Below are 72,089 nucleotides of genomic sequence, written 5' to 3'. Positions count from 1 at the left end.
CTCCGTGATTGGGTTTACAGCAGGAAAAATCTCTATCCATTTAATCAATTTATGTTCCTACTTTTGAAGCTACCCTAAATACTCAACTATATACAGAAAATATTTATTTTATTAAAGTAACCTCTAAAGCAAAGATAAATAAAACCAAGATAACTTGTTCCTTAGTCATTCCAGTTATAGTTGACACCAACACAAATATATCACAAGTACGTACAACGTCAACTAGACTCTTTACCTTATAAACTCCACACACACTCTTTAGATCTAAACCCTAAAACAACTCAATTTAACACCTTTCATTTCTTTCTTTTAATTCTCTCTCTTTTTAGAGAGAGAAACAACAATGGAGAATAAAACACTTTTGGCCATTTTCTTCTCATTATTCCTTACAACTTTTGTTCATCAAACTCATGCCAACAAACAAATCCATACTTTGAGTCGACTCTATAAGACAAAACTTATAACAAAAGACCCGGCCGTAAACACGAGCCATTTCGAGCCACCTAAACATTTACACAAATCAAAAGTTGTTCATTCTCAACATGGTCGAAAAGAGAAGGATAAAATCAAGAAACTTCCAGGTCAACCGTACGTGAAATTCGATCAATATGGTGGTTATGTCACTGTTAATGAAACCGCTGGCCGAGCATTTTATTACTACTTTGTTGAAGCCGAAAAATCTAGAGAGTCTTTGCCACTTCTACTTTGGCTTAATGGAGGTAAATTTTGTATCCGAGTTAATTATTTTTTTTTTTAACTATTTTGCATGCAAAGTTGTATGTAAAGTGAAGGAAGATATGACTAAAGATATTTCCTAACTTGAATTGGAGTTCTTATAACTGATTGACACTAATGATTGTCACATCTAGGTTAACCTATGAAATGTCAAACATTAGGTTTATACATTTGAATAAAAATATCATTCTCTCAAATAACCTGAATAAGAAAAGAAAAAATCATGTTATAAATTTATTTGAAACTTGTACAGTTTTAAAAAATATAATAAAATTCATTAAAAAGTGATGAAACTTTTAAAAAGATGTTGAACGTTTGAAATTACGGTAGAGCATGTGGATGTGATGTGATATCATTTTCATTTCCCTATTCAACGGAGATGCAAAAGGTTGGACAGAATGAGGTGTGTTGGAAAATTTGGAAGATGATTCTAACACACTCTTTTTTGATCCTCACACATCTATTTTAACCTTTTACTTTTCTAATAATACCTCATTTCTTTAAATTGGTGTGTGAGAATCAAAAAAGTGTGTGTTAGAATCATCCACCGGACACTTTATATGATTTAATTAAATTATTATATATAGTACAGTAATAGTATAATCCATATGCTCTAAAAAACCATCTATAATTAACCATATATGGAGTGTTAGTATTATTCATTACTTCAAATGTCTAATATGGTATTATAGTATTATTATTTATATTTATTTTATAATATAAAAATGTTCAATACAACAAATAAATTATTATCTTTCATAGTTGACTGATTCAAATGTTTAATAATTATCTAAGCGTTGGAGTAAAACTTTTGTGGTATATGATTGGAGATGGTGTTATATTGAAGTTAAATAAGAAGATAATCAAATACTACTTTGTAATATATTTTTCGTATTTTAAATTGTAGAAATAGAGATGGTTGAAGATAAAAGTTCAAAGTAAGATAATTGTCTGAATTTAACAAAGTTGATGGTAAGAAAATTACAAAGAAAATAATTGTATTAAATAATAATAATAATAATAATAATAATAATAATAATAATAATAATAATAATAATAATAATAATAATAATAATAATGTGTCGTTTACTTGTCTAATCTATTATTCTTTTGTGTGTTTTGTCGTCATATAATTTATTAATAGAATAGATACGGAATAATAGATTAACTAAAATAGTGTTTTATTACTATTACTATATTATCTAAGAGACAAAAATGATGAATACTAATTAGGTGTATTTTCGTCATTTTACTTTTTTTAATTTCTAACTAACTTTCATTACACCAAATAAAGTCCCCTACATTTTTTTTCTTAAATTCAAAACGACCCCCCAAATAGAGGGGTAAACTGTCAAATAACAATTTTCATAAAAAAATATTAAATAAACTCCACCCAAATATTCAACGGGTCACATCTTCTAGCTCGCAACGAGTTAGATTTTTTCGACACCATCGTTAAACTAAAAATAATTTTAGGAGCAAAATGTCACTAACTATACACAAAATTAACGCTTTTTAAAAAACGCTAAATATTTGAGGTACTTTTCATACATGTTGATTTTGCGTTAAATTTTTAAAAGTCGCAAATTTCATAGCGAAACGCGGAGATGCACATATATTGTTAATTTAAAATAACATTATATCTTTCGTGGGTTATATCTTTTAGTTTAACTCGAGTTGCGCTTCAACGACATCATCGTTAGCCACGAAATAATTTTACAAACTAAATGCAATATAATACATTGAAAATTAAACCCCCGGCGAGAAGCGAGGGTTCGAAAACTAGTTTGTATAAAATGGCAAAAAGTATTGCCCACCCAATGGGAAACTTGACCTGTATTTAAAATCAGAAAATGTGAAAGACAACTCAATAATTTTTATAACTTATTTCTTTGTTAAGAGGTACAACCACTGTTGTAAAACATCCGATTACTCGCCGAGTAATCCTTGATTATTTATTTTTAAGAGCAATCCATTTCGATTTTTCAAAATTCGTTTAATTAATCAGTCAATGTCAATTGATGGGTGAAAATCGAATTTGGTAATCAAAGTCAAAATTAGTCAACATTTTAGCATGAATTTAAAACAGAACTTTAGCGTTTTTGAACAAAATAAATAATTTTAGACAATTACGTTTAAAGTTTATGTCCAAGTTTATGGTTTTCATCTATATTTACACATATAATTTTAAAATTTGTACAATTCGATTAATCCCCGATTAAACTCCGAATTGCCGATTAGTCTTTCCAAAGTCTCAATCCCCGAATATCGAATTTTGCAACCTTGGGTACAACCAATCAATCAAGCATATATTTAGTCTACCTCCTTAATTTATTTTCCACTATTTTATTTAAAGATGTTTCAAATAAATTATTCACTTTTATAATTAAAAAAAATAAGAAATGTAACTTTTATTTTGTCCTTAATATTTGTTGATAAGATTGATAAGATTAAAGTAGAACAAAAATATGGGTAAAATTGAGAAATAAATAGAAAGTACAATACTTTTATTATTTTTTCTGAAACTATGTTTTTTAAGAGAAGAATAAATGAAACGGGGGGAGTATTTGGTTATATATATATATATATATACACACACACACTAGGATTTTTAGCTCGTGCGTTGCGCAGATGTGTAAAAACCTGAGCAAGGCGACTTTCTGATTAATTGATTGATGGAAAAATCATAAAGTTAAAATAATACAATGTGATAATGATAATTTTCTGAAACCTTGTTCTTTGGAAACAATTAAATTTGGATGGAGAAAGTACATGACTATTTTTTATAAAACATTAATATTGAATAAATGAACTTCATAAAACATAATATATATATATATATATATATATATATATATATATATATATATATATATATATATATATATATATATATATATATATATATATATATATATATATATATATATATATATATGGAGAGGATCTAGTAAGAACTTTATTAGTGTGACAACTCTAGGAACTCAAAAATACACTGAAATTCGAACAAAAAGTGACACGGACGAACAAAAACCAGGATAGTCGAACAAAAAAACACGGACGAACGAATTTTTTTTTTGTTCGAATTACCAAAATGTAGAACACATTTTTGTTCGACTATGATGTGTTCTACATTTTTTTGTTCGAATTTCAAAAATGTAGAACACATTTTTGTTCGAATTTCACTTTTTTGCTCGGTCGCCATTTTTTTTGTTCGAATTACAAAAATGTAGAACACATTTTTGTTCGACTACCGTTGTGTTCTACATTTTTTTGTTCGACTATCAAAAATGTAGAACACATTTTATAAGAATATAACAATTTTTGTTCGACTTTCGTTTTTTTGTTCGGCCGCGGTTTTTTTCAACTTTCCCCTTTTTGCTCGACTTTCCCCTTTTTTTTCGTCCGCCACTTTTTTTGCTCTAATTTCAGTGTATTTTGGGGTATTTTGAAGTTCTCAGGGTTCTCACACAAAAAAAGTTCTCATTTGATCCCTCTACTATATATATATATATATATATATATATATATATATATATATATATATATATATATATATATATATATATATATATATTATATATGTGTGTGTGTGTGTGTGTGTGTGTGTGTGTGTGAATAATAGGTTTACAACATGAGCTAAAGTAGCGTACCTCCTCATCTTTCAATGTGTGACTAGAGGGTGCGCATTATGCGTAATTCACTCGGTATCATGTCTCGCGCTCGGAGGGTTTGATTACCCAAAGTTTTACCTGCTATGGAGGAGTCAATGTATTCATTCATAGAAGGGTTTCCTCGCTTAAAAAAAAATAATAATGTTAGGTTTACACGAATATTATTAAGAATTAAGAGTAATAAATAAATAAATAATGAATACCGAGTCAATGGCAACGTGTGAGTCTGAGGCCCACAAAAGAATTGACATGCAAAAGAAAGCCAAAACAACCAAACAAAATATCAAGCAACCCAACTCCTATAGAGTAATGGAGTTAAGTTGCATCTAACATTCAAATATTCCATATCGTAGAAACATTGGTAAATCTTTTAAATAAATAGTCATAACCTTTAACCTTACATTGGAGACGATCTCTTCGAACACTTGTTGATCAATCTAAAACACTTTCTTGAATATACAATAATCCTGTTCCTGTCATATATCATAAACAGAAACAGCAAAGCACAATTTCGAAACAACCATATTAGACAAATCTCGAACAAGAACCATATTAGACAAATCTCGAACAAGCATAGGGGTAAGCAAATTAACAACCATACGGACACCAATCATTAGTCAACGGATAAAGTTTTTTTTCTGTCACAAGCATAGGGGTAAGCAAATTAAACATCTGCCTAATCTTATGCCAATTTGAAAATACTTCCTCAATCATATACAAATAAATACTTATCAATTTATGATTTGTTAATAAATTGTGAGTTTATTCTTGTATTTTAATTTGAATTACCAGTAAATGATTACAAAAATTACCCATGTCTAAAACTGAAAGTTTAACTATTTTTAATTATTATTTACGAGTGAACGATTTTTTAAAAGGGAGAAAATACTCGTAGATAAAATTAATAAAATGGGCAATCAAAAAGGTGTATCTATGTATGTTTTGAACATTTTTAATGATAGCTGGTGACGTTGTTTACTAAACCGACCCAACTTCTACATGTTCTTGTCAATTATGCATTATGCATTTATATTATAATGCCCAAGTAATTCTTATCTAGCTAGATATGATCTGAAAAATAAAATACAATTTTATAAACAGCTCAGGCTTTAGAATAATTTGATGAGTAGGCTGGAAATCACAGAATCACATGTGCATGCATATCATTGCTTGTGACTCTTACACAACATGTTACGAATGATGGATAATTTATTTGAAGAAAAATTCACATTCTATGCACATGGCCAAACACAAACATACATCCATGATTCATATTCCAAATTAATGTGACGAAAAAGTTAAAGCTAATTTAACCATTGATCGTGTCGAACCTTTTTATGACAATGTTACAACTATTTTATCATGACTTGAAGTCTTGACACCAACCTCATGATAGAAAGATCACCACAATAAAAGTATATCAATGACCCTTTCATAAAATTAGCTCAGTTAATGTTAGTTAAATTTTTACTACTAATAGAGTAATAGTGATGCTAATGGTGTAAATTCAGGACCGGGTTGTTCATCACTCGCTTACGGAGCTATGCAAGAGCTTGGACCATTTAGAGTTAATAGTGATGGGAAAACTCTTTATAGAAATAAATTCTCTTGGAATCGAGGTAAGAACATATAATCTTCGTTGATTTACTAAAATTTGATTTCAGTAAATACTTACATTATGCTCGTTAATAATGAAAAATTATCAGCTGCAAACGTGTTATTTTTGGAGTCACCGGCGGGAGTAGGGTTTTCATACTCTAATAAATCGTCTGACTACAAAAATGAGGGTGACATATCAACTGCGGCGGATAACTATGTGTTTTTATTAAATTGGCTAGAGCGATTTCCGGAATATAAAGAAAGAGAGTTTTACTTGGCGGGAGAGAGTTATGCAGGACATTATGTGCCTCAACTAGCTCAAACCATCGTTTATCACAATTTGATTGCTAATAAAACCTTAATCAATCTCAAAGGGATCCTTGTAAGTATTTATTCATCGTGTCTTTTATTTTTATTAAACCCAAGACATATAGTGATATGTAATGATAATATAAGAGTTCTATAAGACCTTAGAATGATTAGTATATAGATATAGATACTTTTCTTTTGCCATTTTGGCCTTGTGGACCTTTAAGTACAACCACTTAGATAGAATGGAGGTACACCACAAATGTTTTCATTGGTGAATTTAAGGTAGGACCATGGTTCATGTGGTCATATGGTCTTATGCTTAGATTGCAAAACGGACTATTTATCATTGCACAAAAGAACAATTTCAATAACGTAAAGTGAGTTTAATGTAAATCACTCCTTTATGCAATTATTAGACAATATGTTGTCTCCTTGCGATTGTTATTTGAAACTTGATAACAACTTAATGGTCCAACAAACCGTAGAGGGCCAATGAATGTGGACAACTAAAGTTATACATGATTAAACATAGTTTTCATACCAATTATCTAACTAAAGGTTATGATTATACTGAATTAAAGGGTACTTTTTAACATAAATATCACTTGTAAATTGATAATATTAATATGATTATATATATGATCTTTCCGGTATCAACTAACACCCATCATTCGATTCTAAGCAAAACTATATAATGATAAAAAAAAATTATGATAGATTCAAAATCAAGGTTTTTCCGGGAAAAAAAAATTCTTATGTTGGATCTTATACAGATAATTTATATTTATAACTTAAGAGTAGTGTATTAGGGAGAGCGAGAGCAAAAATTAAAATGTGGAAAAATGAAAGAAATAAGGAGTGTATTAGGTTTTGATCAAAAATGCTCCAAGTTAGAAGAAATGCCCCCAACCACCCTTAAGGGAATTTTTGGCCAAAATCAGAAAGGGGTTGGGCCCCACTAATCCAAAATGTTAAAAAGTCAATTAGCTTGTGGCCCGAACGCCCGATCGAAGCCTGAAACGCGAAAACGCTACTACGCGATTGATTTTTCGGAGAGATAACAAATACGCGACGAATAAAATATATAAACACTAAATATAAATATATGACATTAAAATATCATATTTAAAATAATTAGGACTTAAAAATCCCAAAAGCTCAACCGTTGGTTTGAAAACCGAAAAGATTCGCCGGATAGAAATCCGCAACACGTAGAAACGTACAATTTAAGATATTGTTAACACCTATTTCCTTATGAGGTAAGGCTTAGTGTGTCAACAAGATAGTAGAAGCAATCTAGCTTTAGGAGGGTGGAGTGTTGCCGATTGATTTTTACCCTTGGGAAATAATCCCTGCAGACCCGGTTCACAAGTGTAGAAACTTGTAGGGTGGCTTAATCAATCCGTCGTCCGTAGAGCGTAAAAGTGCTAGCCGGGTGACTTCTAGTGAGAGAAAGTAGAGAGAGAAAGAGAAGTGAAGTCTCAACTCTCAAAGTTGTCAGAATATCTGAACTGTGTAAAATGACGACCTAAGGGGTCTATTTATAGTGTCAGATCCACCATATTGCTTGGGGACACGTGTCAGATGATGATACGTTCTGTTACTTGTGATCCGAAATTTACGCTGAAGGTGGCGTTCTCCGGCCAGGGCTTGCGCGCTAGGCGGCCTTCAGGGCTTACGCATGACGGAGCAGCCTGTACAGCGGAGAACGCTGGACGGATAATTCCACAAAACTGTTGTTTCCAGTCTTCTTGATGCTACTTTTATGCAACCATTATGCCTTTTATGTGTGTATACGATAGGATACACCATTATGTCCCCCCAGTTTAATGACTTAAGCATTTGAAAAATAATTAAGTTGTTAAACTTTTAATAACGCATGCCAAACCAGCCTGCTCATTGCCCACTTGCATCGGGGATAACATTTTAGGCATTAAATGCAGACGAATTTTACTGACGCTGTTATGATTAATTTTTTACGGCTGAGATCCTCCACACGCCTCCAGCTGTAAAAAGTGTTATTTCGTACCCTACGTTTAAACTCACCCATACACGTGTCTCAATCATGGCCATAAAAATTGCACCGATAATGTATCAAACCAACCTATCAAAACTTTAGGAGTTATAACTTAGAGTGATCGATAATGTAAGTTTCTCCAATATATGATGTTCATTTCTTGGTGGTTCATAGTTGCCCATTCGTGACAACTAGTTATATTACAGTGACGGATTCAGTAATTTCTAAAGATCGATTAGTTAGAAGATTGAAAAAAAACAAAATAATATTTTATGACATCAAACTTTAACATATAAATAAATACACTAATAAAATTTGATCGTTGAGGAATTGTAGTAGCTCTATGTTGGATACTTGGATCCGCCCCTGTCTCTAAGGATTGTTCTTGTAACGTTCATGTCATAATTCAAAACATGTTAATTGCTTATAATGCAGATTGGAAACGCGGTTATCAATGATGAAACAGACACAATGGGGATGTATGATTACTTCGGTTCACATGCTATAATCTCCGATGAAACTGCTTCTGCAATCCGCAATACTTGTGATTTTTCACCCAACGCAGTTTCACAGCCGGATACTTGTATAGATGCTACAAATGATGCTGATTATAACATTAACGCTATTGACATTTACAACATATACGCCCCTTTATGCTTCGATAGCAATCTTACTACAAAACCCAAGAAGACATCGGTACAAACATTACTTACTTTTTTTTATTCCTATCAAGTTGCTCATTTACATGCGACGATACAAGCTGTCATAAAATTGTTGTAAGATATGCATTTTACCCTAATGCATTACGGATGCAAAAGTTCTTACTGTATCGATATGTTTGATGAATACAGTGGCAAAATATTGATCCTTGTAGCGACTTCTACACCTACGCTTACATGAATCGTCAAGATGTTCAAGAGGCTATCCATGCCAATGTGACTAAACTTGATCATGATTGGGAACCATGCAGGTTGGTATAATAAAAGTACCGTAAATTTGAAATAAGTGTTGCTAAATAGTACGGAAATCTGTTTTGCTCTTTCTTATTATAAAACATGTTACGCAGCGAAATAATTAAAGGTTGGCAAGATAGCTCTGCAACAGTTATTCCACTCCTTAGGGAATTCATGAAGTATAAACTTCGCGTTTGGATATTCAGGTAATATTATAACACCGATAAATATGAATCTGTCTGAAATTGTTTAATCATTGATAGATTTATCAATTTTCTTTTGTATTGCAGTGGAGACACTGATGCAAGAGTACCAATTACTTCAACAAAGTATTCCATTGATTCCATAAAGCTTCCAATAAAAACTAAATGGCATCCATGGTTTCATCAAAAAGAGGTACAACAAAACACACATTGCTTGAATAAACCATAGAATTGAATCTCTAATTTCAATCCATAAGGGTATACGGTTAAAAAATGAATTGAATTTGGAATTACCAAAATTCATTCACTCAAAGGAATTCACTTTGCTTGAAGTTTCAAATGAGTAAATGGTTAAATAGATAAGTTTTTTCTGTTCATATCCCGTAACAGTTTCTGACCATTTTCACTGGCAACTCAAGATAAGCTGCTAATGAAGTTTTATTTTGAGAACTCACAAGAATATCACGACCACAACTACTAGGGTTATCTTCATATGGTTATTGCAGGAAGTTCCAATTCCATGAAAAACAATTCGTGAACTAAACGCACCCTAGATGACCATTAAATTAATGAACGATAGTAACTTAATATGATGAATTAAACTACTGCAGGCGGCCGGATTTGTACAAGTATATAAAGGAGATTTAACATTAGCAACGGTTCGAGGGGCAGGGCACCAAGTGCCAAGCTACCAACCAAAGAGAGCTCTTGCTCTAGTCTCCCACTTTTTAAGAGGAGAGCCGCTACTCGATTCTTCAAAACGTTCATAAGATCCGATACGTATGTTCAGTTATTGATAAATTATTCTTTTACCCCATAATATGCAGGTTGTTTACTTTCTCAAAGTTGATCAATTGTATTTAGGCCAAATTAATTGTTGGTTTTTGGTGATATTTAAAATCGTTTTGTACGATCTTTTAGCCATTACAAAGAAATAATAATATGTTTAAAAGTTTGATATCTGATGAATTTTCTTGGAATTAAGCCTCTATTGTTTTGAACATTTACGTCTTGTTGTTTTTAATGTTTCCACTTTGTAGACATTACACTTCAAAATACATGAAACAAAAGGTTGACAATTTTCGTTTCAATATAATCTTGAAATCTTGATAATTACAACTCTGAAATTGAATTCTTATTACACATCAAAATTTGATGAAAGAAGGAAAAATGTTTCATGTACATTTGTAATAAAGGTATGTTCAAACACTAAATTTGTAAAACAAGTATAGTCGGTTTTGGAAATGCCGGTTTGATGTCACTTAGTTAAACCGGTATTGAGAACGTGAAATTTTATTATTATTTTTCAAAAGCCCATTTAATCATTCACTTTAATCTTCTACACAAAACGTGTTCATCATTTGTGTTGGTTACGGGTATCCATTATATCAAAAGCTCATCCTTTTGAAATTGATTACGTACATCCATTATGTCTGTTGCTAAATTGAAAAATGATTCTGTGATACTTTTTTTTTTTTTTTTTTTGAAAGGCAAACTCACACACCCACTTAAATCTAACTCGAATATATACACCACGAATTGTCCTAAGCAGGACTCGAACCCTCAACCTCAAGGTTGTAAGGGTGACCTCGATACCGCCAAGCCATTGGCTCTTTGGTATGATTCTGTGATACTACATATTTGACTATAAATAAACACATATATGTGTGGATCTGTTGTGCCGAATAATTGATTAAAAGAATGATAAATGGGTGATTAAAGTGGCGTAAAAAGTAGATCATAAACCGGGTTACATTTTTTGGGGTAAACGATTGGTTAAAGTGGGTCGCCTTTTATCAGGGGTAACATAACTTATTTACATAAAAACCTAGTTTTTTTTTTTTTAACAACGATTGGGATCATCTGAGGGGGACTAAATCACCCGTTGCGATCATCTCCCGTTTCAACTATGCCGATGCAGCGATAATAACCCCGCCCTCATCGCTGCACGGGAGGAAACCTAGAAACCGATCCAAGGGCACGACCAAATAAAACCCCTCTCTCCTTTAAACTAGCATTGCCAACACAGGTTTACCTAAGTGGCATCAGTCCAGCCTTTTGAAAGCCGGTTATACTTGTTTTACAAACTTTATGTTTGAACATACTGTTACTACAAAAGTGATTGGTATTATACTCTTTGCTCAAAACAATTTTATATCATAGTTATGCATCATAACTGCTTTTTTTTGAACGGCAAGCTTGCAACAGTGTATCATTTATTTCAATGACACCTATCATTTATACACACACACACACGTTCGGGAGGAAACCCAAATCACATTACAGACCCGATCCTTTAACCATCCCGAAGGGCAGGCGGGCCGGATTTGAATTCTGAATGAATCCGGGAGAAGGAGATGTCGTTAAAGCAATGCTTCGATGGCTCATCATAACTGCTCTTAGCGGAATTGAGTACATTTTTTGTAGTTGTATACTATATATTCTAAAAAGTGAATATGTGATCGACAAGAGTCAAAATAGTTGGAAAGGTTAAAAAGAAAGAACAAAAGAGGTACAAAATGTAATCTCTTAAATCCAATAATTTGCTTGAAATCTAACGAACCAATCACACCACGTGTCGCATTCTGATCGGTCCCTTGGATCTAAACTTAGAAATTGGTTTCATTTGAATATTCTTTACAAAACATAAATTAAACGTGTGTATTAAATAGTGGCGGAGTATATTGGAGACAGGTGACACCCGCTCTATCTGAATTTCAAGGGAAAAAAATTTAATAAAAAAATACTTAATTGAAAAGTAAGATTTTTATTAGTGTTTAACCCTTTTCAATGAAAAATTAATAAGATTTAAGTAACCGGCTCCGCCCCACTGTAGTCGATTCAAGTTCCACCCCTGATATTAAACATGGTTTTGTTATAATTCAGTAGGCTTATAACTACCTTTAGTGGTTTGATTCTTGATGTTATAATTCAGTAGGCTTATAACTACCTTTAGTGATTTGATTCTTGATTTAGAATACTAATAATGAAGTGTAAGAACAAAGATGATAATGGAGAGAAAGAAAGAAACACTTTGTAAGTGTGAGAAATGGTGCAAGTTTAATGCTTGCATTCATGAGTATTTATAGCATAAAATCTCAATATAAAAATACATACTTTGTGTACCAAAATTGACTATATGTATACACCAAAATTGACTATCCATATCTATATTATTATTATTATTATAACACTCCCCCTTGGATAGCAATTTTATTTTGTTGAAGATCAACTATAAATTACTGCCTCGTTAAAAACCTTGCTAAAGAAAACCCAGTGGGAAAAAACTTTAGCTAAGGGAAAAAGAGTGCAGCATGGAGTTGACTCCCCCTCAAGTAGACATCGCTTCAGCTGTTACATCTTTTGAACATGTCTCATGCCAATGTTATGAACGTGTGTTCTGAAAATAGCAGTTGGAAGTGCTTTCGTGAAAAGATCAGCAGAGTTTTTGCTAGATTGCACATATCTCATTTCAATCTGGTTGTCCTTAATGAGATTTTGAGTGTATGAGAAGAATCTAGGTGGTATGTGTTTTGTTCGGTCACTTTTGATATACCCTTCTTTCATCTGTGCTATGCAAGCTGCATTATCTTCATAGATAGTTGTTGGACTTTTATCGCGTTCTAGTCCACAAGAATCAGTAATGAGTTGTGTCATTGATCTCAACCAAAAACATTCTCGAGTAGCTTCATGTAATGCAATCACTTCGGCATGATTTGACGATGTAGCAACAAGTGTTTGTTTTTGAGAACGCCATGATATTGCAGTACCTCCATTTAGGAATACATATCCAGTTTGAGATTTAGCTTTATGTGGATCAGATAAATAACCTGCATCTGCATAACCAACCAAATCTTGTTTTGATTCGTTAGAATAAAATAATCCTAAATCAGTAGTTCCTCGAAGGTATCGAAATATGTGTTTGATCCCATTCCAGTGTCTTTTGGTAGGAGCAGAGCTGAACCTTGCCAACAAATTAACTGCAAAAGAAATGTCAGGTCTTGTACAATTTGTAAGATACATAAGAGCTCCAATTGCACTAAGATATGGTACTTCTGGTCCAAGAATGTCTTCTTGATCTTCACATGGACGAAATGGATCAGCTTCAACATTGAGTGATCTAACAACCATAGGAGTACTTAATGGGTTTGCCTTGTCCATATTGAAACGTTTCAAAATCTTTTCAGTATATGTTGTTTGATGTACAAGTAAACCATTAGGCATATGCTCAATTTGTAAACCAAGGCAATACTTGGTTTTTCCGAGATCTTTCATTTCAAATTCTTTCTTTAGAAGTTGAATGGCTTCATGGATCTCTTTATTTGTACCTATGATGTTAAGATCATCAACATAAACAGCTATGATCACATATCCGGATGTTGTTTTCTTAATGAAAACACAAGGGCAAGTAAGATTATTTGTATACCCTTTGCTTATCAAGTAATCACTCAATCGGTTATACCACATACGTCCCGATTGTTTTAACCCATATAAAGATCTTTGTAATTTAATCGAATACATTTCTTTGGGTTTTGCATTTGATGCTTCTGGTACCTTAAATCCTTCAGGTATCTTCATATATATATCACTATCAAGTGATCCATATAGATAAGCAGTCACAACATCCATGAGATGCATTTCTAAATTTTTAGAAACTGCCAGACTGATTAAGTACCTAAAAGTAATTGCATCCATAACAGGAGAATAAGTTTCTTCATAATCAATTCCCGGTCTTTGAGAAAAACCTTGAGCTACAAGTCTAGCTTTATACCTTGTAACTTCATTTTTCTCATTTCTTTTTCGGACAAAAATCCATCTGTATCCTACAGGTTTCACATCTTTAGGAGTGAGAATGATGGATCCGAAAACTTTTCTTTTATTGAGTGATTCTAATTCAGCTCGTATTGCTTCTTTCCATTGAGCCCAATCATGTCTATTTTGACATTCAACCATAGATGTTAGTTCTGGATCATCATCATTATTCATGATGTCATATGCAACATTAAATGAAAATTTCTCATCAAGATTTTTCATTTCATTTCGGTTCCATAATATTTTTGAATATGCATAATTGATTGCAATTTCTGTATTGACATCATCAATCTCCTCTGCAGTAGGAGTACTGATTTGTGGTTCTTCTTGAACACTTTCTTTTACTTCATTATCAGCTGATTTTCTTTTTCGAGGATTTTTATCCTTTGAACCGATTGGTCTTCCACGTTTCTGACGTGGCAAAGATTCATGAGTGACGTTATTGCCAGCTTTTGGAATTTCAATTCGAGCTGGAGTATTTACTGCTGGTATATATGATTTTGTCACCGTTTTTGTATCTGTAAATGCATCAGGCAATTGATTTGCAAGTTCTTGTATATGCATTATCTTTTGAACTTCTGTCTCGCATTCTTTTGTGCGAGGATCAAGATACTTTAATTGAGGTTCACACCATGAAACATCATTTTCTTTATTTTTCATTTCTCCCCCTAATCTAGGGAACAATGTTTCATTAAAATGACAATCAGCAAAACGTGCTGTAAAAACGTCACCTGTCATAGGTTCAATATACCTTAATATTGAAGATGTTTCATATCCAACATATATTCTCAACCTCCTTTGAGGACCCATTTTTGTACGTTGTGGTGTCGCAATTGGAACATACACTGCACAACCAAATGTTCTAAGATGGGAAATATTTGGCTCTTGACCAAAAGCAAGTTGTAGGGGGGAATATTTATGACTTGCACTTGGTCTGATGCGAATCAATGCAGCAGCATGTAAAATTGCATGACCCCATATAGATACAGGGAGTTTTGTTCTCATTATCAATGGTCTAGCGATTAACTGTAAACGTTTAATCAATGACTCGGCTAAACCATTTTGTGTATGCACATGAGCAACAGAATGTTCAACAACAATTCCTATAGACATGCAATAGTCATTAAATGCTTGAGATGTAAATTCACCAGCATTATCAAGTCTCACCCTTTTAATGGTGTAATCAGGAAAATGAGCTCTCAATTTAATAATTTGGGCAAGAAATTTTGCAAATGCCACATTACGGCTTGATAACAGACAAACATGAGACCATCTGCTAGATGCGTCTATTAGAACCATGAAATATCTAAATGGTCCACATGGTGGATGAATTGGTCCACATATATCACCTTGAATTCTTTCAAGAAACATTGGTGATTCTTTCTCAACCTTAAGTGGTGAGGGTCTAGTTATCAATTTTCCAAGAGAGCAAGATGTACATGGAACCATTGTATCATGATGGATTTTTCTATCCTTTAGTGGATGTCCATGAGTACATTCAATAATCATTTTCATCATTGTTGATCCTGGATGGCCTAATCTGTTATGCCATAAACTAAATACACCAGGATCAATATATTTTTCGTTAACTACCATATGTATTTCTGGTACATTTATATGTGTATAATGTAATCCAGAACTAAGTCTTGGCAGTTTTTCAACCACATGACTCTTGTCAGTGATACTTAAATATTTCTCATTTTCTGTTGTCACTGACTGATAATCATACCCGTTAAGGTATATGTCGGAGAAACTCAATAAATTTCTGCTTGACTTGGGAGAAAATAAGGCATCATTTATTAAAAATTTTGTACCATTTGGTAGTATGAAATTTGCCTTTCCTATCCCTTTTATCAAGTTAGCAGGTCCTGATATTGTATGTATAGTTCCTTCCGTTGGTTTTAGATCAATAAAATATTTCTCGGATTTAAGTATAGTGTGTGTAGTTCCACTGTCTGCTATACAGAGATCTCCACCACTTGATTGATGTTGTATTCCAGCAAAATTCATATTGAACTTCATATATAAGAAATAAATAGTGAGTACATTAATATTACACAATATTTTAAACGCAAATAGATAGTACTGAAACATTTAGCAAACATAATGACAAAGACAGACGATATTAAATCGTTTATTTTTCAAAAGACACACAACTTAAACATTCAAGAAATCTTCATATAAATCAGATGGTTTCTCAGTGACTGTTGGATCAATATTATCCACAAAATTTACTTCCTTTTCTTTACCTTTCAGCGAATCCTGATACATCTTAACAAGATGTTTAGATGTTCGGCAAGTATTAGCCCAGTGGCCCATTCTACCACATCTGTAGCAAGATTCTTCAGAATTTTTAGAAGAATTTTCTTCAACATCTTGTTTAATGGGCTTGTTTTGTGGTTGATATTTATATTTTCGTGGATTACTATTTCTTTGACCACCACGGCCACGACCACGACCACGTCCACGCCCATTACCATTACCATAAGGATGGTTTCTACCATAGTTATGGCTTTTGGCATGATGATGGTGATGGTTATTATAACCACGACCTTGCCCGCGTCCTTGTCCCTGTTTATAATTATTTGCAGTATTTGCTTCAGGGATTGCAAGTGTACCAGTAGGACGGGATTGCTGATTTTTCATTAATAGCTCATCATTTTGCTCTGCAACTAAGAGATATGAATTAAGTTCAAGATATGTTTTGAACTTTAGCATTCTCAAATTTCTTTGCACTGTGATGTTTGCAGCATTCATTGTGGAGAAAGTTTTCTCCATCATGTCTGCATCACTAATTTCATGTCCACAGAATTTAAGTTGTGAACATGTATTATACAGAGCTGAGCTGTATTCATTTACTTTCTTAAAGTCTTGGAACCTTAATGTTCTCCATTGTTCCATTGCAGCTGGAAGTAAAATTTCTCTTTGATTATTGAATCTGCTTTTGAGACCTTCCCATAAAACATGGGGATCTTCTACAGTCACATAATTATTTTGTAAGCATTCATCAATATGTTGATGAATAAAGCAACATGCCGTAGCTTGTTCTTTTTCAGAACAAGTGTTGTTTTCATTTATGGTTTCAAGAATGCCCATTGATTTAAGATGCATTTTTACTTTTATAACCCATGGCATGTAGTTGTTTCCAGTTGATTCTAAAGGAGTAAATTTAAGCTTTTCCAGATTCGACATTTTCTATTATCAAAAATTAAAACAAACATCATGATAAATTAGAGTCAATTTATATTCATAAGTATATAAACATTAAACATAAATTTAATATAACATAAATGATAAGTAGGTGACAGTGTCGACCATGTGTAAGTAATCATAAATAAATGTTATATAACAAAAATATAAATATTAGTAAACATAAATGAAAATTTGGCGACAGTGTCGACCATATATTTTTTCAGGTGGTATAACCGACCTATATCATTCTGGTGGTATAACCGACCATATATCATTTTGGTGGTATAACCGACCATATATCATTTTGGTGGTATAACCGACCATATATCATTTTGGTGGCAGAGCCAACCATATTTAGTATTAAGATTATCGTGCTGATAACGTGTTATAATTCAGTAGGCTTATAACTACCTTTAGTGGTTTGATTCTTGATGTTATAATTCAGTAGGCTTATAACTACCTTTAGTGATTTGATTCTTGATTTAGAATACTAATAATGAAGTGTAAGAACAAAGATGATAATGGAGAGAAAGAAAGAAACACTTTGTAAGTGTGAGAAATGGTGCAAGTTTAATGCTTGCATTCATGAGTATTTATAGCATAAAATCTCAATATAAAAATACATACTTTGTGTACCAAAATTGACTATATGTATACACCAAAATTGACTATCCATATCTATATTATTATTATTATTATAACAGGTTTTAGGATATACATAGTTGGCAAAAAGTATATATATGTAAGTTTTGAGGAGATGGCCCCATTAGCCTAAACTTGATTGAGCCCAAGTTTTAAGAACACTGATTTATAAGCATCAGTCCGACCTAATGAGGCTAGACCCATAGAGTTAACCACTTATGTTATAAAAAATTAATTAAATTACACTTTGAAAAATAGATATCTAAAATATATACTTTCTTACAACATTTGAATTTACACCATTCGTTTTCATTGGTTCTCAACACTCTTGTCACCGAGAATAATTTTGTGATGACCGATTTGATATCATTTGCGTTGGTTCGCTTATATTCAAGGTTGAACTCGTGTTGCGAGAACCAAGTGTTGTTCGCACCGAGCATGGAGTTTGAAGATTAACTCGAGGGTGGCCGAGTTAATCTCACATACACACACACACACACACACACACACACACACACACATATATATATATATATATATATATATATATATATATATAAAGAATTCATATAGTTTAAATCATTAAAATAATAACAAAGTACTACAACTCCGACCTTAAAGTTCTTAAACTCATCAATTACAAACTCCGAATCAAGCATTTGTGCAATTTCTATTTCGATGTAAACTACCAAGTTAGATGAAAGAAACCCATATGACATCTTATTACGAAGTCGATTTTTGCATATCGTCATTGATGCCCTCTGGTTGTAGCATTGGAAACTGAAAGTGTCAAAATTAGTCGCGATAAACTTTTAATCAAGCTACATGCCTCACTCTTTTTACTTTTTATAAGAATCCTCCGTAAACTCACGAATAGTAAAAAAATCAGATAGTTGTTGATTACTTGACTTCTCAATATTGCACAAATCTAATTCATACTAACCAAATGAAGTTATATAAAAACAAATTTTAATTAATCATTATACAATTCATTCTTGTAGTTTAATTAATCATTCAACAAAACGTAATATAAAGAACAATTACAACAAAAGAATGAAACGAACAACATTTTGTATTAGTTATAAGTACAACAAATTGTATAATAATATATGCTAAGTAAATTAATTTACTTCTGGGGTTTGAATTTGATCTCCTGCCATTTAAATTTCCTTGATTACTAATAAGAAAAGTATGTTGTATTCTTGAGTTTTAATAAAAGAACTCTGTACAAGAAGATAGTGAAACAAAAACTCAAGTTTTAAAACCCTTTGAGGCTGTGAGTCGGCTAGCTAAAGTGGAATGGCCCATTGTATACTTTTTTCATATTAAGCCCACAAAAACTAGAAAATGGCTATATACGAAATTGTTTTGTGGGATGGCCGGGGCCCTCCCTGCCCCAAATATCCCCCGTCCCCTGTCGCAACAAAATTTGGGCGAACCATATGAAGGATTCACTTGTCCACACGAAATGGTAGGCGAACCATCAACACGAGAAGGATTCTCAACAATTCACACATGTTCACACGCTAACTCAACAATTTTCACTTTAGATAAATAAGAACACTTAAAAGTTGTACAAAACGCGAACTACTCACACCTAAACATTATAATAGCGCGAACGAGTAAGTGCTACCATTTTAACAAGAGTTCGCCTAATAATATGATAATTTTTTTCTTTATGGCGGGAGATCCAATACCGCTGTCTGATCATTCAAAATCTCACTGATCGGACATGGCCCAATAAACCACGGCGCAAGCTTCTCACGTTCACCAAATCTGATAACCCCTTTCCACGGTGAAACTTTTAAATATTCACGATCACCCACACTAAAGGTTACCGGACATCTACGCGGATCAGTGATATCGCTCCAATTATACATGTTTTATCTCGCGATATCTCCCTCACTTTGTTCGGTTTTTGATGATCTTGGAGCATATTTGGTAAGCTTATGAGCTAAATGGCAATTAGGGGGCTAAGGACTTGATTTGGTATAAAATTAACCAAATTTTGATTAAAAGTGGCTAAGGAAATGGCAAGTGCAGAATTCAGCATCAAAAGCGCCGCTCCTCAACTAAGAGCGCCGCTCCTGTGAAGCAAAAGCGCTGCACCTACCTCAAAAGTGACGTTCTTATGTACGTTTTGGCTCCACTTTCCACCAGTGGTCAGAAGCGCCGTTCCTACAGCCAAAAGCGCCGCTCCTATCCAGCCTAAAGCGACTCTCCTTAATCAAAAACGCCGCTCCTCATTTAAGCCAAAAGCGCCGCTCCTGCATCAAAAGCGGCACTCTTGTCGCTGATTCAGCCCAGATTTTTAGCACTATAAAAGGAACAAGATTATGTCATTTTTCATGTGTGTCTTTAGAGAGCAGCAATTCTAAGTCCGATTTTCACCTACAAAACCCTAATTTCATTATCCATTGGTGTTTGAAGGTGGATTGAAGGAAGCTAGCTCAAGATTCATCATAGATTAGCTCTAGATCTTCATCATCTTTGAATTTGGGTTGTAATCTTCACCTTTCTTCATATATTTTGAATTAATTACTTGTAATAACTCTAAGATGATGTTTGTTTATGTTTCAATGCTTATTATTAGTGTAATCTTAGCCATGATTGGCTAAATCTCCTGTGTTTGCTTATCTATGAATTTCTAATGCATGTGTTTGCCCCAAAAATCAATTGGATAATGTTGTTCGAGTGAATTACATGATCAAGTGTTATTGTGTTAGCTAAATATCCATTGCTATGCATTTGTTTTAGGCTTTACTTTGATAACATAGATTGAGTAGCTCTCTTAGTGATTTGAGAAGTGAATCAATTTGTGCTTCAACACCTTGAGTGATCTAGACAACTAGCTTAAGAATTTTAAGTGATTTTGTTCTTGGTCTAGGTTGGTTTTCAATTGGCCTTTAGTTAACATAGTAGTGCCGATTATCTTAAGTGATTTCGATAGTTGGGGGTTCTAAGTGATTTCAACCCAAGCATAATCTCAATAACCAATCATGCTTAACTTGATCTTAGAATACAATGCTTATGTGAATTCGCGAAGTGTTATTTGATTAAGGGTTGGTAGTAATGTTAAACATTTAGTAGTTCAACAACTAGTGTGATAGCAATTTGGGTAAAACGTGGCAATCCAAGCATAAAGAGGATTAGATAAGTGAACCCTAATTAGTTAATTGAATTAAGTTCTTAATATTTCGTTACTTGTTACTTGTTACTAGTTTAATTGTTAAGTTTAGTTTGTTTAATTGTGCAAGTTTGAGTTGTTAATCAAAGTCAATCAAAACCCCCCAATTAAACAAACTCTAGGACAATTGATAGTTTTTAATATTCGGCTTACACCACTCTCTTGGGACGAACTTGATAAGAATACTTACATTGAAGTGCTATAATAACCGGGTTCTAAGTGCTCGTTAGTTGTGTGTGCTTATTTGTAGTGTTTGAATCATATATAAATTTTGAGGGTAAGATGTATATGACGCACATCATCATATACTTTCTTGGTGCCGCTGCCGGGGAGCGGTTAGCTTAGTTGGATATTTGGTTTAAACTTTTGATTATTCGATCCTTTCGTAAGGGTTTACCCTTACGAAAGTTACTTTTCGTGTTTTATATATTATTTTTGTTCAGAAAACCGCTTGTGTTTGTGTTGTGATTGAAGGATAGGTGCCTTTGGTGTATGAAAACAAGATCCCACAAGGATCAAGAGTTCACACATCCATTCTCCGATCTGGAAAAACACGTGCACGGGGTTTACAAACGTAGAGAATAACGGGTATTAAGGAAAAATTTTAAGGTTTTGCCATTTTGTTTAGAAGACATGGATCCAAACGGTCAACCGATTCTCAATGAAGAGGGTAATCCAATCAACCAAGGTCCACCGATTGATCAAGAGTTATTGAATGATCGAAACGATACGCCGATGTGGAACGCTAGATTGGTGGCACCAACAATGATAGCACCGGCTATTACAAAACCACTAACTGGAGCAGATAATTGGAAGATTGAGGGTAACTTCTTCACAATGATCAAAGATACGTTCTTCCATGGGTTAATAGAAGAAAATCCGTTCGAACACATCCAACACTTTATTGATCTTTGTGATATGTACAAAAACAAGGATGTCACCGATGACGCTTTTAAGTTAAGGGCATTTCCATTTACACTTCAAGGAGAAGTAAAAGTTTGGTTAAGGAGCTTGCCATCCGATTCCATAAGATCTTTTCAAGATTTAACCAATGAGTTTATCAATCACTTCTTCCCACCATCAAAAGTAGAATGACTTCGAATGGAGATTAATGGGTTCACCCAACGGGGTGATGAGACTTTGTATAATGCATGGGTACGATTCAAGAAAATGCTAAGAGCTTGCCCACCGCACAGTTTGACGAAGGAGTACATCAATACATATTACCGGGGCACTAATGCTTTGACTAAGCAATATCTTGATTCTTCATCCGGTGGGGTATTCATGTATAAATCACCAAATGCGGCCAAAATTGTGTTAGAAGACACCTCGGTTAACACATACGAATGGGCCGTTCACCATGAGATTTGACAAAGAAAAGTGTTGCACAAGTTGAGAGTGATAATGGGCAAGTGACACTTGCAAGCTTGAACAATCAATTTCAAATGTATGGGAAAGAATTGAAGAAGCTTCAACAATCGGTAGTAGCAATGCAAGTAGGTTGTCAACGATGCGAGGGTCCACATCTCACCAAGAATTGCCCCAAATTACTCAATGCAACCATGTCGATCTAGATGACATTCCCATGAATTCGGATGCTCATGTAAATTACGTGAATAATCAAAACTATCAACGGGGAGGAACATCAAACCAAGACTACTATAACCCTAATCAAAAGAAAGTTTCATTCAACAACAAACCAATACACCACCCGGATTCGCAAACCAAAATCAAAACCGAAATCAAAGTTACAACAACAACTATAACCAAAACCGAAACAACAACTTTCAAAACCAAAACCAACAACCTTACAACAACCAACCTTATAACAACCAATCCAATTCAAATTATCAAAACAACCAAGGTTATAGTCAAACACAAAATAACCAAGGTTACAATCAACAACCTTAACAAAATACCTAACAATCTCAACCTTCGAAAAGTTTGGAGGAAATGATGCAAACATATATAAAAAGGTAGAATCGACCGAAGCATTATTATTGAAAGAGAACGAGCTCTTGAAGCAACAAATACGAAACAAACAAACATCGTTTCAAAACCTTGAAAGTACCGTTGGAAGGCTTTCCAATCAAGTTGCCGAAAGACCACAATGAACTTTACCTTCAAACGCTCAAATTAACCCAAACAACAACTACAACAATAACCGAAACAACCAAAACCTTAACAACAAAACAAAAACAACACAAGAACCATCCCTATTGAAAACGTCAAAAAAATTGAATTTGTCAATGCCATTTCAACAAAAAGCAGTTTAACTTATGAGGAACCACAAATCCCAACAACCCCAAACCAAACACCAAATCCTACTACACCTACTTCGCAAACCATTGAGCATGAGTCAAGTATTAATGGGGATTCGCAAGAAGCAAGGGTTGAAAAGGATGTACCACGAAGGGTTAAGGGTAAAAAGGATGAAGAAGCACCTTTGAGGAAGTACATGGATCCGATTCCATATCCGCAAGCTTTGAGGAAGGAAAAAGTTGAAACTCAACGAAGGGACTTCATGGAAATGATGAAACAAGTTCATGACAACATGCCACTCATCCAAGTGCTTAAGGGCATGCCTAATAATGGGAAGTTCATTAAAAATATTTTATCTTCAAAAGGAAAATATGAGGAGGTGTCGGCTACATTTCTCGTAGAGGAATGTTCGGCTATCTTTCAAAAGCAAAAGATGCCTCCCAAATCGGGTGATTCTGGTCGGTTTGTAATCCCATGTAATATGGGCGGGTCGGAGGTGTATGATGTGCTTGTTGACTTGGGGGCTAGTGTAAATCTTATGCCCTATTCAATTTATAAAAGGTTAAATCTTGGGGAACTAAAACTGACCCGGATGGTATTAAAAATGGGGAACCAAACATTTGACACACCAATCGGCGTAGCCGAAGACCTTGTGGTCAAAGTTGGTAATATAACTTTTCCGGCAAATTTAGTGATCCTCGAAATGAATGAGGATGACAAAGTCCCAATAATTTTGGGACGAACTTTTCTAAAAACCGCCGATACAATTGTTTATGTGCAACAAAATAAATTAAGTATCGGGGTGAATGACAAAAGACTTGATTTTTATGTGCGTGAAGTTGATAAGAAACTAAATTTGTCAAATGTTAACTCTTTGTGTCAAATCAAGGTCATAGATTCGTGTGAAGAAAAGGATTTAAAAGCTTTGTTGGTGATTGACACTTCGGATGTTGACCAATTTGATAAAATTGAGGATTTTGATTTTGAAAAAGAGTTTGAAATGTTTATGAAATCTTGTGATGAAAATGATTTTGAAAATGTTTGTAAAGATGTTGTTGATGAGATACTTTGTGAAAATGTCTTAAGTAACCCCAAAATGGTCAAGGAAGTAAATGTGAACCTAAATGTAGGGGGGGGGGGATGTTTTTGGTAAAAAGGTCATTTTGAACCCAATTGTGGAAAGTGTTGTTGGGAAGGTGCTTAAACCCACCCAAGTTCTTAAAAAGGATGATAATTGTGTTTTTGACAAAGTTAAAAGGAAGTCATTGCAAAAACCGGTTTTAAAAAAAAATTCAATATCGATAATTACTATTTGAAGCACAAAAGGTTCAAACCGGGTGACAAGTCTTGTTATTTGATATTGATTTCAAAAAGTCACCCGGACGGTCTAAATCAAGATGGCATGGGCCGTTTGTTGTTAAAAACATACTTGAAAAAGGATTTGTTGAGTTAATTGGAAAGGGAAACCATTTTAAGGTTCATGGGGATCGTTTGAAACTCTTCAACGATGAAGTTAAGTCAACCGACCTTGAAAACATCGCCTTTAAACCCCCATGACCACCTTTGTGCTTCAAACGGGTCAAATGATAGACCCGTGACACAAAAACATCACAAAACTTGTATATAAATCATTCATGTAGGATTGCATTTATCTTAGAATTGTATGATTGTTCTTTTGTTAGTTACATTACATGTAGTTGCGTTTCATGCATATGGGTAAACTGGAAAATACCAAAAATAGTCTATGAATGGGTCAAATTGAACTTTAAAATGCAAAAACTACATTCAGGTATGAAAGCGGCGCTTTTAACCTAGAAACGGCGCTTTTTTATCTTCAAAAGCGGCGCTCCTCTTTCTTAAAGCGACGCTTTATCCTGTGATTTTGGACCAAAAATGGACAGTGGTCAAGAGCGACGCTTTTATTCTTCAAAAGCGGCGCTTTTGTTCTTAAAAAACGGCGCTTTTGTTTTAAAAGCAGCGCTCCTGGACCTGTGTAATTAAATCTTCTGCACGACCCAAACACTTTAAGTTTGTGAAGCTTTTGCTATGGAATTAAATGTAGAGGGAGCATCTTGCCCCATCAATGTTTGAATGCAGGATATTTGATTTGTGCTAATATCATGAAGCCATCTTTGTGTCTGTTGTTTGCTAAATTATTTTCAGGGAAGTGGAAAAGGAAAATGCCTTGCAAAGCCAACCAATGTTCATGAATGGTTGCAAGTAAATTTGTGTGATGCTAATGTTCATCATGATTTGTGAAACAATTTTAATAATTTAGCATGTAACCTAACTTAATTTGAGAATTGTCTTGTGGAATCTTGGAATTATCGATTTGGTGTGAGGTAGTATGCTTCTATTGCTACTCTCACACATGATCACCATTATGCTTGTAATAATTTGACAATTGTTTGTGGATGCATTTATGTATGCTTGTGGTATTTTGCTTGTTGTGGATCTTAGTGGCAGGATACACTTTTTGATGATTGATCCAAGCCTGGCATTAAGTTCAGGCGTCAAGCTCATCGACTTGCATTCTTTGGTGATTAATTTTTACGAATGGTGACAACAAAGATCGTTTGATCGAATTCGGTTTTTACTTTCTTTTCTCTTATCTATCCTACTTTCAAAATGCCCCTCATTTTTACTTATTCTATCATTTCAATGCAATGAGGACATTGCATCAAACTAAATGTAGGGGGAGAGTTAAAATATCGGGTCATTTTGAATATTTTCGGGTAAACGTATCACATACACTACAAAGATTCAAGCTTGCAATGTTGATTAATTTCTGGAACAAGTTTTTAACCATTACATTAATTCATATCATAATCACTAAAATGGTTAAAACTTGTAAAATTTTCAAAATTTTTGGATAAGTAAAGTCTTTTCCTTGCAATTGACAAAGTGAAAGTAAAGTCTTTCACTATTCATATGATTTTGTGCTAAAACGATAAAATCTTGAGAAAAATCGAAACTTTTGCATGGAAGTTAAAGTCTTCCATGTTGTGCACCAAAACCAAGTGTTTAAAGCTTTATGCTTTAACACTTCCGGATGAATCAAGTCCATCCACTATAGGGAGTCAAGTCTCCCAAATTTCGTTTTACTTGGTGTGGGAGACTTCCTAATCCACACCATTTTATATTGACATTGGTTGTCTCATCATTTCACGATGTTTCAACCGATGTATCATACCGTGGGAAGAGGAGCCACCGAGCTTCACCGTGTGCTATCTTCTTGATGAAGAGCAATGGCTTCGTGCTAGTGTTGCTAGATAACACACGCCATAGCCAAAAGCTATGGCATACTTATGCATTCAATTAACGAAAAGGTGGTAACTAGTTCCTACATTTTCTCAACATAAGCATAAAAGCTTGTTATGTGGGAAGTAGACGAGTGAATAAAATCTTTTAGCTTTGACACTCCCGGGAGAGTCGAGTCCTCCCAATGTCTCATTTGGGAAGTCAAGTCTTCCAAACTTGGAAGTAAAGTCTTCCAAGTTATGTTATGTTCCAAGATTTGGAGTAAAGTCTCCCAAGTCAAGTTTGACCCTTTTTAAGGAAGTTAAAGTCTTCCTAGTGCTTCAAATTTTGGAATTGACGAACTCTCTTATTTAGCCACGTGGGGCCCTAATTCCACGAACCTCCGTCAATGCTTTCGCCCTACTATGAGAGAAACCATAGAGTTGTGATAGAAAGCTTGATGAGTGTCGGTCATCCCGAGCCCGTGTTGACCAATAAAGGTGGGGTACCCAGTCCCTTACCTTTGGCACACCCACCTTAACCCTAAAATTGGAATTGACGACCACTATTTGGAATTGACGATCATAGGTGTTTTGGGGGCACTGAGTTGGAAGAGGGATAGCCATCGCGGGTAGATGAGGTGAGCATTCTTTTTGGAGGCGTATTCTCTACACGATGTATTTCTTAGTGATTGGTGATATGTTTGATATTCATGGTCCTTATTCATTTGGGGTGCATTTGGGATCATTTTGAGTACACATTGGGTCTAATTGGGTAGATTTGAGTAGATTGTGATTGATTTGAAGATTTGATGTGATTGATATTTTGATGAGTTTATGGCTATCCAGTGAATCCTACATATTTGGTCAAGGTCAAGGAGGTCAAGGTTTGAGTTTGTAAAGAATTGATTCTTGGTGATTGATGTTTGATGACCTTCTCGAAGATGAAGTTGACTTTGACCAGGGAATGATTGATTCGGGTAGGTTTAGGCTTGAAATGTGATTATATTAGTGTTTAAGAATTGAAGACTTGAAGCAATGCTAGAAGATATTATTTGAAGCTTACCTTGAGCTTGTGCTAGTAGTAGAAGAAGAAGAGAAGATGATGTTTGTGCTTGGTTCTAAGCAAGTGCAAGTTTTTGGAGGTCACAATAGCCATCAAGTGCATATTCGTGAAAGGTATAAATTTGTGCTCAAACTTTTTGCACTTTGGCTATGATCACCTATTTGTTCTCCATCTCCAAAGCTTGTTTTGTTGATTTGCTTGCTTGAGGACAAGGAAAGTTTTAATGTAGGGGGTTTGATATCGCTCCAATTATACATGTTTTTATCTCGCGATATCTCCCTCACTTTGTTCGGTTTTTGATGATCTTGGAGCCTATTTGGTATGTTTATGAGCTAAATGGCAATTTGGGGGCTAAGGACTTGATTTGGTGTAAAATTGAACAAAATCTTGATCAAAAGTGGCTAAGGAAATGGCAAGTGCAGAATTCAGCATCAAAAGCGCCGCTCCTCAACTAAGAGCACCGCTCTTGTGGAGCAAGAGCGCCGCACCTACCTCAAAAGTGACGTTCTTATGCACGTTTTGGCTCCATTTTTCACCAGTGGTCAGAAGCGCCGTACCTACAGCCAAAAGCGGCGCTGCTATCCAGCCAAAAGCGCCGCTCCTAAATCAAAAGCGTCGCTCCTCATTTAAGCCAAAAGTGCCGCTCCTGCATCAAAAGCGGTGCTCTTGTCACTGATTCAGCCCAGATTTTCAGCACTATAAAAGGAACAAGATTAGGTCATTTTTCATGTGTGTCTTTAGAGAGCAGCAATTCTAAGTCCGATTTTCACCTACAAAACCCTAATTTCATCATCCATTGGTGTTTGAAGGTGGATTGAAGGAAGCTAGTTCAAGATTCATCATAGATTAGTTCTAGATCTTCATCATCTTTGAATTTTGGTTGTAATCTCCACTTTTCTTCATATATTTTAAATTAATTACTTGTAATAACTCTAAGATGATGTTTGTTTATGTTTCAATGCTTATTATTAGTGTAATCTTAGCCATGATTGGCTAAATCTCCTATGTTTGCTTATCTATGAATTTCTAATGCAAGTGTTTGCCCCAAAAATCAATTGAATAATGTTATTTGAATGAATTACATGATCAAGTGTTATTGTGTTAGCTAAAGATCCATTGCTATGCATTTGTTTTAGGCTTTACTTTGATTACATAGATTGAATAGCTCTCTTAGTGATTTGAGAAGTGAATCAATTTGTGCTTCAACACCTTAAGTGATCTAGACAACTAGCTTGAGAATTTCAAGTGATTGTGTTCTTGGTCTAGGTTGGTTTTCAATTGGCGTTTAGTCAACATAGTAGTGTCGATTATCTTAAATGATTTCGATAGTTGGAGGTTCTAAGTGATTTCAACCCAAGCATAATATCAATAACCAATCATGCTTAACTTGATCTTAGAATACAATGTTTATGTGAATTCGCGAAGTGTTATTTGATTAAGGTTTGATAGTAATGCTAAACATTTAATAGTTCAACAAGTAGTGTGATAGCAATTTGGGTAAAACGGGGCAATCCAAGCACAGAGAGGATTAGATAACTGAACACTACTTAGTTAATTGAATTAAGTTTTTAATATTTCATTACTTGTTACTTGCTACTAGTTGAATTGTTAAGTTTAGTTTGTTTAATTGTGCAAGTTTTAGTTGTTAATCAAAATCAATCAAAACCCCCAACCAAACAAACTCTAGGACAATTGATAGTTTTAAATATTCGGCTTACACCGCTCTCTTGGGACGAACTTGATAAGAATACTTACATTGAAGTGCTATAATAACCGGGTTGTAAGTGCTCGTTAGTTATGTGTGCTTATTTATAGTGTTTGAATCATATATAAATTTTGAGGGTAAAGATGTATATAATGCACATCATCAATCAGCATACATTTTCTGTCTATTTCTAGAGGCTTTAAACTTTTCTCGTGCGATAACAACATTTTCGGTTGTCATTTAAACAATATCAGGACCTGCATACTGTTTCTCCCCGGCTTCTAACCAACAAGTCAGAGTGTTGCAACGACGACCGTATAACATTTCATAGGGCGACATCCCTATAATCGAGTGATATGAGTTGTTATACCCAAATTCAATCAATGGAAAATGGGAATCTCACAACTTACCATATTCTATTACACAAGCTCTTAACATATCCTCCAAAGTCTGTATCGTTCTCACACTCTAACCGTCTATCTGAGGATGATAATTTGTACCTAAATTCACACGTGTGCTGAAATTCTGTTGTAGACTATTCCAGAAGTTTGACATAAATCTAGGATCTCTGTCTAACACAATAGATAATGGCACACCATGTCGGCTGACTATTTCTTTCACATACAACTCAACAAGTTCACTTAATGACAATGTTTCACGAGTTGCTAGAAAATGAGCACTTTTAGTCAAACGGTCAACTATTGACCAAATCATGTCGTGTGTTTTCTGAGTTCTAGGTAGTTTGGTCACAAAATCCATCGTGATGTGTTCCCATTTTCACTCAAAAATTTCTAACTGACGTAACGGCTCATACGGTTTCTGATGTTCTGCTTTCACTTATGCACAAATATGACATTTTTCAACAAAACGAGCGATGTCTGATTTCGTCGTTGGCTACCAATAAGCAGATTTCAAGTCATGATACATTTTATTGCTGCCTGGATGTACAGTCATTCTGGATTTATGTGCTTCTGTCAAGATTAAATCCCTCAAGTTTCCAAGCATAGGCACCCAAACACGGTTATGAAAGGTCCACGTGAGTCATCAGTTAGGTCAAATTTTCTTTTAGTCATAAATTCAAATTTAACATGTTCATCCTCCAAAGCAACGACATGAACAGTCTTTAATTGTTCAATTAAATCTGAAGTTATATTCAAATGCAGAAATTTCATATTCTCACTAGACTTTTTACGACTTAACGCATATGCAACGACATTTGCTTTACCTGGATGATATTTAATTTCACAAATGCATATGCAACGACATTTGCTTTACCTGGATGATATTTAATTTCACAATCATAATCTTTAATCAATTCTTGCGACTGTCTCTGATGCATGTTCAGTTCCTTCTTTGAGAAGATATACTGCAAACTCTTATGATCTGTACATATAACACAATGGGTTCCATACAAATAGTGTCTCCACAGTTTCAAAGCAAACACTACTGCAGCCATTTCAAGATCATGCACTGGGTAATTCTTGTCATGAATTTTCAATTGACACAAGACGTAGGCAATTACTCTTGTAATACCCCGTTCATATCGATTATAAACGATTTATAATAGTTGATTACATCGCGAGGTATTTGACTTTTATATGTTACAATTTACAAACATTGCATTCGTTTTTTTTTAAAGACAAACTTTCATTACATCAAAAGTTGATGGCATGCATACCATTTCATAATATATCAACTATCCATGACTGAATAATAATCTTGTTGAACTCAACACCTCGAATGCAACGTCTTTTGAAATATGTCATGAATGACTCCAAGTAATATCTCTAAAATGAGCAAATGCACAGCGGAAGGTTTCTTTCATACCTGAGAATAAACATGCTTTAAAGTGTCAACCAAAAGGTTGGTGAGTTCATTAGTTTATCATAATCAATCATTTTCATAATTTTAATAGACCACAAGATTTCATTTTTTCCATAAATACACATCTCATATCAGGCATTTCACAAACTGCATAGTGATAAAAATCATTCATATGGTGAACACCTGGTAGCCGACCTTAACAAGATGCATATAGAATATCCCCTATCATTCCGGGACTCCCTTCGGACATGATAAATTCGAAGTACTAAAGCATCCGATACTTTAGATGGGGCTTGTTGGGCCCAATAGATCTATCTTTAGGATTCACGTCAATTAGGGTGTCTGTTCCCTAATTCTTAGATTACCAGACTAAAAAGGGCCATATTCGGTTTAATAATCCAGCCATAGAATGTAGTTTTAAGTACTTGTGTCTATTTCGTTAAACATTTATAAAATAGTGCATGTATTCTCAGTCCCAAAAATATATATTGCAAAAGCATTTAAAAAGGGAGCAAATGAAACTCACTCTACAATATTTTGTAGTAAAAATATTCATACGACGAAACTAAACAATGCAGGGTTGGCCTCGGATTCACGAACCTATATCATTGGTATGTATATATTAAAACATATAATCGTAATCGAACAAATTATTATATCTTAATTTATATATTATATATTTAATTTGTGTTTATATTCAAAATGGTTATTATTTATATAGTTATATTAATATATCCATACTTGTTTAATATTATATTTAAAATCAATAGTTTGTTATTTGTAAGTATTTATATAAATAAGATTAGTAAGTTTGATATATATAGTTATATGAAATTTTAATATAATTATAGTATACGTAATAAGTATATTTTATGTACAAAATATTTATCTGCTTAAAAAGGTAGTTTTTGAGATTAATAAAGATAATATTAATAATCATAGTATTTAATAATAATAATAATACCTATTTTGATAATATTAGTAATAACAATATTAATAATAATAATTATAATTGTAACTAGGGTTATGATAAAGATAATAATAGTTGGTAACTACTACTTATATTAGCGGTAATAACAATAATTACTAATATTCATAATACTTTTTAATAATACTAATACTAATAAAAATTTTATTACTTAACGATAATAATAATAATAACAAAAATAATAAGTGTAATAATAACATTACTAATAATAATAATCATAATAATAATAGTAATAATACTTAAATGATAAGATTAACAATAATAACTATATTAATAATACTTATAAGACTAATAATAATAATAATAGCTATAATACTTATAATTATGATAATATTACTAATAATAATTATAATACCAATAATAACAATAACAATAATAATAATCTTGATGATAACAATAATATTTGTAACAATAATAATAATAATAATAAAAATAATAATAATAAATTTGAAAATGAACTACCTTTAAAGGCTCAAAAAAATAGTAAACCGCCCAAGCCGGGACTCGAACCCGCGACCTCTCGCTCACCGGCACCAACACCCAACCATTACGCTGACTCAATTTATCTGATTAAACCCACAGACAATTTTATTTAACCCTTATACGCGTTCTATCTTCTTCTTCATCATCATCAAGCTCAATCGAACTAAAATCCTTTCTAACTTAATTAAAGTTACCAATCGAATTTTAAGACTTAATATCCAACACACAAATCATTATTTGTGATAAATTGGATTAATAAAAAAAACAGAAACCTGCTATTCGCGACGGTTTAAAAAAAATGATTATGAAATTAAGAACGTTTTAGGTAACGATCTCTACATGAAAAAGTTTCTAAATTATACCTATAAACTTTATCAATCATCAATTTGACTTGAGATATCAAAACAGTTACGAATTTTGCGATGAACGTTCTGTTGACCTTTTAATTTCAAAAGTTTGACTCGAAAATTAGAAATCATGAAAAAGAATTGAAGTTTGAGATTTTGTAGACAGATTAAGTAAATGATTTCTAAGACAATTGCATTTACACATTTTCAAATTGGATTCAAAATCGTGATTTTGCCAAAAAGTTAAAGAACAGAGATGTTTGCTTTTGTTTTTCTGAAAATTTCTGTTTCCATTTAAGAATTGCAGTAGAAGACTTATCTAGTGTGGTTTAATACTTGTTGTGCAACTAAATTTGATCCCAATTGTCTTATAGTGGAATGGTGGTCGACAAGAGATTTTCAAACCGTCACAGATTATTTGATTAGGTACACAAATAATATAAAAAAATTAAAAGAAGAAATTGATGGCTAACTGAAATATGATGCTTCTGTGTTTGGATTCGATTTTATTTGAAATAGAATTAGAGACCGGATCAAAAGTACGATTGTGTTGTGCCACTGAATTGAATTTATTCAGATATTCAGATTTATATAGATTACATATTTAAGTGTCATGATTCTGCTTCAAGAACTTCGAGCCATCCAAGGATCCGTTGAAGCTAGATCCATTTTTCTGTTTTCCAGTAGGTTTATCCAAGGAACTTAAGGTATTAATGATGTTCATAACATCATTCGATTCATACATATAAAGCTATCTTATTCGAAGGTTTAAACTTGTAATCACTAGAACATAGTTTAGTTAATTCTAAACTTGTTCACAAACAAAAGTTAATCCTTCTAACTTGACTTTTAAAATCAACTAAACACATGTTCTATATCTATATGATATGCTAACTTAATGATTTAAAACCTGGAAACACGAAAAACACCGTAAAACCGGATTTACGCCGTCGTAGTAACACCGCGGGCTGTTTTGGGTTAGTTAATTAAAAACTATGATAAACTTTGATTTAAAAGTTGTTATTCTGAGAAAATGATTTTTATTATGAACATGAAACTATATCCAAAAATTATGGTTAAACTCAAAGTGGAAGTATGTTTTCTAAAATGGTCATCTAGACGTCGTTCTTTCGACTGAAATGACTACCTTTACAAAAACGACTTGTAACTTATTTTTTCGACTATAAACCTATACTTTTTCTGTTTAGATTCATAAAATAGAGTTCAATATGAAACCATAGCAATTTGATTCACTCAAAACGGATTTAAAATGAAGAAGTTATGGGTAAAACAAGATTGGATAATTTTTCTCATTTTAGCTACGTGAAAATTGGTAACAAATCTATTACAACCATAACTTAATCAACTTGTATTGTATATTATGTAATCTTGAGATACCATAGACACGTATACAATGTTTCAACCTATCATGTCGACACATCTATATATATTTCGGAACAACCATAGACACTCTATATGTGAATGTTGGAGTTAGCTATACAGGGTTGAGGTTGATTCCAAAATATATATAGTTTGAGTTGTGATCAATACTGAGATACGTATACACTGGGTCGTGGATTGATTCAAGATAATATTTATAGATTTATTTCTGTACATCTAATTGTGGACAACTAGTTGTAGGTTACTAACGAGGACAGCTGACTTAATAAACTTAAAAAATCAAAATATATTAAAAGTGTTGTACATATATTTTGAACATACTTTGATATATATGTATATATTGTTATAGGTTCGTGAATCAACCAGTGGCCAAGTCTTACTTCCCGATGAAGTAAAAATCTGTGAAAGTGAGTTATAGTCCCATTTTTAAAATCTAATATTTTTGGGATGAGAATACATGCAGGTTTTATAAATGATTTACAAAATAGACACAAGTACGTGAAACTATATTCTATGGTTGAATTATCGAAATCAAATATGCCCCTTTTTATTAAGTCTGGTAATCTAAGAATTAGGGAACAGACACCCTAATTGACGCGAATCCTAAAGATAGATCTATTGGGTCTAACAAACCCCATCCAAAGTACCGGATGCCTTAGTACTTCGAAATTTATATCATATCCAAAGGGTGTCCCGGAATGATGGGGATATTCTTATATATGCATCTTGTCATTGTCGGTTACCAGGTGTTCACCATATGAATGATTTTTATCTCTATGTATGGGATGTGTATTGAAATATGAAATCTTGTGGTCTATTATTATGATTTGATATATATAGGTTAAACCTATAACTCACCAACATTTTTGTTGACGTTTTAAGCATGTTTATTCTCAGGTGATTATTAAGAGCTTCCGCTGTCGCATACTTAAATAAGGACGAGATTTGGAGTCCATGTTTGTATGATATTGTGTAAAAACTGCATTCAAGAAATTTATTTTGTTGTAACTTATTTGTATTGTAAACCATCATGTAATGGTCGTGTGTAAACAGGATATTTTAGATTATCATTATTTGATAATCTACGTAAAGCTTTTTAAACCTTTATTGATGAAATAAAGGTTATGGTTTGTTTTAAAATGAATGCAGTCTTTGAAAAACGTCTCATATAGAGGTCAAAACCTCGCAACGAAATCAATTAATATGGAACGTTTTTAATCAATAAGAACGGGACATTTCACATCATACGTGTTAATATATATAAAAGATATAGGTTCGTGAATCCGAGGCCAACCCTGCATTGTTCAATGTCATCATATGTATTTTTACTACAAAATACAGTATTGTGAGTTTCATTTGCCTTTTTTACCCTTTATATTTTTGGACTGAGAATACATGCGCAATTTTTATAAATGTTTTACGAAATAGACACAAGTAATTGAAACTACATTATATGGGTGAATTATCGAAGCCGAATATGCCCTTTTTGCTTGGTAGCCTACGAATTAGTAAACCGATCTACTAATTGACGCAAATCCTAAAGATAGATCTATTGGGCCTAACGTGTAGAGACCCGAACTTTTCCATGTTTATATATATTAAATGAAATTGATTTTACATGATTAAGTGTTTCCAACATGTTAAGCAATAACACTTGTTAAGACTTGATTATTTGAAATGAGTTTCATGTAGACAATTGACCACCCAAGTTGACCGACGATTCACGAACGTTAAAACTTGTATGACGATATATATATAGATATACAAATAGTTAACATGAGATTATGATAAGTAAGTATCTCCATAAGTATATTAACAATGAGTTATATACATAAAAATGAGACTACTAAGTTAAGAAAGTCGAAATGATATATATAACGATTATCGTTATTACAACGTCTTACTAAATACATATGTATCATATTAAGATATTGTTACACTATATTTAACATGATAAAATGATAATTATATATATTAACAATGAACTACATATGTAAAAACAAGACTACTAACTTAAGGATTTTGAAACGAGACATATATGTAACGAATATCGTTGTAACGACATTTAAATGTATATATATCATATTAAGATATAATAATGTATCATAATATTATGATAATATAATAATTTAACATCTCATTAGATATAATAAACAATGGGTTAACAACATTAAATGAGATCGTTAACTTAAAGGTTTCAAAACAACACTTACATGTAACGACTAACGATGACTTAACGACTCAGTTAAAATTTATATACATGTAGTGTATTTAGATGTATTAATATACTTTTGGAAGACTTCAAGACATATATCAAAACACTCATACTTAACGAAAATGGGTACAGTTACATTCCCATTCTTTTTTTTATCAAGAATTATAGTCGTATTCATACCCGTATTATACACAGCTTCTAGACGTACTTACTGTGGGTATATACCAATAGGAACTAGCATGTGATTCCACTCTTGATTATGTCATGTATTACTAATCAATTTTAACTTCTACCATGAACTAGTCAACTAACTAAAACTCCTTTTAACCCCACTCACCACTCACCACTTACCACTCATCATTCACTCCATTTCACTTCCAATTCTCTTTCTAATTCTCTCTCAACACACACACACACTTATGAACGAATTTTTCTAGTATCTAATCATCATCTTCATCAAAAATTACTTCAAGAATCAAGCTATAATCATCTTAGGAAGAACACTTCAAGAACACTTCGAAAATCCTTTCAAGTTTACTAGTTTACATCCAAGCTTTCTAATCCATTCCAAGTAATCATCTAAGATCAAGAAACCTTTGTTATTTACAGTAGGTTATCTTTCTTATTCAAGGTAATAATCATATTCAAACTTTGATTCAATTTCTATAACTATAAACAATCTTAATTCGAGTAAAAATCTTACTTGAACTTGTTTTTGTGTCATGATTCTACTTCAAGAACTTTCAAGCCATCCAAGATCCTTTGAAACTAGAAAATTTCTTGTCACTTGAAGTAGGTTTACCTACTAAATTTGAGGTAGTAATGATGTTCATAACATTATTCGATTCATACATATAAAACTATCTTATTCGAAGATTTAAACTTGTAATCACTAGAACATAGTTTAGTTAATTCTAAACTTGTTCGCAAATAAAGTTAATCCTTCTAACTTGACTTTTAAAATCAGCTAAACACATGTTCTATATCTATATGATATGATAACTTAATGATTTAAAACCTGGAAACACGAAAAACACCGTAAAACCGGACATACGCTGTCGTAGTAACACCGGATAATTTAAAACTATGATAAACTTTGATTTAAAAGTTGTTCTTCTGGAAAATGATTTTTCTTATGAACGTGAAACTATATCCAAAAATCATGGTTAAACTCAAAGTGGAAGTATGTTTTTCAAAATGGTCATCAAGACGTCGTTCTTTCGACTGAAATGACTACCTCTTACAAAAATGACTTGTAACTTTTATTTCTGACTATAAACCTATACTTTTTCTGTTTAGATTCAAAAAATAGAGTTCAATATTAAACCATACCAATTTTATTCACTCAAAACGGATTTAAAACGAAGAAGTTATGGGTAAAACAAGATTGGATATATTTTTTTTATTGTTGTAGCTACGGGAAATATTGTAACAATTCTATAAAAATCGTAACTTAACAAACTTATATTGTATTATTCATGTATTCTAATATATATTATGTAATCTTGGGATACCATAGACACGTATACAATGTTTTGACATATCATATCGACCCATCTATATAATATATTTTGAAACAACCATAGACACTCTATATGCAGTAATGTTGGAGTTACCTATACAGGGTTGAGGTTGATTCTAAAATAATATATATAGTTTGAGTTGTGATCTAGCCTGAGGCTTGTATACACTGGGTCGTGGATTGATCCAAGATAATTTATATTGATTTATTTCTGTAAATCTAATTGTGGACAACTAGTTGTAGGTTACTAACGAGGTCAGCTGACTTAATAAACTTAAAACATTAAAACGTATTAAAAATGTTGTAATTATATTTTGAACATACTTTGATATATATGTACATATTTGTTATAGGTTCGTGAATCGACCAGTGGCCAAGTCTTACTTCCCGACGAAGCAAAAATATGTGAAAGTGAGTTATAGTCCCACTTTTAAAATCTAATATTTTGGGATGAGAATACATGCAGTTTTTTAAATATTTTACGAAATAGACACAAGTAAATGAAACTACATTATATGGGTGAATGATCAAAGCCGAATATGCCCCTTTTGCTTGGTAGCCTAAGAATTAGTAAACCGATCTACTAATTGACGCGAATCCTAAAGATAGATCTATTGGGCCTAACGAACCCCATCCAAAGTACTGGATGCTTTAGTACTTCGATGTTGTTTTTATCATGTCCGAAGGATTTCCTGGAATAATAGGGGATATTCTTATATGCATCTTGTTAATGTCGGTTACCAGGTGTTCACCATATGAATGATTTTTATCTCTATGTATTGGATGTACATTGAAATATGAAATATTGTGGTATATTATTATGATTTGATAATATATAGGATAAACCTATAACTCACCAACATTTTTGTTGACGTTTTAAGCATGTTTATTCTCAGGTAATTATTAAGAGCTTCCGCTATTGCATACTAAAATAAGGACAAGATTTGGAGTCCATGCTTGTATGATATTATGTAAAAACTGCATTCAAGAAACTTATTTTTGATGTAATATAATCTTTTTGTAAACCATTATGTAATGATCGTTTGTAAACGGTATATTTTATATTATCATTATTTGATAATCTATGTAATGCTTTTTAAACCTTTATAGATAAAATAAAGGTTATGGTTGTTTTAAAAATGAATGCAGTCTTTGAAAAATGTCTCATATAGAGGTCAAAACCTCGCGACGAAATCAAGTAATATGGAATGTTTATAATCAATATGAACGGGACATTTCAGTTGGTATCCGAGCGTTGGTCTTAGATAACCATAAAATTGCATTAGTGTGTCTTACCGAGTTTGTTAGGATGCATTAGTGAGTCTGGACTTCGACCGTGTTTTTCTTCAAAAACGATTGCTTAACATTTTTTTTTGTTGGAAACTATATATTATTAACATGTAAATATTATGTGATATATTAATCTCTTAACGTGTTTGATATTATGTGATAGATGTCTACCTCTAGTACAAATCCCATTGATTCACCTAATAATAATGAAGAGTCGAATATATTTTGGGAAGATTCACAAATTCCCGAAGAGGAACCAGAAGAGGAGGAACCGGAAGAGGAGGAACCGGAAGAAGAGGAACCAGAAGAGGAGGAATCGGAAGAGGAGGAACCAGAAGAAGAAGAGGTTCTGGAGGAAGAAATATTGATACCTATAGTAAATCGATTACATAAAAGAAAATCCTCAACCAACGCACCAAAGTTAATAATGGTCAATGGTGTTTCCGCCGAGGAAGCAAAATATTGGGAAGATTACCAATTTTTCGATGAATCGGATCCCGATGAGGATTCCGATGATGTTATAGAAATTACCTCGACCCAATTTAATAAAGCGAAAGAAAATAATAAGGGAAAAGGTATAAAAATAGAGAAACCCGATTCTAACCCCGATGAACTTTATATGTATCGACAACATCCGTATTTCCTAAAATGTAACAATGACCCGGGAACCTCTATACCACCAGGTTTTTCTAAACCATTATGGAAAACGACGGCTCGAATTAGAGGAACACCATATATTCCTAGAAAATTAGAAAAACGAACCAAGTCTGAAGAAGAAGAAACCAGTGATTTAGATTAGAGGGTTGTAATCATGTTGTGTATTATATGTATTGTAGTGTGCTTGTACTTTTATGTTTTATGTAAAAATTGCTTGTATTGTTTGTTAATTATCTTTTACGAATCTAATCCTTGTCTATTATACAGTATAAAAACAAAATGGACGTTAAGGGTAGACAACCGAATATTTTAGAAGACCTATCGAAGGATATGATTGAGGAAATCTTGTCTAGAGTCGGTCAGAATTCATCAGCACATTTAGTTATGGCGAAATTAACTTGTCAAACATTTAAAAGACTTTCTAGAAATGCCTTAGTTTATAAAAGGCTTTCCTTTGATAGGTGGGGTATATCACATTGGGGAGACCGTAAGTTATGCCGTGTTTTCTTTAAAGCATTAAATGCGGGGAACCCAAATGCAATTTTACGCTACGGGTTAAGAACCTATTTTGACTCAACATATCCCAACATAGGATTTCGCGAGTTAGAAAGAGCTTCTAACATGCAACATAAAGAAGCATGTTATACTTACGGGTTAGTGATGTTCGCTTCTTACCAAAGTGAGAAAAAGAATATCGGATTACAACTTTTAAATAAAACCTCCACAAGTGAGGATTCAGTAGTTGAGGTGAGAAACAAGGTTTTTAGATTATTACGGGGCTGTTGGACATTACGAAACCCTCGTCCTTTTGACGACATTACAACATGCTGCCTAGCCAATGGTCATAACGGTTATTTTCCACAAGACAAAGGATGGGAAGTCATCTTAGTAAAACCAGAATGCATGACTTGTTTCTGAACTTATGATTTACATGTCTTTATTTCCTTTGCTGAGCAACTTGCGTATTAACTAGATTTATCTTCAAAACTGTCCTGTATCATAGTGTACTATATTTCATGTTATATGTAATATAGCGAAGTTGTAAGTTTGAAGAATATTTGTATGTGATATATTATTATAATCCGTTTTTCATATGGAATTGTAGTAGTTAAATTGTATATTAGCTATTAAGTATGAACTTAATGGGTAGGTAGTACCCGAATTTAAATTTATAAAACGCTAATATGAAGAAAAAGCTTTTATAAATGAGTTCATATTATGCTACGAAATACTATTGACTACTCTTAATATTCTGTATGATTAACTCGATTCAGTTGGCTATTTTGAAGGAAATGGCACCGACTACTCGACACACCATGAATATGAGCGAAGAGGAATTTTGTACCTTTCTTGCTGCAAACATAGCTGCAGTACAGGCTGCGCTACATACCAACAATAACTCTGAATCTAGCAATGCAGCTAACGGCGCAAGAAATCGTGTAGGATGCTCCTACAAAGAATTCACTGCCTGCAAACCTTTGGAATTTCATTGAACCAAAGGACCAATTGGATTGAAATGGTGGACCGAGAAAGTCGAATCGGTGTTTGCCATAAGTAAGTGTACTGAAGAGGACAAAGTTAATTACGCTATGCATACCTTCACAGGTACTGCGTTAACGTGGTGGAACACCTATCTTGAACAGGTAGGACAAAATGCTGCTTACGCACTACCGTGGTCGGCATTTAAGCAATTGATGAACGAGCAGTACCGTCCTAGAAACGAAGTCAATAAACTCAAGGCAGAACTTAGAGAGTTACGAACACAAGGGTTTGACGTTACCACATATGAACGACGATTCACAGAGTTGTGCCTATTGTGTCTGGGAGCGTTCGAAGATGAAGAAGAGAAGATCGACGCGTTTGTAAAAGGGTTACCAGTAAGGATTCAAGAAGATGTGAGTTCACCCGAGCCCGCTTCTATACAGAAGTCAAGTCAAATGGCTCATAAACTCATAAATCAGATTGAGGGAAGAATTAAAGAGCAGGCGACCGAAGAAGCCAATACGAAACAACTCAAGAGGAAGTGGGAGGAAAACGGTGACAAGAGTCACCAGTACAACAACAACAACAACAATTACAACCACAATCACAACCACTATCCCAACAACTGCAACAACAATCGCAACAATAATCGAAATCCTAACAATAACTACAACAAACATCCTAACAACAACAACAACTACAACAACCGTTTCAATAATAATAAAAATCCCAACAACAACCTCAATAACAACAACGGCAACAAAAACCAAAAACAGCCATGTCATAGGTGTGAAGAAAATCATCAGAGGTTTCGCACGACATTTTGCAATAGGTGTAAAAGAAATGGTCATAGCGCGACAAGGTGCGAGGTCTACGGACCAAAGTTTAACAGAACTAAAGGAACAAATAATGTCAGAACAAGTAATGCCGAAACGAATAGTGTCGGAGCAAGTAATACCAATGCTGTTTGTTATAAATGTGGAAAACCTGGCCACATTATTAGAAATTTCCCGAATCTGGGGAATACTAATGGGTAGGGCCGTGGAAGAGTTTTCAATATTAATGCGGCAGAAGCACAGGAAGACCCGGAGCTTGTTATGGGTACGTTTCTTATTGACGATAAATCTGCTTATGTTTTATTTGATTTGGGTGCGGATAAAAGCTACATGAGTAGAGAATTTTGTGCTAAATTAAGTTTCCCATTGACGCCTGTGGATAGTAAATTTTTACTCGAATTAGCAAACGATAAATTAATTTCAGCAGATAATATATGTCAGGAGAGAGAAATTAAACTGGGGGATGAAACGTTTAAAATTGATTTAATACCAGTCAAGTTAGGGAGTTTTGATGTAATAATTGGCATGGACTGGTTGAAAAAGGTGAGAGCAGAGATCGTTTGTTACAAAAATGCGATTCGCATTATACGTGAAAAAGGAAAACCTTTAATGGTGTACGGAGAAAAGAACAACGCGAAATTAAATCTTATTAGTAGTTTGAAGGCACAAAAACTAATAAGAAAAGGTTGTTATGTCATTCTAGCACACATCGAGGAAGTTAAACCTGAAGAAAAGAATGTCAGTGATGTTCCCGTCGCAAAAGAATTTCCCGATGTATTTCCGAAAGAATTACTTGGATTACCCCCACATCGATCCGTTGAATTTCAAATAGACCTTGTAACAGGAGCTGCACCAATAGCTTGTAGTGACCCGAACTTTTCCATGTTTATATATATTAATTGAGATTGATATTTACATGATTAAATGTTTCCAACATGTTAAGCAATCAAACTCGTTAAGACTTGATTAATTGAAATATGTTTCATATAGACAATTGACCACCCAAGTTGACCGGTGATTCACGAACGTTAAAACTTGTAAAAACTATATGATGACATATATATGGATATATATATAGTTAACATAATACTATGATAAGTAAATATATCATTAAGTATATTAACAATGAACTACATATGTAAAAACAAGACTACTAACTTAATGATTTTTAAACGAGACATATATGTAACGATTATCGTTGTAAAGACATTTAATGTATATATATCATATTAAGAGATATTCATACATGATAATATCATGATAATATAATAATTTAAAATCTCATTTGAAATTATAAACATTGGGTTAACAACATTTAACAAGATCGTTAACCTAAAGGTTTCAAAACAACACTTACATGTAACGACTAACGATGACTTAACGACTCAGTTAAAATGTATATACATGTAGTGTTTTAATATGTATTTATACACTTTTGAAAGACTTCAATACACTTATCAAAATACTTCTACTTAATAAAAATACTTACAATTACATCCTCGTTCAGTTTCATCAACAATTCTACTCGTATGCACCCGTATTCGTACTCGTACAATACACAGCTTTTAGATGTATGTACTATTGATATATACACTCCAATGATCAGCTCTTAGCAGCCCATGTGAGTCACCTAACACATGTGGGAACCATCATTTGGAAACTAGCATGAAATATCTCATAAAATTACAAAAATATGAGTAATCATTCATGACTTATTTACATGAAAACAAAATTACATATCCTTTATATCTAATCCATACACCAACGACCAAAAACACCTACAAACACTTTCATTCTTCAATTTTCTTCATCTAATTGATCTCTCTCAAGTTCTATCTTCAAGTTCTAAGTGTTCTTCATAAATTCCAAAAGTTCTAGTTTCATAAAATCAAGAATACTTTCAAGTTTGCTAGCTCACTTCCAATCTTGTAAGGTGATCATCCAACCTCAAGAAATCTTTGTTTCTTACAGTAGGTTATCATTCTAATACAAGGTAATAATCATATTCAAACTTTGGTTCAATTTCTATAACTATAACAATCTTATTTCAAGTGATGATCTTACTTGAACTTGTTTTCGTGTCATGATTCTGCTTCAAGAACTTCAAGCCATCCAAGGATCCGTTGAAGCTAGATCCATTTTTCTCTTTTCCAGTAGGTTTATCCAAGGAACTTAAGGTAGTAATGATGTTCATAACATCATTCGATTCATACATATAAAGCTATCTTATTCGAAGGTTTAAACTTGTAATCACTAGAACATAGTTTAGTTAATTCTAAACTTGTTCGCAAACAAAAGTTAATCCTTCTAACTTGACTTTTAAAATCAACTAAACACATGTTCTATATCTATATGATATTCTAACTTAATGATTTAAAACCTGGAAACACGAAAAACACCGTAAAACCGGATTTACGCCGTCGTAGTAACACCGCGGGCTGTTTTGGGTTAGTTAATTAAAAACTATGATAAACTTTGATTTAAAAGTTGTTATTCTGAGAAAATGATTTTTATTATGAACATGAAACTATATCCAAAAATTATGGTTAAACTCAAAGTGGAAGTATGTTTTCTAAAATGGTCATCTAGACGTCGTTCTTTCGACTGAAATGACTACCTTTACAAAAACGACTTGTAACTTATTTTTCCGACTATAAACCTATACTTTTTCTATTTAGATTCATAAAATAGAGTTCAATATGAAACCATAGCAATTTGATTCACTCAAAACGGATTTAAAATGAAGAAGTTATGGGTAAAACAAGATTGGATAATTTTTCTCATTTTAGCTACGTGAAAATTGGTAACAAATCTATTCCAACCATAACTTAATCAACTTGTATTGTATATTATGTAATCTTGAGATACCATAGACACGTATACAATGTTTCGACCTATCATGTCGACACATCTATATATATTTCGGAACAACCATAGACACTCTATATGTGAATGTTGGAGTTAGCTATACAGGGTTGAGGTTGATTCCAAAATATATATAGTTTGAGTTGTGATCAATACTGAGATACGTATACACTGGGTCGTGGATTGATTTAAGATAATATTTATCGATTTATTTCTGTACATCTAACTGTGGACAACTAGTTGTAGGTTACTAACGAGGACAGCTGACTTAATAAACTTAAAACATCAAAATATATTAAAAGTGTTGTAAATATATTTTAAACATACTTTGATATATATGTATATATTGTTATAGGTTCGTGAATCAACCAGTGGCCAAGTCTTACTTCCCGACGAAGTAAAAATCTGTGAAAGTGAGTTATAGTCCCACTTTTAAAATCTAATATTTTTGGGATGAGAATACATGCAGGTTTTATAAATGATTTACAAAATAGAGACAAGTACGTGAAACTACATTCTATGGTTGAATTATCGAAATCGAATATGCCCCTTTTTATTAAGTCTGGTAATCTAAGAATTAGGAAACAGACACCCTAATTGACGCGAATCCTAAAGATAGATCTATTGGGCTTAACAAACCCCATCCAAAGTACCGGATGCTTTAGTACTTCGAAATTTATATCATATCCGAAGGGTGTCCCGAAATGATGGGGATATTCTTATATATGCATCTTGTTAATGTCGGTTACCAGGTGTTCACCATATGAATGATTTTTATCTCTATGTATGGGATGTGTATTGAAATATGAAATCTTGTGGTCTATTATTATGATTTGATATATATATAGGTTAAACCTATAACTCACCAACATTTTTGTTGACGTTTTAAGCATGTTTATTCTCAGGTGATTATTAAGAGCTTCCGCTGTCGCATACTTAAATAAGGACGAGATTTGGAGTCCATGCTTGTATGATATTGTGTAAAAACTGCATTCAAGAAACTTATTTTGTTGTAACATATTTGTATTGTAAACCATTATGTAATGGTCGTGTGTAAACAGGAAATTTTAGATTATCATTATTTGATAATCTACGTAAAGCTTTTTAAACCTTTATTGATGAAATAAAGGTTATGGTTTGTTTTAAAATGAATGCAGTCTTTGAAAAACGTCTCATATAGAGGTCAAAACCTCGCAACGAAATCAATTAATATGGAACGTTTTTAATCAATAAGAACGGGACATTTCAGTTGGTATCCGAGCGTTGGTCTTAGAGAACCAGAATTTTTCATTAGTATGTCTTATCAAGTTTGTTAGGATACATTAGTGAGTCTGGATTTCGACCGTGTTTACTTGAAAAATGATTGCTTAACAAATTTTGTTGGAAACTATATATTTTTAACATGTGAATATTATGTGATATATTAATCTCTTAACGCGTTTGATATTATGTGATAGATGTCTACCTCTAGAACAAGTCCCATTGACTCACCTAATAATAATGAAGAGTCAAATGTAAATTGGAATGATTCGTGGACTGATTCACAAGTTCCCGAAGAGGAACCGGAAGAAGAGTCGGAACCGGAAGAAGAATCGGAACCGGAAGAAGAATCGAAACCGGATGAAGAAATAGAACCGGTGGGGGAAATAATAAAACGGTTAAGTAAAAGAAAATCCTCAACCAACCGACCAAGGTTAATTATGGTCAATGGTGTTTCCGCCAAGGAAGTAAAATATTGGGAGGAATACCAATTCTCCGATGAATCGGATTCCGACGAGAATTCCGATGATGTTATAGAAATTACCCCAACTGAATTTAAAAAGGCAAAAGAAAATAATAAGGGAAAGGGCATAAAAATAGAGAAATCTAATTCCAACCCCGATGAACTTTATATGTATCGTCAACCCCCGAAGTCCTTAAGTTGTAACAATGACCCGGGAACCTCTAAACCACCAGGTTTTTCTAAACCAATGTGGAAAATTACGGCTCGTATTAGGGGAACATCATATATCCCTAGAAACTTGGCAAAACGAACCAAAACCGAAGAAGAAGAAACAATCGAGTCGGAATAAGATAGTTGTATTCGTGTGGTGTAATATATGTAATATAGTGTGCTTATGCTTTATGATATATGTAAAAATTGCTTGTATTAATAAGTATTTTTTTTTATGAATCTAACTCTTGTCTATTTTACAGTATAAAAACATAAAATGGATAGACAACCCAATATTTTAAGACATCTACCCGGAGACATGATTGATGAAATCTTGTCTAGAGTCGGTCAGAATTCTTCGGCACAACTATTTAAGGCGAGATCAGTTTGTAAGACATTCGAAGAACGTTCCAAGAATTTCTTGGTTTATAAGAGACTTTCGTTTGAAAGATGGGGGATATCACATTGGGAAACCCATAAGTTACGATGTGTTTACTTTGACGCATATATTGCGGGGAACCCAAATGCTATTTTACGCAACGGGTTAAGAAATTATTTTGACTCAATATATCCGAATATTGGACTTCGTGATTTAGAAAAAGCGGCTAACATGCAACATAAAGAAGCATGTTATGCTTACGGATTAGTAATGTTCGCTTCTCACCAAAGTGAGAACAAGAACATCTGGCTACAACTATTAAACAAAACGTTCCCACAAGTGACGGAGTCGGTAATTGGGGTAAGAAATGAGGTTTTTAGATTGTTACGGGACTGTTGGACATTACGTAACCCTCGTCCCTTTGACGACGTTACAACACGCTGTCTTATCAACGGCCATAATGGTTATGTTCCACAAGACCAAGGATGGGAAGTAATCCTAGTAAAACCAGAATGCATGACTTGTTTCTGGACGTATGAATTACGTGTCTTTATTGCCTTTGCTGAATGACTTGTGTACTAGCTAGAATTATCTTCACAACCATCTTGTATCAAATTTATTGTGTGCTATATTTCATGCTATATGTAAAATAAGCGGTATTGTAAGTTTGTAAAATATTGTGTAAAAGTTTGAACGCGAAATATTATTATAATCAGTTTTTCATATAGAATTGTAGTAGTTGAATTGTATATTAGCTACTAAGTATGAACTTAACGGGTAGGTATTACCCGAATTTAAACTTATAAAACGCTAATATGAAGAAAAAGCTTTTATAAACGAGTTCATATTATGCTACGAAATACTATTAACTACTCTTAATATTCTGTATGATTAACTTGTTTCATTTAACTATTTTGAAGGAAATGGCACCGACTACTCGACACACCGTGAATATGAATGAAGAGGAATTCCGTACTTTTCTAGCTTCAAACATAGCCGCAGTACAGGCTGCGCTACATACCAACAATAACCTTGGATCTAGCAGTACAGGAAATCGTGTAGGATGCACCTACAAAGAATTCACTGCCTGTAAACCTTTGGAATTTGATGGAACCGAAGGACCGATCGGATTGAAACGGTGGACCGAGAAGGTTGAATCGGTGTTTGCCATAAGTAAGTGTACTGAAGAGGACAAATTGAAGTACGCTACGTATACCTTCACAGGTTCTGCGTTAACATGGTGGAATACCTATCTAGAGCAAGTGGGACAAGATGACGCGTACGCACTACCGTGGTCAGCATTCAAGCACTTGATGAACGAGAAGTACCGTCCCAGAACCGAGGTCAATAAGCTCAAGACAGAACTTAGAGGGTTACGAACCCAAGGATTTGATATTACCACGTACGAAAGACAATTCACAGAATTGTGCCTATTGTGTCCGGGAGCATTCGAAGATGAGGAAAAGAAGATCGACGCGTTTGTGAAAGGATTACCGGAAAGAATCCAAGAAGATATAAGTTCACACGAGCCCGCCTCCATACAACAGGCATGTAGAATGGCTCACAAACTAGTGAACCAGATTGAAGAAAGAATTAAATAACAGACTGCTGAAGAGGCCAATGTGAAGCAAGTCAAAAGAAAGTGGGAAGAAAACGGTGATAAGAATCACCAATACAACAACAACAGCAATTACAACAATAATCGCAGCAATTATCCCAACAATCGCAACATCAATCGCAACTACAACAAACGGCCCAACAACAACAACAACAACAACAACAGCAGCAACTACAACAATCATCCCAACAACAATAATAACCGCAATAACAACAACAATCAGAAGCAGCTATGCCAAAGGTGTGAAAAGTATCACTCGGGGTTCTGCACCAAATTTTGCAACAAGTGTAAAAGAAATGGTCATAGCACGGCGAAGTGTGAGGTCTACGGACCAGGGGTTAATATAACGAAAGGAACAAATGGTGTCGGAACGAGTAATGGCGGAGCAAGTAGTGTCGGAGCAAGTTATGCCAATGTAGTTTGTTATAAATGTGGAAAACCGGGCCACATTATTAGAAATTGCCCGAACCAGGAGAACACGAATGGACAAGGCCGCGGAAGAGTTTTCAATATTAATGCGGCAGAGGCACAAGAAGACCCGGAGCTTGTTACGGGTACGTTTCTTATTGACAATAAATCTGCTTACGTTTTATTTGATTCGGGTGCGGATAGAAGCTATATGAGTAGAGATTTTTGTGCTAAATTAAGTTGTCCATTGATGCCTTTGGATAGTAAATTTTTTCTCGAATTAGCAAATGGTAAATTAATTTCAGCAGATAATATATGTCGGAATCGAGAAATTAAACTGGTTAGCGAAACATTTAAGATTGATTTGATACCAGTAGAGTTAGGGAGTTTTGATGTGATAATCGGTATGGACTGGTTGAAAGAAGTGAAAGCAGAGATCGTTTGTTACAAAAATGCAATTCGCATTATACGAGAAAAAGGAAAACCCTTAATGGTGTACGGAGAAAAGGGCAACACGAAGCTACATTTTATTAGTAATTTGAAGGCACAAAAACTAATAAGAAAAGGTTGCTATGCTGTTCTAGCACACATCGAGAAAGTACAAACTGAAGAAAAGAGCATCAATGATGTTCCCATTGCAAAAGAATTTCCCGATGTATTTCCGAAAGAATTACCGGGATTACCCCCACATCGATCCGTTGAATTTCAAATAGATCTTGTACCAGGAGCTGCACCAATAGCTCGTGCTCCTTACAGACTCGTACCCAGCGAGATGAAAGAACTGCAAAGCCAATTACAAGAACTTTTAGAGCGTGGTTTCATTCGACCAAGCACATCACCGTGGGGAGCTCCTGTTTTGTTTGTCAAGAAGAAAGATAGTACATTCAGGTTGTGTATCGACTACCGAGAGTTGAACAAACTTACCATCAAGAACCGCTACCCACTACCGAGAATTGACGACTTATTCGATCAACTACAAGGCTCGTCTGTTTATTCAAAGATTGACTTACGTTCCGGGTATCATCAAATGCGGGTGAAAGAAGATGATATTCCAAAGACTGCTTTCAGAACACGTTACGGTCATTACGAGTTTATGGTCATGCCATTTGGTTTAACTAATGCACCAGCTGTGTTCATGGACCTTATGAACCGAGTGTGTGGACCATACCTTGACAAGTTTGTCATTGTTTTCATTGATGACATACTTATTTACTCAAAGAATGACCAAGAACACGGTGAACATTTGAGAAAGGTGTTAGAAGTATTGAGGAAGGAAGAATTGTACGCTAAGTTTTCAAAGTGTGCATTTTGGTTGGAAGAAGTTCAATTCCTCGGTCACATAGTGAACAAAGAAGGTATTAAGGTGGATCCGGCAAAGATAGAAACTGTTGAAAAGTGGGAAACCCCGAAAACTCCGAAACACATACGCCAGTTTTTAGGACTAGCTGGTTACTACAGAAGGTTCATCCAAGACTTTTCCAGAATAGCAAAACCCTTGACTGCATTAACGCATAAAGGGAAGAAATTTGAATGGAATGATGAACAAGAGAAAGCGTTTCAGTTATTGAAGAAAAAGCTAACTACGGCACCTATATTGTCATTGCCTGAAGGGAATGATGATTTTGTGATTTATTGTGACGCATCAAAGCAAGGTCTCGGTTGTGTATTAATGCAACGAACGAAGGTGATTGCTTATGCGTCTAGACAATTGAAGATTCACGAACAAAATTATACGACGCATGGTTTGGAATTAGGCGCAGTTGTTTTTGCATTAAAGACTTGGAGGCACTACTTATATGGGGTTAAAAGTATTATATATACCGACCACAAAAGTCTTCAACACATATTTAATTAGAAACAACTGAATATGAGGCAGCGTAGGTGGATTGAATTATTGAATGATTATGACTTTGAGATTCGTTACCACCCGGGGAAGGCAAATGTGGTAGCCGATGCCTTGAGCAGGAAGGACAGAGAACCCATTCGAGTAAAATCTATGAATATAATGATTCATAATAACCTTACTACTCAAATAAAGGAGGCGCAACAAGGAGTTTTAAAAGAGGGAAATTTAAAGGATGAAATACCCAAAGGATCGGAGAAGCATCTTAATATTCGGGAAGACGGAACCCGGTATAGGGCTGAAAGGATTTGGGTACCAAAATTTGGAGATATGAGAGAAATGGTACTTAGAGAAGCTCATAAAACCAGATACTCAATACATCCTGGAACGGGGAAGATGTATAAGGATCTCAAGAAACATTTTTGGTGGCCGGGTATGAAAGCCGATGTTGCTAAATACGTAGGAGAATGTTTGACGTGTTCTAAGGTCAAAGCTGAGTATCAGAAACCATCAGGTCTACTTCAACAACCTGAAATCCCGGAATGGAAATGGGAAAACATTACCATGGATTTCATCACTAAATTGCCAAGGACTGCAAGTGGTTTTGATACTATTTGGGTAATAGTTGATCATCTCACCAAATCAGCACACTTCCTGCCAATAAGAGAAGATGACAAGATGGAGAAGTTAGCACGACTGTATTTGAAGGAATTCGTCTCCAGACATGGAATACCAATCTCTATTATCTCTGATAGGGATGGCAGATTTATTTCAAGATTCTGGCAGACATTACAGCAAGCATTAGGAACTCGTCTAGACATGAGTACTGCCTATCATCCACAAACTGATGGGCAGAGCGAAAGGACGATACAAACGCTTGAAGACATGCTACGAGCATGTGTTATTGATTTCGGAAACAGTTGGGATCGACATCTACCGTTAGTAGAATTTTCCTACAACAACAGCTACTATTCAAGCATTGAGATGGCGCAGTTTGAAGCACTTTATGGTAGAAAGTGCAGGTCTCCGATTTGTTGGAGTGAAGTGGGGGATAGACAGATTACGGGTCCGGAGATTATACAAGAAACTACCGAGAAGATCATCCAAATTCAACAACGGTTGAAAACCGCCCAAAGTCGACAAAAGAGCTACGCTGACATTAAAAGAAAAGATATAGAATTTGAAATTGGAGAGATGGTCATGCTTAAAGTTGCACCTTGGAAAGGCGTTGTTCGATTTGGTAAACGAGGGAAATTAAATCCAAGGTATATTGGACCATTCAAGATTATTGATCGTGTCGGACCAGTAGCTTACCGACTTGAGTTACCTCAACAACTCGCGGCTGTACATAACACTTTCCACGTCTCGAATTTGAAGAAATGTTTTGCTAAAGAAGATCTCACTATTCCGTTAGATGAAATCCAAATCAATGAAAAACTTCAATTCATCGAAGAACCCGTCGAAATAATGGATCGTGAGGTTAAAAGACTTAAGCAAAACAAGATACCAATTGTTAAGGTTCGATGGAATGCTCGTAGAGGACCCAAGTTCACCTGGGAGCGTGAAGATCAGATGAAGAAGAAATACCCGCATCTATTTCCAGAAGATTCGTCAACACCTTCAACAGCTTAAAATTTCGGGACGAAATTTATTTAACGGGTAGGTACTGTAGTGACCCGAACTTTTCCATGTTTATATATATTAATTGAGATTGATATTTACATGATTAAATGTTTCCAACATGTTAAGCAATCAAACTTGTTAAGACTTGATTAATTGAAATATGTTTCATATAGACAATTGACCACCCAAGTTGACCGGTGATTCACGAACGTTAAAACTTGTAAAAACTATATGATGACATATATATGGATATATATATAGTTAACATGATACTATGATAATTAAATATATCATTAAGTATATTAACAATGAACTACATATGTAAAAACAAGACTACTAACTTAATGATTTTTAAACGAGACATATATGTAACGATTATCGTTGTAAAGACATTTAATGTATATATATCATATTAAGAGATATTCATACATTATAATATCATGATAATTTAATAATTTAAAATCTCATTTGAAATTATAAACATTGGGTTAACAACATTTAACAAGATCGTTAACCTAAAGGTTTCAAAACAACACTTACATGTAACGACTAACGATGACTTAACGACTCAGTTAAAATGTATATACATTTAGTGTTTTAATATGTATTTATACACTTTTGAAAGACTTCAATACACTTATCAAAATACTTCTACTTAACAAAAATGCTTACAATTACATCCTCGTTCAGTTTCATCAACAATTCTACTCGTATGCACCCGTATTCGTACTCGTACAATACACAGCTTTTAGATGTATGTACTATTGGTATATACACTCCAATGATCAGCTCTTAGCAGCCCATGTGAGTCACCTAACACATGTGGGAACCATCATTTGGCAACTAGCATGAAATATCTCATAAAATTACAAAAATATGAGTAATCATTCATGACTTATTTACATGAAAACAAAATTACATATCCTTTATATCTAATCCATACACCAACGACCAAAAACACCTACAAACACTTTCATTCTTCAATTTTCTTCATCTAATTGATCTCTCTCAAGTTCTATCTTCAAGTTCTAAGTGTTCTTCATAAATTCCAAAAGTTCTAGTTTCATAAAATCAAGAATACTTTCAAGTTTGCTAGCTCACTTCCAAACTTGTAAGGTGATCATCCAACCTCAAGAAATCTTTGTTTCTTACAGTAGGTTATCATTCTAATACAAGGTAATAATCATATTCAAACTTTGGTTCAATTTCTATAACTATAACAATCTTATTTCAAGTGATGATCTTACTTGAACTTGTTTTCGTGTCATGATTCTGCTTCAAGAACTTCGAGCCATTCAAGGATCCGTTGAAGCTAGATCCATTTTTCTCTTTTCCAGTAGGTTTATCCAAGGAACTTAAGGTAGTAATGATGTTCATAACATCATTCGATTCATACATATAAAGCTATCTTATTCGAAGGTTTAAACTTGTAATCACTAGAACATAGTTTAGTTAATTCTAAACTTGTTCGCAAACAAAAGTTAATCCTTCTAACTTGACTTTTAAAATCAACTAAACACATGTTCTATATCTATATGATATGCTAACTTAATGATTTAAAACCTGGAAACACGAAAAACACCGTAAAACCGGATTTACGCCGTCGTAGTAACACCGCGGGCTGTTTTGGGTTAGTTAATTAAAAACTATGATAAACTTTGATTTAAAAGTTGTTATTCTAAGAAAATGATTTTTATTATGAACATGAAACTAATCCAAAAATTATGGTTAAACTCAAAGTGGAAGTATGTTTTCTAAAATGGTCATCTAGACGTCGTTCTTTCGACTAAAATGACTACCTTTACAAAAATGACTTGTAACTTATTTTTCCGGCTATAAACCTATACTTTTTCTGTTTAGATTCATAAAATAGAGTTCAATATGAAACCATAGCAATTTGATTCACTCAAAACGGATTTAAAATGAAGAAGTTATGGGTAAAACAAGATTGGATAATTTTTCTCATTTTAGCTACGTGAAAATTGGTAACAAATCTATTCCAACCATAACTTAATCAACTTGTATTGTATATTATGTAATCTTGAGATACCATAGACACGTATACAATGTTTCGACCTATCATGTCGACACATCTATATATATTTCGGAACAACCATAGACACTCTATATGTGAATGTTGGAGTTAGCTATACAGGGTTGAGGTTGATTCCAAAATATATATAGTTTGAGTTGTGATCAATACTGAGATACGTATACACTGGGTCGTGGATTGATTTAAGATAATATTTATCGATTTATTTCTGTACATCTAACTGTGGACAACTAGTTGTAGGTTACTAACGAGGACAGCTGACTTAATAAACTTAAAACATCAAAATATATTAAAAGTGTTGTAAATATATTTTAAACATACTTTGATATATATGTATATATTGTTATAGGTTCGTGAATCAACCAGTGGCCAAGTCTTACTTCCCGACGAAATAAAAATCTGTGAAAGTGAGTTATAGTCCCACTTTTAAAATCTAATATTTTTGGGATGAGAATACATGCAGGTTTTATAAATGATTTACAAAATAGACACAAGTACGTGAAACTACATTCTATGGTTGAATTATCGAAATCGAATATGCCCCTTTTTATTAAGTCTGGTAATCTAAGAATTAGGGAACAGACACCCTAATTGACGCGAATCCTAAAGATAGATCTATTGGGCTTAACAAACCCCATCCAAAGTACCGGATGCTTTAGTACTTCGAAATTTATATCATATCCGAAGGGTGTCCCGGAATGATGGGGATATTCTTATATATGCATCTTGTTAATGTCGGTTACCAGGTGTTCACCATATGAATGATTTTTATCTCTATGTATGGGATGTGTATTGAAATATGAAATCTTGTGGTCTATTATTATGATTTGATATATATAGGTTAAACCTATAACTCACCAACATTTTTGTTGACGTTTTAAGCATGTTTATTCTCAGGTGATTATTAAGAGCTTCCGCTGTCGCATACTTAAATAAGGACGAGATTTGGAGTCCATGCTTGTATGATATTGTGTAAAAACTGCATTCAAGAAACTTATTTTGTTGTAACATATTTGTATTGTAAACCATTATGTAATGGTCGTGTGTAAACAGGATATTTTAGATTATCATTATTTGATAATCTACGTAAAGCTTTTTAAACCTTTATTGATGAAATAAAGGTTATGGTTTGTTTTAAAATGAATGCAGTCTTTGAAAAACGTCTCATATAGAGGTCAAAACCTCGCAACGAAATCAATTAATATGGAACGTTTTTAATCAATAAGAACGGGACATTTCATAGCTCGTGCTCCATACAGACTCGCTCCCAGCGAAATGAAAGAATTACAAAGTCAGTTACAGGAACTTTTAGAGCATGGTTTCATTCGACCAAGCACATCATCGTGGAGAGCTCCTATTTTGTTTGTCAAAAAGAAGGATGGTACATTTAGGTTGTGTATCGACTACCGAGAGTTGAACAAACTTACCATCAAGAACCGCTACCCACTACCTAGAATCGACGACTTTTTTGATCAACTACAAGGCTCTTTGGTTTATTCGAATATCGATTTACGTTCTGGATGTCATCAAATGCGGGTGAAGGAGGATGATATTCCAAAGACTGCTTTTAGGACGCGTTACGGTCATTACGAGTTTATGGTTATGCCATTTGGATTGACTAACGCACCAGCTGTATTCATGGATCTCATGAACCGAGTGTGTGGGCCATATCTTGACAAGTTTGTCATTGTTTTCATCGATGACATACTTATTTACTCGAAGAATGATCAAAGGCACGAAGAACATTTGAGGAAAGTGCTAGAGTTGCTGAGAAAAGAAAAACAGTACGCTAAGTTTTCAAAGTGTGCATTTTGGTTGGAAGAAGTTCAATTCATTGGTCACATAGTGAACAAAGAAGGTATTCAGGTGGATCCAGCAAAGATTGAAACCGTTGAAAAGTGGGAAACCCCCGAAAACTCCGAAACACATACGCCAGTTTTTAGGACTAGCTGGTTACTACAGAAGGTTCATCCAAGACTTTTACAGAATAGCAAAACCCTTGACTGCGTTAACGCATAAAGGGAAGAAATTTGAATGGAAAGATGAACAAGAGAAAGCGTTTCAATTGTTAAAGAAAAAGTTAACTACGGCACCTATATTGTCATTACCTGAAGGGAATGATTATTTTGTGATATATTGTGATGCCTCAAAGCAAGGTCTCGGTTGTGTATTAATGCAACGAATGAAAGTAATTGCTTATGCGTCTAGACAATTGAAGATTCACGAGCAGAATTATACAACGCATGATTTGAAATTAGGCGCGGTTGTTTTTGCATTAAAGACTTGGAGGCACTACTTATATGGGGTCAAAAGTATTATATATACCGACCACAAAAGTCTTCAACACATATTTAATCAGAAACAACTGAACATGAGGCAGCACAGATGGATTGAATTGTTGAATGTTTACGACTTTGAGATTCGTTACCACCCGGGGAAGGCAAATATGGTAGCCGACGCCTTGAGCAGAAAGGACAGAGAACCCATTCGAGTAAAAACTATGAATATAATGATTTACACTAACCTTACTACTCAAATAAAGGAGGCGCAACAAGGAGTTTTAAAAAAGGGAAATTTAAAGGATTAAATATACCCAAAGGATCGGAGAAGCATCTTAATATTCGGGAAGACGGAACCCGGTATAGGGTTGAAAGAATTTGGCTACCAGAATTTGGAGATATGAGAGAAATGGTACTTAGAGAAACTCATAAAACCAGATACTCAATACATCCTGGAACGGGGAAGATGTACAAGGATCTCAAGAAACATTTTTGGTGGCCGACTATGAAAGCCGATGTTGCTAAATACGTAGGAGAATGTTTGACGTGTTCTAAGGTCAAAGCGGAGCATCAGAAACCATCAGGTCTACTTCAACAACCCGAAATCCTGGAATAGAAATGGGAAAACATTACCATGGATTTCATCACTAAATTGCCAAGGACTGCAAGTGGTTTTGATACTATTTGGGTAATAGTTGATCGTCTCACCAAATCAGCACACTTCCTGCCAATAAGAGAAGATGACAAGATGGAGAAGTTAGCACGACTGTATTTGAAGGAAGTCGTCTCCAGATATGGAATACCAATCTCTATTATCTCTGATAGGGATGGAAGATTTATTTCACGATTCTGGCAGACATTACAGCAAACATTAGGAACTCGTCTAGACATGAGTACTGCCTATCATCCACAAACTGATGGGCAGAGCGAAAGGACGATACAAACGCTTGAAGATATGCTACAAGCATGTGTTATTGATTTCAGAAACAGTTGGGATCGACATCTACCGTTAGCAGAATTTTCCTACAACAACAGCTACCATTCAAGCATTGAGATGACGCCGTTTGAAGCACTTTATGGTAGAAAGTGCAGGTCTCCGATTTGTTGGAGTGAAGTGGGGGATAGACAGATTACGGGTCCGGAGATAATACAAGAAACTACCGAGAAGATCATCCAAATTCAACAACGGTTGAAAACCGCCCAAAGTTGACAAAAGAGCTACGCCGACATTAAAAGAAAAGATATAGAATTTGAAATTGGAGAGATGGTCATGCTTAAGGTTTCACCTTGGAAAGGTGTTGTTCGATTTGGTAAACGAGGGAAATTAAATCCAAGGTATATTGGACCATTCAAGATTATTTAGCGTGTCGGACCAGTAGCTTACCGACTTGAGTTACCTCAACAACTTGCGGCTGTACATAACACTTTCCACGTCTCAAATTTGAAGAAATGTTTTGCTAAAGAAGATCTCACTATTCCATTAGACAAAATCCAAATTAACAAAAAACTTCAATTCATCGAAGAACCCGTCGAAATAATGGATCGTGATGTTAAAAGACTTAAGCAAAATAAAATACCAATTGTTAAGGTTCGATGGAATGCTCATAGAGGACCCGAGTTCACCTGGGAATGAGATGATCAGATGAAGAAAAAATACCCGCACTTATTTCTAGAAGATACGACAACACCTCCAACTGCTTAAAATTTCGGGACGAAATTTATTTAACGGGTAGGTACTATAGTGACCCGAGCTTTTCCATGTTTATATATATTAAACGAAATTGATTTTATGATTAAGTGTTTCCAACATGTTAAGCAATCAAACTTGTTAAGACTTGATTATTTGAAATGAGTTTCATGTAGACAATTGACCACCCAAGTTAACCGGCGATTCACGAACGTTAAAACTTGTAAAAATGACATGATATATATATATATATATATATATATATATATATATATATAGAGATATATATATATATATATATATATATAGAGATATAAATATAGTTAACATGAGATTATGATAAGTAAGTATCTCCATAAGTATATTAGCAATGAGTTATATACATAAAAATGAGACTACTAAGTTAAGAAAGTCAAAACGATATATATAATGATTATCGTTATTATAACGTCTTACTAAATACATATGTATCATATTGAGATATTGTTACACTATATTTAATATGATAAAATGATAATTATATATATTAACAATGAACTACATATGTAAAAACAAGACTACTAACTTAAGGATTTCGAAACGAGACATATATGTAACGATTATCGTTGTAACGACATTTAAATGTATATATATCATATTAAGATATAATAATATATCATAATATCATGATAATGTAATAATTTAACATCTCATTAGATATAATAAACAATGGGTTAACAACATTAAATGAGATCGTTAACTTAAAGGTTTCAAAACAACACTTACATGTAACGACTAACGATGACTTAACGACTCAGTTAAAATGTATATACATGTAGTGTATTTAGATGTATTAATATACATTTAGAAGACTTCAAGACATATATCAAAACACTCATACTTAACGAAAATGGGTACAGTTACATTCCCATTCTTTTTTTTCATCAAGAATTCTAGTCGTATTCATACCTGTATTATACACAGCTTCTAGACGTACTTACTGTGGGTATATACCAATAGGAACTAGCATGGGATTCCACTCTTGATTATGTCATGTATGACTAATCAATTTTAACTTCTACCATGAACTAGTCAACTAACTAGAACTCCTTTTAACCCCACTCACCACTCACCACTTACCACTCATCATTCACTCCATTTCACTTCCAATTCTCTTTCTAATTCTCTCTCAACATACACACACTTATGAATGAATTTTTCCAGTAGCTAATCATCATCTTCATCAAAAATTACTTCAAGAATCAAGCTATAATCATCTTAGGAAGAACACTTCAAGAACACTTCAAGAACACTTCGAAAATCCTTTCAAGTTTACTAGTTTACATCCAAGCTTTCTAATCCGTTTCAAGTAATCATCTAAGATCAAGAAACCTTTGTTATTTATAGTAGGTTATCTTTTTTATTCAAGGTAATAATCATATTCAAACTTTGATTCAATTTCTATAACTATAAACTATCTTAATTCGAGTAAAAATCTTACTTGAACTTGTTTTTGTGTCATGATCCTACTTCAAGAGCTTTCAAGCCATCCAAGATCCTTTGAAGCTAGATCATTTCTTGTCACTTCCAGTAGGTTTACCTACTAAATTTAATGTAGTAATGATGTTCATAACATCATTCGATTCATACATATAAAACTATCTTATTCGAAGATTTAAACTTGTAATCACTAGAACATAGTTTAGTTAATTGTAAACTTGTTCGCAAATAAAGTTAATCCTTCTAACTTTAATTTTAAAATCAACTAAACACATGTTCTATATCTATATCATATGCTAACTTAATGATTTAAAACCTGGAAACACGAAAAACACCGTAAAACCGGACATACGCCGTCGTAGTAACACCGCGGGCTGTTTTGGGTTTGATAATTTAAAACTATGATAAACTTTGATTTAAAAGTTATTCTTCTGGAAAAATGATTTTTCTTATGAACATGAAACTATATCGAAAAATCATGGTTAAACTCAAAGTGGAAGTATGTTTTTCAAAATGGTCATCAAGACGTCGTTCTTTCGACTGAAATGACCACCTCTTACAAAAATGACTTGTAACTTTTATTTCTGACTATAAACCTATACTTTTTCTGTTTAGATTTAAAACATAGAGTTCAATATGAAACCATATCAATTTGATTCACTCAAAACGGATTTAAAACGAAGAAGTTATGGGTAAAACAAGATTGGATATTTTTTTTTTTGATTGTTGTAGCTACGGGAAATATTGTAACAATTCTATACAAATCATAACTTAACAAACTTATATTGTATTATTCATATATTCTAATATATATTATGTAATATTGGGATACCATAGACACGTATACAATGTTTTGACATATCATATCGACCCATCTATATAATATATTTTGGAACAACCATAGACACTCTATATGCAATAATGTTGGAGTTAGCTATACAGGGTTGAGGTTGATTCCAAAATAATATATATAGTTTGAGTTATGATCTAGCCTGAGGCTTGTATACACTGGGTCGTGGATTGATCCAAGATAATTTATATTGATTTATTTCTATACATCTAATTGTGGACAACTAGTTGTAGGTTACTAACAAGGACAGCTGAATTAATAAACTTAAAACATTAAAATGTATTAAAAATGTTGTAATTATATTTTGAACATACTTTGATATATATGTACATATTTGTTATAGGTTCGTGAATCGACCAGTGGCCAAGTCTTACTTCCCGACGGAGTAAAAATTTGTAAAAGTGAGTTATAGTCCCACTTTTAAAATCTAATATTTTGGGATGAGAATACATGCAGTTTTTTAAATGTTTTACGAAATAGACACAAGTAAATGAAACTACATTATATGGGTGAATGATCGAAGACGAATATGGCCCTTTTGCTTGGTAGCCTAAAGATAGATCTATTGGGCCTAACGAACCCATCCAAAGTGCCGGATGCTTTAGTACTTCGATGTTGTTTTTATCATGTCCGAAGGATTTCCCGGAATGATAGGGGATATTCTTATATGCATCTTGTTAATGTCGGTTACCAGGTCTTCACCATATGAATGAATTTTATCTCTATGTATAGGATGTATATTGAAATATGAAATCTTGTGGTCTATTATTATGATTTGATAATATATAGGATAAACCTATAACTCACCAACATTTTTGTTGACGTTTTAAGCATGTTTATTCTCAGGTGATTATTAAGAGCTTCCGCTGTTGCATACTAAAATAAGGACAAGATTTGGAGTCCATGCTTGTATGATATTATGTAAAAACTGCATTCAAGAAACTTATTTTTGATGTAATATATTCTTATTGTAAACCATTATGTAATGGTTGTGTGTAAACGGTATATTTTAGATTATCATTATTTGATAATCTACGTAATGCTTTTTAAACCTTTATAGATAAAATAAAGGTTATGGTTGTTTTAAAAATGAATGCAGTCTTTGAAAAACGTCTCATATAGAGGTCAAAACCTCGTGACGAAATCAATTAATATGGAACGTTTATAATCAATATGAACGGGACATTTTATAACGAACCCATCCAAAGTACCGGATGCTTTAGTACTTCGAATTCATTTTTATCATGTCCGAAGGATTTCCCAGAATGATAGGGGATATTTTTATATGCATCTTGTTAATGTCGGTTACCAGGTGTTCACCATATGAATGATTTTTGTCTCTATGAATGAGACGTATATTTATGAGAAATGAAAATGAAAATCTTGTGGTCTATTAAAATGATGGAAATGATTATTTATGTTAAACTAATGAACTCACCAACTTTTGGTTGACACTTTAAAGCGTGTTTATTCTCAGTTATGAAATAAATCTTCCACTGTGCATTTGCTCATTTTAGAGATATTACTTGGAGTCATTCATGACATATTTCAAATGACGTTGCATTCGAGTTGTCGAGTTCATCAAGATTATTATTAAGTCAATTATAGATTGGATATATTCTGAAATGGTATGCATGCCTGTCAACTTTCGATGTGATGAAAGTTTTTCTTTTTAAAAATGAATGCAATGTTTGTAAAATGTATCATATAGAGGTCAAGTACCTCACGATGTAATCAACTATTATGAATCGTTTATAATATATATGAATGGGTCCTTTCAGTTGGTATCAGAGTGGTGGTCTTAGCGAATCAGAGTTTGTCTAACTGATAGTTGTTTAGATGCATTAGTGGATATGGACTTCGACCGCATCTGCATGTCAAAAGTTTTGCTTATCATTTAGTGTCAAAAATTATTTGCTTATCATCCTTAAAGTCTAGACACGTCTTACTGCCTATATTGCATAGACAGTGTATAGATAAATTCATACCTTAGTGTATTTGTTATTGTTACATTTGCCTGACAGTTTTCGTAGATTCCTCCGTAACTTATGAGATTTTAATATTATATATGCATATGTAAATTATGTATTGCAGGGTACTAATCTATATCCTATAATCTATTTCTTATTGAAAATCCTTCATCTGATCATACGAGATGAATCCCTCAACCAGTTCGAATTCCTCAGATTCCAACAGCTATTTCGATATGGAGTTTCACCTAAGCTCCGAAAGCAGTGTCACCAGAATGAATCAACCAATCATCCATCCCCAATTCATCTGATGGGTTCGTAGTCGACTTAATCAATGGAGACGCGCAGAAGGCGATCCCTTACACTAACCGAATTCACCTCTTATCAAAGAACCTGAAGCACTTACCGATGAACCTGTTCGTAATACCATTTTCACCCTCATTTCTCGAATATTTAACCACGATTATATTCTATCTAAAATTCTAAACGTTATTCATCCGCTCGTTCGAACTGTCAATCATCCCGAAGTAATCGAAGAAGTCAACGAGCTTCGCGCATGAGTAATGATTTTGGAGAATATGGTGCAAAACTTATCAGCTTCACCAACATCAACACCAGTACCATGAACAATCCATGCCTCAACATCTCATTCTGTACCTCGGGTATAATCATCGTTCTATGTATCGTTCTACCTCAATTATCTTCGTTCTTCATGGCGATTATGTAATCTCTAATGTTTTAGAGATTATGTACTCTAGTTCTAGCCGTAAATCAAATGAGCTTAATATCATATTAATTCATTAAGTCCATGATTACATCTGAAGAAAATATATATGTTTATATGTTTTCATAAAGATTGTAATTAAAAATTCTTTCGTACAAACTGTTAATGGTGAAAATATTTTAACGGGTAGGTAATACCCGAGGAATATTTAGATTTCACTTTAATAAGTTACACTGTATATTCTTCGAATCTGATTCAACAGTCATTTACTATCCTACTTACACCCACAGCTATACGAATCCATTCACCACAGGATAACCATTTTCATTCAATTTCATATTTGAATTTTGACCTATGAGAATCCAACAAGTGGCATAATGAAGAAAACATTGGACAAAATAAAATTTGATAGAAACAAAAAAATTAATTATGAGAAATTTTGTTAAGAATCCACGCTAACAAAATCCTAGCTAACTGTTCCTAGCTAACTGTTAATTCCTTATTACATTTTATTATCGTAATTTATTTATAGCAGTTTATTTATCGCAAATTATATTCTCGCAATTTTATTTATCGTCATTTAATTTCTGTTATTTATTTTACGCACTTTATTTATCATCATTTAAATACTGTTATTTACGCATTTAAATATCGGAACACGTATACAAGGTTTTGACATATCATATCAACGCATCTATATATATTATTTGGAATAACCATAGACACTCTATATGCAGTAATGCTGGAGTTAGCTATACAGGGTTGAGGTTGATTCTACAATAATATATATACTTTGAGTTGTGATCTAGTCTGAGACATGTACACGGGTCACGACACGTATTAATTAATTCGAATATTATACATTGCTAACTATGGACTATCAACTGAGGACTACCAACATTGGACAATTAAAATGAATTAAAATATTGATTATAACATATGAAACTAAATAATTCTTCAAGTTTGCCACTTGATTTCATCCTAAACTTCATTTGTATCTTGACGATTACGATCTGCGTTCAAACCTTTCATGATTCTTGAAAACACCTCAAGCAAGAGAATGAACCAACCACACTTCATCTACGGAAGGAAAGATTTATGCATATAGCCATGCACCTGAAAAACTCTTGGGAACTGAGTAAACGTTTAACACGTAGATGTGCTAACTCCTTTAGCGTTATTATTACCGAAAATAACTTTTCAATTTCTTTCCAAATTAGCCAAATTTGTCACAGCTTCAACAAGTCAACTTCGAGTTTTCGTTCGAAACAACCTTATTATAACCTTGACATATATGCGTGCTCTTTTATTGTTACCGAAGAACCATTTATATTACACCATATTACCATCAGCGTTTAATCATCTAAAAACACAATCCTCCTGAAACCACCTCGGATTGATAACCGATGATTTAGATATCGTAGCATTTAATGCAGAGGAAACAGAAAAATTGTAGATGATCTAAACAGCCAAAAGTTTGATGATAAAGAAGGGAGTGTTAGGAACGCTCGATAGAAAATTTAGTACTGAAAAACATATTGAGCAAACCATGAAGGAGACCAAGGCCAAATACAAGGACCATACCATATATTCAAAGAATCCAGGTAATTCTGGATCCGATGAAACTTTCAACGAATATCTTGCTCCGTACTCATGTTAAAATCTTGCGGGAAATCTTTCTTCATCAACCATCGAACTTACAAATTCCAAAATATCATCATAAATATCTTCGATATTTCTGAAGATATTTTCATAAATATTCTCGTCCGAAATTATTTATCTATTCGTGCTATTTGTATTACATCATAAAGGAAACTGTTTAGTTTCTATATTCTGAAAACCTTCGAGTTTAAATTTGAATGTTTTTGAAGTAGTGTGGAAAAATTGATGCATGAGTTAGTATAATATAATGAAACTTGATCAACGTGATTATATTATAGTAAGTCATGCTGAGTTTCTAATGAAACGTGATGATTCACAGAATCATAACATCATCATCTACTATTCTACATGACTCTTACATCTCACCTAATCTCCAAACGTATCAAGAACATATTTCCTTGATAGATCTATTCTCAATGATTCTGGTAATTTGACAAATCAAATCGTGCTATTACGTTCTTTCTTGTTTAGAACATGAAGTTCATTCGAAAACTCTATACTTACGAATTTTGGACCGTTACTCGCTTTACTAGAGGTCGAGAAGAGAATGAAAAGGCAAAGAGCTCCAAAATATAAGAGAAAATATAAAGCCCAATAATAACACGGAGATTACAAATCGTGGATATTAATACGAATAGCAATATAAAGACACGGTAGAATTAAGAATAGTATCACCCCAAGGTAATAGTATAAGTAAACAAATTTTCTGGTGGAAGATTGAAAAGAAGGATGACAGAAATGATAATTAGGAAAATATCAAGGATTAGAACTGGATTAAGCATTTTCATAATCTTTTGAATGTATGAATTAAGAAAGAAAGTATAGGAATGGTGAGAATAATGGAACAGAAGAGCTTAATTTATCATGGAAATATCAGACAGAGTAATCGAGGCAGATCACCGTATTTAATTATAGAGATCTTAATTTCCTTACTCACCGAAGAATCTAATCTTTTAGATTTCGAAGATTTTCTATAAATCCCTTGAATTCCGAAATTCAATCATGACTACGTCATCGGTTAAGTCGAATCTTCATTTACTCATTTCACTCTTTTGTGATAGCTTCATTCGTACTCTTCGAATAATCGAATTGTTTTATCTATATTACTCAATGATGATAAAACTCTATTTATCAACTCATATTCGTCATGAAAACATTTTTATTGTTAGCCATGACCACCTCACTCAAATTTCGGGACGAAATTTCTTTAATGGGTAGGTATTGTGACGACCCGGGAATTTTTGACTAAATTTAAACTTAATCTTTATATAGTTTCGACACAATAAGCAAAGTCTATTAAACCTAGTCTCAAAATTTTTGAACTGTTTCATGAAATCATTTGACCTTCGACCAGTTCCTACGATTCACGAACAACTAATTGTAACTTGATATGTGTGTGTGTGTGTGTATATATATATATATATATATATATATATATATATATATATATATATATATATATATATAATAATAATAATAATTAGAAATATAATTTTAAATATTGTATGTTGTTGTTACCAAAATTTATCTATGTAAAATAAAACAAAATATAATAATTATTATTTAAAACATATCTATATATATAAATAAAAGTATATTAAAAGTAAATATTTAATGATTGTAATACTCGTTGGACGTTTCGATTATTATTTTGAGACGTTTAATTCGAACTTATATTATTTTAAAATAAAAGGTGATCCAAAAATGAGTTCTATAAATTTTAGGCTTATTAAAAATGTATTTAGAAACTATTTGTTAAGTTTTAACACTTTTTATATTTCACCCATAAATGTGAGGGACAGTTGATGTAATTTTCATTTAATAAACTAATGATCAAATTTCATACCATAAGGACCAAAATAAATAAATTTAGTTAATTTAAAAATATGGGATTTTTCTGAATTACTTTTATCCGTAACTGTTTAGCAATGGACACGATATAACAACCTCTAAAGAGTGTCGGTAAGATACATACAATTATATATCACGAGAAGGTAAACTGAATACTGTTTGTTTTTGTTTCTTCCATCTACTTTATATCTATTATCTACTTTATATCTATTATTATCTGTAAATTGAAAAGATGCTTTATATCTATCATCTTGTATATATATATATATATATATATATATATATATATATATATATATATATATATAAACATATACATATATGAAATAAACACATGCACTCACTTCCTCTCCTCTTTCCAAACCGACACCACCAAACCCATTATCAACACTCACCATTAAACCCACTTCATCCTCATAAACCCAACCATATCACACTTACCAGTTGATTAAGGTTTCTACTGTCCCTTGTTTCTTGTTCGACCCAAGGACGGTGTTGGATTAAACGTGTCCATATTGCCACCATGAACATCCCTTTACTTCTTAAGTAGTACACCACCCATCACAAACCATCTTTGACAAGCATCAAACCCATGTTGATACTAAGGTACGCGTCTTGTTTATATTTTTTTTTTGTCAAACACCACAACTCCATCAGACACTAATCCACCACTCTACACCACCTTGTCTCCTCTTCTAATCAATCACCACGACACCACCATTGAACCATCTCAACACGATTGTGGCTACTACTATTATTGTATGATGAGGACTAGATCGAAACCCATTTGAGTTTTATATTGTTCAAACTCAAATCCACCCCAATCGAACCACTTTGTTGTAATGGACTGTTATTCCTCTATCCAAGTAACAACAAAACTGCTGTACTCGTTATTTACAACTATTACCCGACTCAACCATCAGCTTACTCCATCACCACCCTATTAAATCACACATCACCATCCTTTCTTTGATGAGACCCACATCCTCTTCATCAACTATATCACTCAATCACCAACCCATCAACTAAACTACTCCTAATACTTATGGTTTATGTTTCTTTCGTCTATAGTAAAACAACCATCACCACTGCCTGAACAGTTGCTGCATGTATCTACTGCTGCTGTAGCTGTGCTATACGTTTTTATTTGCTACTCTTTTTCTTCTGTTCTGGTCGTGTGAACAACAACCATAAAGTACCCTACTATTGCTACTATATATATGTTACTGTTCGGTTTCAAATACCAAAACCGAACCATGATTAACTGCTGCTACGTCTACCGTTTTCTGTTAATATTCGAGCACCAAAATACTCCCAAACAACCTACAACACCTGCTGTACGTTGCTGCTGCTACTATCACTGTCCGGTTCTCTTATGTTTTCTGTTTTCTTCTTCTATTAAAATGACGTGAATGATGAAGATGATAAATATAAAATGATTATGATGTATGAAGATAAAAGGTGTCAAATGAAGGTGGAGGGGTCACGATAGAGACAGTCCTTGGATCCTAAATCACACGTACATAAATTCTTCAATTTAATTTAACCAAACACCCACACGCATGAATTGTTGCTGTTGGGTGAAGAAACTTAACACTAAATTTGGGCCACTATTGGGTTAGATAATTTGAATTTTAGGCCGTGACAAAGTGGTATTATTGTGCCTGATCCTGTAATTGAGCCGTGATCTAGTTACTTTTATAATCAAACTCCAACTGCTAGATATTAGTATTATGGTGTGAACTGCAGCTTCACATTTATGTTTCTATATTCTATTTCTAAGTTTATTACCCAATGAAGATTATGATCGTGATTATATATGGTGTTTAGGATGGTGATTAGCTTAAAACCAAGGGTTATGATGATATAGTTATGATCATGATAGATGATCACGGTGATGTTAGATGTATGATGATACACGATGTAAGATGATGGTGATAATGATAACTAAGAAGAAGATGACGGCGAGAAAATGGTTAATATAGTCAACAATTTTCATAATTAAACTATTTACGATGATGAGATGAATGGGTGTTCGATTGTTGCTATTACTACAACCGCTGTATTAATTTTTTTTTTCTGAACAAACAAGTTATAACATGAAGTGGGTTTTAATATATTTGGGCTTATGAAACGGTTTGGACTGTATCATACTTGTGATATTGGGCCTTGATTCATAATTGTGTTGGGCTGAAGAGATAGTGATGTCATATGGTGATGACAAGATGATCACAGAAACAGATAATGGGATAAATCGATTTATGGGGTGAATATTATTAGAATTGTAACAACAGAGGAATGGTTAGGAGTGTTTGTGTGGAACGAGAAGTCTTGGGTTCGAGCCCTGTCTAAGGCATTCTTTTTAGGGAAAAAGCTTTTAAAGGTAGTTTCAAGTATTATTGTTTTATTGTTATTATTATTATTAATTATTAATTGTTGTTGTTAGTAATATGATTATTAGTATAATTAATAGTATTACCATTATTATTATTACTAGTATTATCATTAAGTATTATTATTATTATTATTATTATTATTATTATTATTATTATTATTATTATTATTATTATTATTATTATTATTATTATTATTATTATTATTATTATTATTATTATTATTATTATTATTAACATGATTTTTAAATTTTTATTATTATTGTTAACATTGGTATTTGTATTATCATTAAAGAACATTATTAGTAGTAACATTAATATTAAAACTATCATTATTATTATCATTATTACTATCATTATTATTATTTTCATTAACCTAATTTTTATATAATTTTATTTATATTATTTTTTTTATCATTATTATTATCATTAATATTATTATTATTATTACAATATTATTATTACTACAAACACAACGGCTATTATTATTAGTATCAAAATTATTATTTTCATTATCATTATTAAGATTATTATTAATAAATTACTAAATAAATATTATATATATAAGAAAAATATATTACATAACTACATTGATAATTTTTCTAAAGTATATCAAATAAATAGAATTAATTAAGTTATTAATGAGACACATAAGTTACTGAAATAACGAGTAGATCACTAATAATATATAAATTTATTCGATTACCATCATACGTGTTAATATATATAAATGATATAGGTTCATGAATCCGAGGCCAACCCTGCATTGTTCAATGTCGTCATATGTATTTTTACTACAAAATACAGTATTGTGAGTTTCATTTGCCTTTTTTACCCTTTATATTTTTGGACTGTGAATACATGCGCAATTTTTATAAATGTTTTATGAAATAGACACAAGTAATTGAAACTACATTATATGGGTGAATGATCGAAGCCGAATATGCCCCTTTTGCTTGGTAGCCTAAGAATTAGTAAACCGATCTACTAATTGATGCGAATCCTAAAGATAGATCTATTGGGCCTAACGAACCCCATCCAAATTACCGGATGCTTTAGTACTTCGAATTCGTTTTTATCATGTCCGAAGGATTTCCCGGAATGATAGGGGATATTCTTATATGCATCTTGTTAATGTCGGTTACCAGGTGTTCACCATATGAATGATTTTTGTCTCTATGCTTGGGACGTATATTTATGAGAAATGAAAATGAAAATCTTGTGGTCTATTAAAATGATGGAAATGATTATTTATGTTAAACTAATGAACTCACCAACCTTTTGGTTGACACTTTAAAGCATGTTTATTCTCAGGTATGAAAGAAATCTTTCGCTGTGCATTTGCTCATTTTAAAGATATTACTTGGAGTCATTCATGACATATTTCAAAAGACGTTGCATTTGAGTCGTCAAGTTCATCAAGATTATTATTAAGTCAATTATAGATTGGATATATTCTGAAATGGTATGCATTCCTGTCAACTTTCGATGTGATGAAAGTTTGTCTTTTAAAAACGAATGCAATGTTTGTAAAATGTATCATATAGAGGTCAAGTACCATTATAGTGAACCCTTTATAACATTACAAAAACAAAATATTAATTATGGTATTAATTTCTGTAGATTCCAGTTCAAACTTAACCGATTACGAAGAAAGTGCGAAAGGCAGTTGATCTCCCACAACTTCGGAAACCGGATAAGTTTTCGTTTATAAAAATAAAAATGAAATGAGTCTAAATCCTGATGAATCTTGTCAAGAACTAGTTCTTGATCCTTGATTTGCGAAACGTGGTATATGAATTGTTGTATGAAAAATACCGATTTTAAAG

At 33.3% G+C, this 72,089-nt stretch overlaps 1 protein-coding gene and 1 non-coding gene across 2 annotated transcripts; one reads left to right on the top strand and one right to left on the bottom strand.

Moving 5' to 3' along the window:
• Positions 1-161: 161 nt before the first annotated feature.
• Positions 162-10,453, top strand: LOC139877606 (serine carboxypeptidase-like 40). Its single transcript, XM_071865034.1, has 8 exons — positions 162-719; positions 5,921-6,028; positions 6,116-6,390; positions 8,773-9,033; positions 9,189-9,307; positions 9,404-9,496; positions 9,581-9,686; positions 10,105-10,453. Exons 1-8 carry the CDS (start codon positions 344-346, stop codon positions 10,261-10,263), a joined length of 1,497 nt encoding a protein of 498 aa, XP_071721135.1. The 5' UTR covers positions 162-343; the 3' UTR covers positions 10,264-10,453.
• An 11,965-nt stretch (positions 10,454-22,418) lies between these two features.
• Positions 22,419-22,525, bottom strand: LOC139879015 (small nucleolar RNA R71). Its single transcript, XR_011769871.1, has one exon. It is a non-coding gene; the product is annotated as a small nucleolar RNA R71 (small nucleolar RNA).
• Positions 22,526-72,089: the final 49,564 nt, after the last annotated feature.

Source organism: Rutidosis leptorrhynchoides, chromosome 11 (genome assembly GCF_046630445.1).
Source record: "Rutidosis leptorrhynchoides isolate AG116_Rl617_1_P2 chromosome 11, CSIRO_AGI_Rlap_v1, whole genome shotgun sequence".
Classification (NCBI taxonomy): domain Eukaryota; kingdom Viridiplantae; phylum Streptophyta; class Magnoliopsida; order Asterales; family Asteraceae; genus Rutidosis; species Rutidosis leptorrhynchoides.
Note: the sequence above shows the minus strand (reverse complement) of the source record. Positions and strands in the feature narration are given on the sequence as shown.

Bases quoted from the DNA above. Each gene is read 5' to 3' on its own strand.
- LOC139877606 (XM_071865034.1), top strand. From the start codon at position 344: ATGGAGAATAAAACACTTTTGGCCATTTTCTTCTCATTATTCCTTACA. The intron at 9,034-9,188 runs GTACAAACATTA...TGATGAATACAG, and splicing joins CAAAACCCAAGAAGACATCG to TGGCAAAATATTGATCCTTG. The intron at 9,687-10,104 runs GTACAACAAAAC...AAACTACTGCAG, and splicing joins CATGGTTTCATCAAAAAGAG to GCGGCCGGATTTGTACAAGT.